The sequence below is a fragment of the Hydractinia symbiolongicarpus genome, chromosome 4 (genome assembly GCF_029227915.1).
Source record: "Hydractinia symbiolongicarpus strain clone_291-10 chromosome 4, HSymV2.1, whole genome shotgun sequence".
NCBI classification, from domain to species: Eukaryota; Metazoa; Cnidaria; class Hydrozoa; order Anthoathecata; family Hydractiniidae; genus Hydractinia; species Hydractinia symbiolongicarpus.
This window is the reverse complement of record NC_079878.1, coordinates 24290242-24346972: the sequence shown is the minus strand read 5'-3', so window position 1 is coordinate 24346972 and position 56731 is coordinate 24290242. Positions and strand designations below refer to the sequence as shown.

The 56731-nt window shown below is 36.1% G+C and overlaps 2 protein-coding genes across 2 annotated transcripts; one reads left to right on the top strand and one right to left on the bottom strand.

Annotated features, from left to right (window-relative positions):
- The first annotated feature begins 15903 nt into the window (after window positions 1–15903).
- Window positions 15904–16872, top strand: LOC130642351 (uncharacterized). Its single transcript, XM_057449437.1, has one exon. It carries the CDS (start codon window positions 15904–15906, stop codon window positions 16870–16872), a length of 969 nt encoding a protein of 322 aa, XP_057305420.1.
- A 17153-nt stretch (window positions 16873–34025) lies between these two features.
- Window positions 34026–36060, bottom strand: LOC130642350 (uncharacterized). The gene is made up of 2 exons (XM_057449436.1): window positions 35470–36060; window positions 34026–35235 (listed from the first exon to the last, which is right to left on the bottom strand). Exons 1-2 carry the CDS (start codon window positions 36058–36060, stop codon window positions 34915–34917), a joined length of 912 nt encoding a protein of 303 aa, XP_057305419.1. The 3' UTR covers window positions 34026–34914.
- Window positions 36061–56731: the final 20671 nt, after the last annotated feature.

The following is a 56731-nucleotide window of genomic DNA, read 5'->3' as shown; positions in this document are numbered from 1 at the left end:
AAGATATCCAAGATATTTGTTACCGGATTTGCAATCAAATGAGTACACTTTTTTACAATTTGTATTATTTTGTCCTGTGGCAAAGACAAGGTCATCTTTTGCGAATCTATGAAAAGTCCCAGAAATTCTATTTTCTGCACTGGTGTCAACTGAGATTTTTTCTGATTTATTATGTAACCTAAATTTTGTAACAGAAAAATCAATGTTTCCTTTGCTACCCGCATGGACTCCAAAGTTTTTGCCATCAGTAACATGTCGTCCAAAAACACTACCATCCGCACCATTATTCTTCGAAGAAGAGATATTGGAATCTTCATTAGTTTTGTGAAGATCAAAGGTGCTGGGCCCAGACCAAAACACAGGCAGAGGAACTCGTAAAGGCTTCCCTCCCAAAGAAACCGGAGAAACCTTCTCGATTGACTGCTTATTGGTATGCAGAAGTATGCGTCCTTCAGGTCTATTTTGCACATAAAGTCGTTTTGTTGTAGCAGATCCCTGAAAAGCCCTAAACTTTCCATCTTGAAATGGGAATATGGTATGAAGCTGTTCAAATGTTTCAGGTTTATTATCGGACGATTTCCACCGTCCTTTTTTGGTATCACAAACATGTTGCTCAGAAATTGGTTTGGTCCATGACTCACTTTGTGAATAGCTCCTTTTTGTACCATGCTTAACACTTCGTTGTTCAGCAGTAACCTTGCCTCTTGACTTATATGAGGAGTCAGAGGTTTTTGATTTTGCTGAGGTACAGAAAGGAATGGGATCACATACCTTTTTACTACAGACAGAATATTTTGATCTTGTGTCAATTTCTCCCAATTCTTTGCAAAATGTTGTAACCTTCCTGCTAGTGGTACCCTTGGAATTATGTTTGAAAACATGGACCTTATTAGAGGATGTACATGGTTTATACTCACTTGCATTATTTCTGGCAGGTGTGAATTGTAAACTGAAAGTATTCTTACCTCCTGAGTTGGAACTGGTTGTTGTACTGGAAGAACCGTAGTCTTTTCTGACAAAATATCCACGCCCTCTCGAACCTCTTCCACGGTTGAGAGAGCCTCCACGAAAGGGAGTATAACTTCCTTTGAATTCCTTTTTCAAAAGCTCCTGGCACTTCTGCTTAGTTTTCATGCTTGAGCACCAGTCATCCCGAAATTTTTCTCCAAATAGATCCTCTCCCATGTTGGAAAGCAATGAAGATTTTTCTTTTAGCAATTGTTTACTTTTCGTATCTTTCATGAGAGCAGATAAAACAAGAACACGACGCAAATATGTCACCGCATTGTTCGCTTGTCCCAACAGCAAAATCGACTGTTCTACCAGTTCATTCACTTCCTCCAGAGCTACTTGTATTTCACCTGGTTGAGCTGATAATGCCCTTTGCATTAATGACCATATTTTAGACAAGGGCCCTAAAACATCAGTTATTTTTTGTTTGACTTTTTGACTCAACTTGTCCTCTGCAACTACTGGGGACTTGGTCTTTTCCTCCAGCAATGCTCTCAGATAGCTGTCCAAGTTTGATGGGCCAGGTACATTCTCTGGGACAGGACTTTTATTTAAAATACAAGATTTTAAATCATGATCACTAATATACGTTGCAAAATGTTTAACAACATAGTCTCTTTGATCTTCTGTAAAATTATAACTATACTCTCTTTCTGAGGGAACCACCTCAAATTTCTTTAAAGGTGGGCAATAATCCCCTTCTGATTGATCACTGACGGTGCTGTCAGTCCCAGGAAGGGAGTTTTCCCTGTTCCTGGATGCTTTCTCTGATTGACTGGCGTTAATTTCTGTCCCAGTACAAACAGGTTCGTTCTCAGTAACATTGGTAGCCATTTTTGAAAATCTGAAGATAAGAGAAAACTTTGTTTTCACATCCCGAGAAATGTTTTAACCACAAAATGACTCATCACATATGTCAATGAGTATTAGGAGAGTTGCTTTTATAAGCTAACTCTTTCAAGAATTCTAGTTTAGCTAGGATAATAAAAGATAAAATACCTTTTCCTTTAGTAAACAAAATAAGATACGTCTTTCTTCGCTAGCGAAGGTTGGAAAAAGAGGATATGTGGGGCCCGCAGGGCCGCGCTTATTCTAGCGCTATAGGGTTGGATGACTCAGCATTATATCGACGGAAATTTTATGAAATAAAATTTACAAAACTTCTGTGAAGCTGCAGAGAAAGAAAATCTCACAATGAATGAAGTGTGTTTACTCTACCGAAACTGTTGATCTGTTAGGTTATCGCATCTCTTATAATTCTATTCAACCAGACCCACAACGATTAGCACCATTACTCAATTTACCAATACCATCAAATCCAAAATCGCTTAAACGAATCATTGGATTCACAAATTCTCTGACAAAATCCGTCCTTTAAATATGGTTGATAAGTTTCCGATTAACAAGCATCAGAAGATGCTTTCAAAACTCTGAAACAAGAACTAGCTACAGTTGCAATGCAATCAATCGATGAAAACATTCCATTTACAGTAGAGACAGATGCTTCAGATTTTGCCATTTCAGCAACTTTAAATCAAGATGGTAGACCAGTAGCATTCCATTCTCGAACATTACAAGGATCTGAACAGCATCATTCTTCTGTTGAAAAGGAGGCACAAGCAATTGTTGAGTCTGTTCATCACTGGAAACACTTTTTACGTGGTAGACATTTCACATTAATAACTGACCAGGGATCAATTTCATACATGTACGACTACAAGGCTTCTTCTAAAATCAAGAACGACAAGATTATGCGTTGGAGAATAGCACTCTCTCCATATTCTTATGATATACATTATCGCCCCGGGAAATGTAATTAAGCTCCGGATACTTTGACTAGAGTAAAATGTGCCATTGTTTATTCGGAATCATTGGCAGAGATCCATGCAGCTTTATGTCATCCTGGTGAAACTCGCCTTAATCACTTTGTGAAAGCTCGAAATCTTCCATTTTTCAATCGAAGATGTTAAGAAAACATGTCGAGAATGTCGTGCTTGTCAAGAAATCAAACCCAGGTATTATCAACCGACTGAAACACACCTTATCAAAGCCACTCAACCTTTTCAACGAATTTCGATTGACTTCAACGGGCCGCTACCCTCCAGAATACATCCATTCTTGCTAACGATAGTAGATGAATACTCAAGATTTCCTTTTGCATATCCTGTTAAAGACATATCTACATTACCAGTAATCAAATGTCTGACAAATTTATTTTCAGTTTTTGGCACTCCTGGATATGTTCATTCAGATCGTGGGGCATCCTTCATATCAGAGGAACTCAAAAACTGGTTGCATACAAAAGGCATTCCTTCCGGTAGGACCACTCCATACAACCCTACTGGAAATAGTCAAGTAGAAAGGTACAATGGCATCATCTGGAAATCTGTTTTGCTTGCCCTTAAATCAAGGAGTCTTCATATTACTGAATGGGAAAAGGTTTTGCAAGATGCCCTTCACCCAACAAGATCGTTGTTATGTACTGCAATCAATTGTACACCTCATGAACGGATGTTCAGTTACAAAAGAAGATCAGCGACAGGTACCTCTATGCCATCATGGCTGATGCACCCTGGAGTCGTACTCATGAAACGCAATGTCAGACATAGTAAATATGAACCCTTAGTTGACGAAGTAGATTTGATTGAAGCAAATTCACATTATGCCCATGTTCGGCTTCCAGATGGAAGGAAAACAACTGTATCAACGAAACAACTGGCACCAGTAGAACAATGCCGTCTTGATGTTCGTGATGAAGATGGTAGAGTAGAAACCCATAATAATTCTAAAACCTTGCCTGTAGAAAGTGGTGTTGAAACGAATGAAATCCCTGTAGTATTGTTGGCTAACCACGATGTACAACACCCAAAAGTTGTAGTACCAGATAATGTGCCAAGACGGTCTACGCGAATTCGAAGACCTCCGGAAAGACTCGACTTGTAATTATGGTAAAGTCGCTGGACATTGTTGTGTTTTGGAAGTGAAAGTTCGGTAATTATACAGCGTCGCTATATTTAATTACCCATCGGTTCTGAAAGCATTTGAGTATTTTCTATGCTAATATATTTGCTGGTATATTTGTTTTGAAGTATTTACCCTCCTTCTAGAGGAGGGTGAATGTTATGATATTTGTCTTGTGTTTAATGTTGTGTTACCTATTATATTTGTAGATTAGTTCAATTTTAGCTTCTTTGAGCCAATATTAAGCTGGCTATTCACTACATATAGGTCCAAGTTGAACAGTACTCAAGCTTGTAATAAGCAAGAAAGTGTATCCAGCACCTTCTTCTGGGAACCTAATCCTAATTTTATTTACATCCACCGTCCCTGTAGACAAGATACTTCAGTGCAGCTTGCTGTATTGTAAACCTTTTTCACAGCCACTGTAATAGAAAATCTCCCCGTACAACTCAAAGATTACGTATACTCAATATATCCTAGATGTGTATCATATTACTCCAAGAGTATACAAAATATTGAGTGATAGATAAAGATAGATACCATAAAATGATAGATCTATTACAACTCAAAGATTACCTACTGTACTCAGTATAGCTAATATCATATACTCATATAAAATAATTTTGTTTCTCCTACCCCTGTCCAGGATTTGAACCTGGATCTCTCATTTGCATGAGTGTCATAGCCATACTAGACCAACAGGGCATGATTACATACATACATACATGCATACAGAACTTAACAGTTCCATATTATACTCAGAAACTTACAGCGTAGTTTATTGACAAACATAAGCATGAACTTGCGTGAAAATTTCATGAATTAATTTTATTGACACAAATATCAGGATTAAATTGTGATTATGTGAATGTTAATAACATTTGATAAAATTTTTGACAATTTTTATATATATCGCAAAATGCAATTTTGTTTCGAAAAAAAAAATTACTGCAATAACATTAAGGTAATTACGCAAATATATATGAAAAAACTTAAAAAAAGGTTAATGCCATTTAATTAAATTAATCGTAACTATATTCAATTTGTATCGTCTAATTGATCGGTCACCTTCATTTTTTAAAAAAAAAATTTACATGCTTGATTTACAAGAAATCAGTTGATAAGAAACCTTAGGCTCAGAAAGACCAAATTTTTAGAAATCTCCAATATTAAGAAACTTTTATACATATAGCTAACATACAAACAGAGCTAGCAAATGTTGTTCGTATATAACAAAACCATAGTCCAAATGGTTGAGGCTCAAATTATCAAATTCTAAGAAACTCCCTCCATCCAGTCTATTAATGGCATAAATAGAAAAATACTAATTAAATATTCTAAAATTAGAACCATTGCATCCTGTTTAACACCTCACACAAAAAACCTTTTAATTAATGCACTTGTCAACTGCTGCACGCTTACTTTGTGGGACGACCAGGCTTGGCAACAGTTACCGGTTTATTTGCATAGATCAGAAGAAAACGATAACAAAGATTGCATTTTCCTTTTTGGTTTGCCGTTTTTAATGCAATGACGACGATACAAATTCCATACATTCACTTAACAAATATCTACCAGGTGCCAAAAGATTTTGACATACCAACGTTTGGTCTTGATTTTCACTCTATAATGCTATGAGCATATCTACCAATAAGCAACTACGATACCAGAATTGCTATCAACTCGGTAGTCTAGTGCACCACGACCTTGAGTGAATTTCACCAATCCTCATGTTTTCACCTTCATAAGTGTTCGTTTCAGTACAGCCGAAATTCATATTCTTTGGAGAGAAACCTCCTTTTTTTCAATTACATTTCTGTCTTTAGGTGGTACAACACCAACATGGCATTTTTTTTTAAATATAATAATCTTGACAAATCTTCTATAAAAATTCAAACATACTCAAGATTGAAAGACAAAAAAACTTGAAAAAATTTTTTTTTTACATGTGGCCTATCCATAATGGCGGAAAAATACCCGAGAAAGCCCTGTTTTCGGCCCACATTGAAAAACAGGATAACTCAAGCTAGCCTCAACAGTTAGTCTTCAAACTTCACACACTGATTGAAGATGGTCTAAGTAACAAATTAACAGATAGGTTTTGTCAAGGATAACCTATATGAAAAATATTATTTGTTTTTTGAAAATTTCAGAAAAACAGCCAAAATTTTGCATAAAAATTGACCTCAAAGTGCCATAAATAAATTTCTAATGCCTTATTCCTGAATTGTATCTGTTAGTTTGATTCCACAAGATCATTGAACAACCTGTCAAAATTTCAGGTCTATTGGAGAAGTAGTTGTTGAATAATTGTGTTTTGAAGTCTCCCACATTGAACAACCTGTCAAAATTTCAGGTCTATTGGAGAAGTAGTTGTTGAATAATTGTGTTTTGAAATCTCGTGAATGACAAAAAAGTGAGAAAAAGAAAAAAGCCGTTAAAAAATAGTAACATGAAAATTCCAGATAAATGATCCTAAAAATGAGAAAAACTTTAGTATCCTCCAGCAATATAACTATCTTTCAAGTTTTCATCGTCAATGAATCCCTTTTTGATGGATCTTAATGTTTTACGTCGTTTTTTCCCCTTCTCCGAGGACTTTTGTTTCATGCGGTTAATTCGGATTTTGTTCCCGTGTGACGTAGAAGCTTCAGATACAACACCACTTAAACCAAAACATTTCAAAACATCTAGAACACCTTTAGCACCATCTACACATTTGTCACCTGAAACAGCTGTTACAACTCCATTTTTGGACACATGTCCTCTTTTTTGCCAAGAGCCATCAATGGAAACCCGTAATTGTTTAATACCAGTCGTATCGCCAAGAGAATTTGCCTCTGAAGCAGCTCTTGACATGCTTTTTTCTGCTACATTTTTATATGCTATTAACACAGACTGTTTGATTTTGTTATAACCATTTGGTGTCAAGCAATTCATATTCAAACATGATGACAAAGTTTTCATTGCTTCATGACCAGTACCGATTTCCCGCAAACCAATAACAAAGCGGACATGATATCAAAAGGATTAATTGATATTTTTGAAGCTTTCTTCTTTTTTGTCCCATCAGTAATTTTTGGTTTTTTCACATCCATTTTGTTTTCAACTACTTGAGATGAGCGGAACCTTTTAGAATAATCGCAGAGCGTACATTTTAATTCTAACAGATGACAAAAACCCATGCGTTGTTTAGCGATGTCAACAATAGTCATTTCCCCTTCAAGGCAATCAGGACATGATGTTGCAGCTACTAACTCCTTTAAAATCTCAAAGTTCAAAGCGATAAAGTAATTGTTTGAGCTGCCACCTTGAGAGCATGAATCCAGATTAAGTTTACGAGAACTTGCACAAGAAACATTTTCAAAGTCGTTGACAGGATAACTCAGTGGTTGTTGTTTACGATGTTTGGATGGCACAACACCATTCCATTTTCTTTTTCTCTTTCTAGATGGGTTTTTTTTCTTAATGCTAGACATTACTGAACTAAAAAGCAATTTGGAGTAGTCAGAATTGTCACAGATCCACTAAAACAAAAGCATAAACATAGAGATGAACATAGACTGACATTACATAAGTCTGCAACACCAACCATCACAAAATAAACATGTTGAGGTTTTGAAAAATAGCTTTAAGATATTTTGCGAGTTTCTGAGCAAAGAAGATACGGGGATGGTAAAGGGCGCGGAAATCCTGTGAATTTTAGGCCACTATTTTATGAGAAAAGCCCCTAGCAACCAAATTAAAAATTTAGTCCTACCGTTGCTAAGGAAAATAATTCCTAGTCCCTGTTACTTGAATAGCTATAACTCATTATAGAAAGGAGATTTTGATTTCAAATTTTCTCCAGATGTTTTTGAATGTTTTTAGCATACCATGTCAAAAACACAAAATTGAAGATTTTTCGAAAATTTGCCAATTTTTGGTGTTGTACCACCTTAAAACGCTAGTTATATCTGCATTGCGATGTAGTTACTCCGATTCTCTTTTTTTATATATAACGAAAAAAAAGCAAGCACTAAAATTTAATAAGTTAAGATAAAGTATATCTAATGAGAATTAAATAAAGATATTACTACCTGATATTGATAGATGTAAAAGGTAAACTTTTCCAGTAAAACTCTCGTCTTTCTCCAGTGAAATTCTCGTTGTCCTCACATTGTCGCCATATTTAAATAACAAAAAAAACTCCCCATTGCTGTTTTAAATTCGTGTTGTCTCACTTAGTCAGAAATTTCAGAAAAAACTACTGGATTAAATTGCTGGGAAACAAAACCAAAATGGACGAAATCAAAACTCTTGGGAAGAGTGCTTGATAATTTTGATGTAAAGGGGGCGAGACGCGGAAATCCTATACAGGCTTAATTTGGCTCTTTAATGAAGAAATAGGCTGTGGTCTGCGCCGCTCGCTCCACTACTCTGCGCAAAAGGTCAAAAATGACGTTATATGTTGATCATGTGGTTCCAGGGGAACTCTTGTTTTTTTTTAAAAAAATGGAATTTTTTCAAAATCCTTTTGAGCAAAGGTGTATATTATGAAAATAGGAAGAAAAATAACAATTTCAAAAAAAAAAATTAATGACGTCATTAATTATGCGCATAATTAAGCAAATTTTAGGGCAAAAAATGACCCATTTTTCAACAAGGATATCTGCACAACAGATTTTCTGATTGAATTGAAACTTGGTAGATAGATGCTTTATATGTAGGAGCATGTGGTGAGTGGGCCATTTTTTTTATATTTTCACCTGTTCACACCGGGTTAGCGCTCAAACTTGAAATAGCAGAAATGAAGATTAATCACCTCAACCTTAGAGTCAGTTGGTAAAAAAGTAGAACCTTAATCAAAAAAGTGTTCAATTCACCACATGCTAGATAGAATGAAGAACATTTCCTGAAAATTTCATGCAAAAAGCTTAACTGGTTCAAAAGTTATCCTTGTTGAGAGGTTGCAAATTAAGCGAAAAACTAGTTTTGAGATATCGCGCGTTGAAAAAAAAGTTATGAAAATTACTAAAAATATTGCATGAAAAAGTCTAAATAAGTCTAGTTAATGTTCTCCATATCCATATACATCTCCTTCCTCCTCAGCATTTTTATCATCAAATCCTTTTCTGGCTGCTCTTAGCCTCTTTCTGCGGAGTTTTTCGGCCTCTGTGCCTTTTCGGTTTGACTCTTTGACCCGTCGAAGATCAGCTTTTTGAAAGCTGGTAGCTGTAAAATGACCTGGTTCGATTCCAAGTTTTGTAAAAACAGAAATAAGTCCTGATTCACCTTCATTAAAACTAATCACTGCTGAGGCAACTGCTGTTTTAAAGGTTGTGTTGCCAACATAAATCCTTTTCGGACACCTTATCCAAATCAAATTGTTCAATGACTCGTTAACGTTCTGAGTTTGACCGTGCAAACACTTCTTCAAAAGTTCTTCGTTTCCCAAATCTTTATTTGAAAATACATCAGCAATTACATCTGAGACTGTTTTGTCAATATTGAGTTTACCTTTGTAGGTTTTCTCACCAGTGATTTTGTCACTCTGGTATTTACACCAGGAGTCCTTTGTGCGAGGGCAAAACCGATGACGTTTCTCGGGGTCTGGGTCTGCAGTGCAGTGAAATAATACCGCGGCGACTGACTTTTTCATAGCGTACAAACTGCCAGTATTTTGACGTATTGCCATACCGTAGTGATTTTGTAATGTGTTCATAATCTTGTCTGTAAGACGACCTTTACCTCGCCCGATTCCTTTTCCATCGCTCAACTTTCGGCCTTTGTAACTAACTTTGATTTTGCGTAAACGCGTTCCGACCCGTTTTTGTACATGGCCAATGCATTCACCCTTTGTGAGGTTGTGGCCAGGGTATGGGTTAGAGCTACTCACTTCCGCAAATGATTTGCTGTCTCCATCTCCAATATAGAATTTATATCTTAGTTTATGGTTTTTCACTGAACGATGATAAATTTGTTTCAAGCCGGTTACTTCCATCGCGCCTGAGCTGCCTTGGTGATTCATAGAACAAAAGTTATCATGAGTTTCTTTCCATTTCTCATACTCCTCTGTTCCTTTCTTTTTCTCCCACACATCACACTGTCTACATTTTTTAGACATAACTTCATTGTCTATGCATTTTCCCTCTGCGATTAGAGTCATTACTCCATTTAAAGAAGAATATCCGCGCTTTTGCCAAGCTCCGTCTCCGCTTACGCTTTTATCAGTAACACCGTCTTCGTCAACATTAGTAGGATCCTCTTCTATATACTTCAAACGTGCTTCTTTTGCAGCTTTATTCATAGACTCTTGGGCAGTTTCAACATAAGCATTATGAATGCTACTACTTATTTCATCAAAAGTAGTCTTTGACATCGGTTGCGGCATATTCATACATCGACTAAAGGATTCAATACCAGACAAACCGAGACCGTTTTCCCGGAACGCTACTATTGTTCTTCGGTTGATTTCATATCCAGTACGTCCAGTAGTTCCTTCAATCCTATCACATTGTTTGGAGGAACTAAATTTGATATGCCAAGGGCAAACAGTACATGATATTTTAAAGAAATGAGCAAGTCCCATTTTCTCGGCCATCAAATGTTCAACACTCACACCTGCTGCGCAATCAATACATGAGCCAATCGACAATATAAGTGACATAAACAAATCACTCTCAACAATGAAATTACAGTTTTCTAAACCAGTTTCAGTTGGATTATCAATAGCAGATTGAGTAGAAACGCTCAATTTGTTAGCAGAAGCACCAGAAGGTTGCGCGTCAGCGTTGATTTCATCAGTTGTCGGTGTACTACTTTTCGCTGTCTTGACATGACGCGTTCCAGCAAATCCTTTCCTTTTTCTGCTCCTTGTGTATGTATATCTCACCACAAAACAACTGCAATACAAAACTGGAGAAGACATTAAAATGTTGTGACTTTTCTCCAGGAGCTCCAATTTCAGAACGCTGTTGTGTGGATTTGCAGTATAACTAATAGCTCAAAATGGTCGTCAGAGATACACGGGCGTATTGGGCGTAAAATGGCGGAAATTTAAACTCTCTACGGCATCAGGAACAGGAGGTGTAACGAAAATGGCGTTGCTAAGGCTGGTTGCTAAGGATCTTCGGGAATTGACAGGGTGACTTCCGGGAGCTATTGCGCAACATTGGTTCCACTTTTTATGATAATTTTTTTTTTACCTTAAAGCAGAGAGAATAAGCTTTCCAGCGATATATAAAACTCTATTTTGACGAAAATGTCAAAAAACACCATTTAGTTCCCCTGGAACCACCTTAATAAAGAAATAGGCTGTGGTCTGCGCCGCTCGCTCCACTACTCTGCGCAAAAGGTCAAAAATGACGTTAAATGTTGATCATGTGACCAAAAATACAACTTTTGGAAAGCGCAAAAAATCAACAAACCTTCAAAATAAACCCAAAAAATTACATTTCTCTTCTGCTACTTTTCAATATACCTATTTCACATGTTAACATATCTATGTCTGAAGACACTCACAAAATTTTATTCAAATTTGACTAACGCGTCTCTCAAAATGACAAATATTTCCAAACAACTATTTTCTCGATTTTCAAAAACAAGCTTTTAATGTTTAAAATTGCTGTTCACCGTAACGGTTTCTTGGCAACTAGGAAAGACCAGTGACACTGAGAAAGACCACATGCACTCCTTTAATACATTCATAAGATTTGTACTTTAACTGCGATAAATCTTTTCGATAAATCTTTTCGAGAATTTTTATAACGAGGGACGTATTGACTTTCCTTAGTTTTCTTCTTAGCGTAAAAGTAAAAGAAGGTATTAATAACTTTTTACAGAACTATGCAGAAAAACAAAAATAGAAATGAAAGTACACACTTGATCGCGTTTTTCCTGTTCAAAAAAAAATAATTTTCGGCAAGTACCGGATTTTCAGAGCGTGAAAAACCTCGAGATATGTGGTAAATAGATTCTCGTTCATCTTCTTCATCAGGCACCAGTTGGGTATTTGTAATAACGGATTTCAACGTTTGCACATCTGTCCAATCAGTTTGCGTCGAGATATTATTCTCGATAACTCCAGATATATTTCCACATTTTCTAATTCACAACCGCTGACAGTATGTGAGCTACCCGATAAAAGTTCGCGAACAACCTGAAACAATATAGTTGTTTCGCGAATCATGACAAAAAAGCTATATGGTTAGTATAAAACTACTACATTTCTTCTTTCTTTCCAGTTTAGCACGCGTAGTTGGCGTTTCTTCAAATTTTTTATCTTTTTTTTTTTCATGCGCATTGAACCGTAACTAATTTAGGGGTCTTTTTATTACACCTAAAATCTGACATACTATGCAAAATGTCTGTTCATTTGCAGCGGAAAATGCTGAGGGAAGAAATAATTTTTTTACTTACTCTAGGTTGACAGTCTTTAAATTGAATTTTCTTCACTTTCCTTGTGACAATCTGGTCTTTATTGAATCTCGTGATGACGACACAAGATATATTGCATTTGCTTTTTCTTTTGCAAAACACTTGGCTTATCTTAGGCAAGTCAGAGAAGCTCTTTTTCTTGCTCACGCAAATAATCTTATTGATGATGAAGAATTTCTATGTTTGTTAGACTATCCATATTGGAATTACGGTAAGTTTGATTTGGAACAGCTGACAGACGACGAATGTTGGAGTGAATTCAGATTTTTCAAGATATCAGACGAAATAATTACTTACAACCGCCTAAATGTGGATGGTATAGGGGCACTATGTTTATTTTTGGAACGATATGGTTATCCTTGCTGCTATTCAGACATGATTCCAAGATTTGGAAGACCTGTTTCTCAACTGAGATAATTTCTAATCTTATAATGCCATCTGTTTACCAAAACTTTCACCACAAGTTAACAGACCTAAATCAACCTGTATGTTCTCTAACTAGCTTAGAACAATATTGCCAAGTAATTCATGACAAACTGGTTGTTTGCAGACCTGGGTGTTATATAATGGTCATAAGAAAGTACATGGCCTATAATTTCAATCAGTTGTAGCACCAAATGGTCTTAACATTAACTTGATGTATTATTTGATGTATTATTTTCATACCTTTTCTTCTTGTGAAATCCATAAAAGTAGGACCAGGACATCTCTCCACATCACCACTAAGTAATAGCAACAGTTGTACGCTAATATCTGGTTTTAAAAATAAAGACTTTTCTTTTTGTATTATAAACAAGGATTCATGACTAAAATCTGGTTTATTAATAACATTATCTAACATTATAAGTCCAGTAAACGAATTGTTAACGTTTCTGTTGTTAAACCAAGAACTTGTAGTACAAGATATTAAAACAATTTTTAACAAAATTTGCAAGACGACCGATCGCGGCGCTGCCATTTTTAATAAGTGAACTTATTAAAACTGAGCATCTTGAATTACTGACTTTATTTCTCTTGCTGCATCTTTATCTTCTGTTGGTTATTATTGTTTTTCTTAAATCGGGCAAAAACGGAATCATGTCGACGTGCCAATCTCAAACAAAAACGCGCTGACATTTGTCGGATTTTGTGTAAAAACGCGGGAGGTCCCGAAATTTCCCAAAAAATTATTTGGACTGGCCGTAAGTCGCTCGAGTTTTTCGCAATCCTGTACTTACTGTACTTACAACCACAAAAAGACTACAATTAATCAATGAGTGCTGTCAGAGTTAGTGCAGAGTGGCTTTTTAATCATGGTTTGCATTCATAGACTTCAAAAAGAATGTAAAAGTAGACTTAAGTGCAGTCGGCAAAATGTATATCATATGTGCATTATTAGCAAATGCCCGAACTTGCATGCATGGAAATTTAACTTCAATTTTTTTCAAATACCTCCTCCAAATATTGAATATTATTTTCAGTAGATAAATGTAAAGGCCTATCTTTATAGTAAGCAGGTGCATGACTTTTTTCCAAGTATTAATTAATGGAATTTAATTCCTGAAAAAACAGGTTTCTGAGAAACAAAGACTAAACATTAGGCATGTAACTTGAAACCAGTTCTATGTTCTAACAAAAAATACAGAAGTATATATATGATTATGAACAGTAAAAACAGACTATGTATACATATCAACAAAACGTAACAGCATATAGATACAATACATAAGTTTTTTATTTGTTTGTCCAAAAAAATTAACTAGCAATTGCTCAACACGTGTTTGCTGCTCCATCATTTTGTGCTGTTGCAATAACAGAAGCTGCTGCTGTTTTTCTTGATTTTTGACTTGTTGGCAAAGATTATTCACTTTTGTAGCGTCATTTATCTTAACCAGTAACTCACGAAATGAAGCATTTTCTTCTCGGCGAATCCTCATGTCTTTCTGCCGCATTTCTTGATCTCTTTCAGCCTTTTCACGCAAATATATTAGTGTTTCAGAACCAGTACTGTGATTCATCATCAATCAAACTTTTACGTTTTTTGGTTTCACGAAGTCTTTCCATGGCTTTATTACGTTGATCTAAAGCAGCAGCTTTATCATTTTCAACAGTCAACTTTTTTCCAAATTGTTTTTTTTTTCATGTACAACAACAGATTCTTGAGCTTTTTCAACCAATTCACAACAGTTGGTCAAGCTCGTCTTCTTCAAACTCTATTCCTGAGGCTCTGCAAATATCTCTCTTGTTTCTTGAATTTTTCAAGCAGTTATTATATCTATCAGGAACACTACGTATACTAACATTAAATACTACTTCAGTTATACAATTCAAATCAGCTACAATTGTACCCCATGCCTGACCACGTTCTCTAGTCGACGGTTTGTGGTTTTAAGGTTCTATTAACAAAATTTCCCGACATATTAAAATATCATGCTGGGATGTCCACATCATTGGGTGTTTATTGGAACTAAAAAAAATGGCTAGCTAAGTAACATTTTAACATCACTACACACATCACACACAAACCACAACATCACAAATCACAACATAGGCATAGCATCTATCTGATTAAATGCAAATCTTTCTCTCTTACTTCCCAAACTCTAGGCTACGTTAAATATACAAAACAAGACTAAACATTTATGGTTTAATGGGCAAAAGACATGCCAGAAGCATATTTACCTTGCTTTTAGCTTGTCTTCGGTAGGGTTAGGGTTAGCCATTTTGTTTTCTTTTTAGTTTTAAAGAATATGCCAAAACTAAAATAAAACATAAACAAAAATTTATAAAAATACACATATATCTTCTGTGTTAAGTAGAAACTTTCCCTCAACCTAAATTATTCAAAAAGTGTAAAAAATTATGAAGTTATTAGGAAAAAGTGCTCACGTTTTCTACACATCGCTAAACTGCTGCATCTCACGTTCACTTCTTCTTCTAGACGGCGATAAATTTGGGTTTCCCCTCAGCTGCACATGCGCAGTTAAAAAAAAACTGGTGAATTTTCGCTTGTCGTCGCCTTTGCGTAAGGTCGCTATTACCTTTAGTGATCCAAGAAATTAAATCACGTTTGTGTTGACGCTTAGTCAGTGCTTTTGTAGGTGCATACTGATTCAGGAGGCCTTCAACCCTGTTAAAGAATTTCTCGAAAGAGAGGTCTACATTTCCAGAACTTATTTCAAGAGTTTGTTTTCAGTTTGTATCAAGAATGTCAAGAATAAAATTTTCACTATCAAAATTTTTCCAACTTCGAAACTAGTCTTAACATTAGAAGGAGAATACACTGTTTTTTTTTTGTTAAAGATAACGAATGGAGGTAAGTGGTCAGAGATTATATTACAGATATTACCAGACATAATGTCGAGGTGAGATGCGTTAGAGAATATATTATCTATAAGAGTACTAGAGGAGTTAGTTATCCTAGTAGGAAAAGTGATCACTGCAAAGGAAATAGAAGAAGAAGAACAAGTAGGTAGAGTTACGCAACTTCAGGTGCAAGGGTAGCACGATCTCTCCTGGAAATCCTTGTTGGCAATGCAACCAAACTTAGTGTCATTCTGCTTAAGTTCGACCTACGACGTTCTTCCGTCCCCAGGTAATTTAAAGCGTTGGCGGATATGCACTGAAGCCTCTTGTTTTTTATGTGAAAAAAAATTGTGCAATACAGCTCACATCCTAGGTGCCTGCAAAACTGCTCTTGCGCAAGGTGGATTTACATTCCGCCACGATTCTGTTTTAAAAGAAATTGTGGAGTTGCTCACTACTTTTTGTAAGTCCATCACGTCACCTGTAAAACAGCTAAATAGCATTAAGTTTGTTAAAGCTGGTGCCCACACTCATGGTAAAAAGTCTAAACTTACAAGTCTTTTACATCTCGCCTGCGATTGGATGATTATGTCTGACTTAAAGGACGGATTTGTTTTCCCTGGGCATATTGCTTTAACACCACTCAGGCCAGATCTCGTTATCTATACCAACAACAGGAAGCATGTGATTGTGATAGAGCTTACCTGTCCATGCGAGGAAAATATGGAAACTTGGCATTCAACTAAGATGTCCAAATACAATCCTCTGGTGAACATCATCAAACAAAACGGTTGGCATATAGATCTTTTTGCCATCGAGGTAGGTGCAAGAGGCTACTGCTCTCGATCTGTTTCTTCGTGTTTGAAAAGACTGGGATTGGACCGCAAAAAAACTTTTCAAGCTGCTCGTCAACTTGGTGACATGTGCATGAAAGCTTCTTTCTGTATTTGGGTCGCTAGAAATACAAAGGTATGGAATGAACACAGCCACATCCCTATTTCAACCAGCTGTTCCATACCCACTCCTCTAATGCCAAAGGCCAAACAACCAACAGTCACCAAGCCCAATAGACCTGTTAAAGCAGGCCCAGACCCACCTACCCACAGCAAAGTAATTCACGCAGGATTAATAAATAAAGGAAACACCTGTGACGCCACTTCTATCCTGCAAGCATTAACTGCAATCCCATCATTTTGATTACATTGTGCTTCGGAATCTTCTCTTCTTTCTCCTCTATTGAAGTCTGTTATGCTGAGTATGTCCATGCTGTCCCAGTCTTCCACAGCTGTTGACCCTTCCGCCTTCTTAAGAGCCTTGCAGCGTGAGATGTCCAGCATTAGGAAGACCCCATTCAACATTAATACCCAGCAGGACGTGCCAGAAATACTGCTTCATGTCTTGGGTGAATTAACAGGCCCTTCGGTTATCGCAAATAATATCATCACCAACATTATAACCACTACGACGTCATGTAATGCATGCTTCTTATCAACTAGCAGGGAGGGAAGTATGCCTATTGTGCCACTCCCTATCTCAAACAGCGTTACAGGTTCAATTAATTGTTTTTTGCAGCCCAAAAATTTGTCTGGAAATGACAGGTGGCTTTGCCCGCAGTGCTCTTCTTATCAAAACAGTATAAGCGAAACGGTTTTCACTCAGTGCAGAGACATTCTAAATATCCAACTGAAGAGGTTTACGTTTCTTGATGGAAGAACCCTAAAAAATAACAAATTTTTGTTCCTGCATTGCTTCAAATGACGACATTTTTAGAGTCCGCTCTCAGCCAACGGATGACATATCATTTAACAACAAATATTCGTTAGCTGCCACTATTAATCATTCGGGCACCCTAGGAGCAGGTCACTATTGGGCATTCATTAAAGATCGCAGCTGTGGCTCATGGTTAAGATGTGACGATAAAGCAGTTGTTAGAGTTGCACCTTCCGATTTAAATAACTATTCTGTGTATGTGTATCTTTCCCTAGCGGTTTTGTATTACCCCGGCTGTTTCTGTCACAAGCAGTCTACCGTGAACCTAGAGTTTGCTCATTCTTCACTCTTTTATAGAGTAATCATAAGAAGCATAGCAAGGGGGTTCGACTATGTCTTGTCTTTGGGTGCGACGACCCCACTTTTTACCCCAGTCCAGTAGGGAGGCCAAGTTTGCTCACTTGGTCTACAGGGTTAACGATCCTGCTGTACCCATAGTTATTCTTGTAAGAAGCTCTGCAAGGGGGTGTGAAATTTCTCTTTCATGTCTTCGTGGTTTTACGCCCACGCATATCACCCCAGTAACTTCAGGCTGGTCCTGACCAAGGCTGGTTCTAAGCATCAATCACCTGTGTAAGGCTGAGTGTTGGGATCCCGTAACACGTGTAAAGGTACAGCCAGGTTCACAAGTCATGGCGCATAGGTAGTTGTTTGCCCCCTTTTTATAGTTTTTATTTATTTGTATATATACACGTTTTATGTCAATATATGTTGTTGTTGTTTTTTTGTTTTGTTGTTGCAATATTTGTATTGTCCAGAGGGTTGCTTTTTCAATTAACTTGGTTGTACAGACCATCATTGTAAAAGGGATCTTGCTTTGCATAGTGATCTTTAGAGGGTTTAACCTCTACCACTTAAAATAAAAGTCATTAGACTAGTCGAATCACTACAGCTTGCTGTTTTGTTATCTCATAATCATCAAGCAAGAAGAAAGAGGAAATTATCTATAAGAATTCTTGACAGGTTTATCTGTGTCACAGTTTAAGAGGTTGATGTTAAAATCCCCTAAAAGAACCAGCATTTTCTTTTGTTTAGAGACTACTTTTAACAAAGGTGAATAAAGTGAATTGAACTCATCTACTGACATACAGGGATGTCTGTAGATGCATCCAACAACTATACCCGTCCCCCTGTTTATCTCCATAAAAACAGATTTAGCTCCTTTACTTTTGTATGCAAATTGTATTTTGTATGTTCAAAAGAGTAGTTATGTAGGGAGAGATTATCAGAAACATTTTGGGTGGAGATCTTAGTCTCAGTTATACTAATGATGCTGAATTCAAACCCAAGTTGGCTTATTAGGAGCTTACGTTCGTAAAGATGGAGCGAAAGAGAGGCAATATTTAAATGGAATGCAGGAAAACCTTTCTTCCAAAACTCATTGATTTCATAATACTTACATTTGACTCCTCCCACGTCATAGGACTGATTACAAATTTCAGGTTAAAAGGAATTTAATTGTGAGAAAAAAGGGCCTCAATAAATTCATGGACACGGGGGAGAAGCTCTCCTTATCGTTACAAAAAGGGGAAACATTACAGCGAATACGGACTCATTTGTTACAATAATCACATTGTACAGCTTTGTGATTGGAATTAACAGACTTAAAAACACAGCTGTAATTAACCACTCTGGGAATTTGAACAATGGCCATTACACTACTGTTGCTTATAACCAAGTGCATGATAAGTGGTTTTATTGCAACGACAGAGCAGTGGTCCCTTGCAAACAAAGCTTGCTAAATGGTGTACAACCTTACATCCTTTTCCTTGAAGAGCTTAGAGAAATTGCAGTCAGCACCACAACTTCCGGTTTATGTCACCAAGGGGGTTTGACTATTTTTTATTTTTATTTTTTAGTAGTCTTGTCTTTGGAGAGTGACGACTCTACTTATTACCCCAGTCAAAATAAAAGCGAAAAACAAAATAAAAATTACGCCCGCAAGGGGGTTTGACTGTACCAGGTCCTATCTTTGGAGAGTGACGACTTCACTTATTACCCCAGTCAAAAAGAAAAAAAAGAAAAAAATGTCAGCAAGGGGGTTTAACTGCACTGGTCTTATCTTTGGAGAGTGACGACTCCATTTCTTACCACAGTCATACAAGATTGTACAGAGTAGAACAGATAAAAAATTATAGATAAAAGAAATGTCTTAATTTTCATTCCTATACCACATGTGTATTGCATCAACAAAGTGTTAAAGTGACAAAACGAAAAAGAAAAAATTGAAAATATGTACTTACAACAACAACTACACTACTGTGCTCTTAAGAAAGCAACTGAGAGAGTGAATTAACCAGAAACACTGAGTTGTATGTTTAGAAAAAATCACAAAAGATACTATGTGTCATCAATAAGAGATAGTTATATATGTTTTAAAATTAACAGCCATTAACAAACAATTCCGAAGAGAATAAAAAAATTATGATGCGAAGGTCATTTAAAGTATTAACAATCAAGAGAATAATTATATAATCCCAGATCAAGTAGAGCTTAATAAAACTATTATCAGGAAAGAGAAAAAAGGTATGGTGGTGGTAAAAATAGATGGCAAATCTTAACGCGATCAAATGACACTCAAAAAATAAAAAAAGAAGGATTGCAACCGTACAACAAGAACACAGCACACAAACACAGTGAGTGTCTACCATTATGCAGAAAAGTTTTTCCTGGTTTCGCCCAACTTAGCAACAATACTAAACCAAGATAGAAAATTGCGCACAAAAACAAAGTAGGCGTAGTGCGTCTGTTAGTTTTTTCAAAAATTAGAAAAATCTATGTCTTCGACCTGATTTTGAAGATCATTGACATCCGTTATAGGAACCGAATCGCTAGATTCCGTTATCTTGTTGTGAATGATAACATTGCTCACACGAAATGAGTGGATCAATTTTTTTTCCGCAACGCCTTGTAGTAGCCACACAGACTATGTTTAATATAGATACTAGCACCAGTCGGCAGGTTAAATTTACTGGTATCTATGTTTTTGAGTTTCTCTTTGTTCTTTATCGTCAATTGACAATCCGTCCTTCTCGAAAATTCAACTATTACCCTTTTACGATTTCTCAGACGATGACAAGCCTCCAATGATACAACTGGAATCGGGACATCGATTTTTTGAGAGAATTTCGCATACTTTGGACTTAATGTCACAATCTTGTACAAAATTATTTATACTTGTATTCTCTAGGCACTCCCTGTCACTGTACCGTTCGTTTAACGAACACTGCCTTTTAAAATCTACAATTCTTCCAGCGAATCTGTCATTAACGGTGTGCGAAATAGCAATTCGGATTCAAGCTTCCATAGATTTAAATGCCTTGAAACTTTCGTGGGTATATTCGCGGGAGTAATGATCGGGTACATTATTGCCCCATCGAATATTTGGTAAAAGCTTCATGTCATCCAAGACAGTTCAACCAACGTATGTGGGTCTGGTAGAATTGTACGCCTTTGAAGTGTTATTTTTTCTTTATATTTATGCTTATTGAAGTTTTCTAAAGTAGAATAGTTTAGATGCTTGCTATGTATCGGAATTGTCAGTCAATAGCTGTGTGGTTTGATGTTTATCGTTCTTTGTCCCAACTTGTAAATAGTTTCACTGGCAGGCATTCAATGTTTTGACTGCCAACACTTTGTGTTTTTGCGTTTAGTTTCGCAAACCAAAACATGGAAGCAATCTGTTAGGCGTAAAAAGCCTAATTGATACCAAATATGCTTACTAGACGCTACAACACAAAGTTATTCGTGTGGGTATAGTAAGAGTTCGTGAAATTGATTTAACAGATGCAGATCTGTTAAATCAATTTTAATTTGTTAAAGCGCTGAAGCCGGCATGCCTCAATGGAATATCAAAGTGTTGTTTTAAATTTGATAAACCTTCGTCAGCAAACTCATAATCTGTTATAATATTTCCATTTTCGTCTTCCTTTTCTGGGAGCCAACCTTCCATGTTTAAAATTTGATTAACGCATCGGAAGATATCTCTACTGTCATCTTCTTCTATAAGCCGTGATGTAACAATCTTCACAATGACATTTTCAAAATTGCTTTTCGTTGTTTTAACATGCTTCTTAGCTGCTTCAAAATTTGTCATTTTCACATTTTGGTAGTACTTATTGCCAGCATTAATGGTACTTTAGACTGCTTCCACTTGTTATATAACCTTTTGCGCGATCTTCTCCTTTCACCGCTTTATCTTCACTGAGATGTTCCAAGTGCTCTGTAAAAAGACTGTATTTATCATAGTGGCAAGTTTGGCTGAGATTCCACAAGTGCCATCTGCTTTTTTTTGGTTAAACCCCTTCCTCTATGTAGTTTATCTGACGTAACTTCTAAATTTTCTTTGGTGCTCTCTGATATGAATAATATGTCCTCAGTAGCATCTCATCTACAATATGAAAGTTAGTACCTTTCGAAGCACCAGATAAGGCCAATTTCAACTGATGTGTGATGCACCAAAAAATACAAGCCACTTCGATTCCTCTTGGAACACCATTTTTTTATTTCCTCGATTTACACTTGTTCCTTTAGAAGCAAAGCCAATCAGTTTTTTGGCTGGCAACCTAACTTTCAATTGCACTTTAAATCATGATCGTGTCATTGTAGCTTTTAGCGAGAGCAGCTGCAATACCGACAGATTTTTGATGCTTCGAACGAGTCATGCTGAGAAAAAAAACCTTAACTTCACAATTTGAGTTAACTGAAGTGAGGTAAAATTTAATGCATATATTACCTCATTTTCAACAACCGCGTTGCACGTAAAACCATCACAAAGCACGCTTGGCTTTCGCAAGATCAGCATTGAGTTGCTGCTGTTTCGTATCTTTACCTATGTAATTAATAAATGTTCAACAAGCACGGTCAGTGTTGTACGCTATACCAATGTCAATTTCATGTTTTCTCTCTAACTTCAGCAACTCTGGATATGTTGTCAACACTAAGTGATTTTTAGCAACAAATAAGGTCACTTTAAATTTCTTTTTCGTTCTGTGCATATCTTTTTCATCCGTTTTTGCCAAACCAGCGACAATCTTGGAAGCATCGACGGCAGATAAAGTTGTAGCTTGTTTATCCAGGGAAACTCCTGTTGCTTTCAAATACAGATTTTTGGCTTTTTATTCACCCTGTTAGCAATTTTTTTTGAGGCGCCTATTTTATTTTAAAAGTTGAAAGATACATGAAAAAACACTAACCTGAAAATTTTATTGAAAACTGACGACCAGAACATGTTCAAATTTCATAGAAATAACAAACTCACCCCGATTTCACTTCACCTACAGAATCGCATTTCATTACATAAGTCATGCAATAGTAAATGCACGGCAAAATTGATCACATGGTTGCTGGATTCATGCCATTACAGAAAAAATAATGAATATGGGAGCGCTTCTGTAGCTGTGTTTCCATCGTAATGCTTTTATTAACCCTTTCACTCTCAGCTATTTTTCCTCTATATTCCCAGAGCATTTTCTCTGGAATTTAACCTTACTAACTTAAATATTAATATCTACAAAAGTATAAAAGGAATCATCATGATATTTTCACCCTTTTGTTGTTATATAATTTGAAACAAAACTTTCAAAAAAAAAATTAAAATTTGTGACGTTACAATCTATAAATAGATCCTTACACCGTTATTGAAAAATAACAAATATTTGTTTAGAAATGGTAAAAATCAAGTTAAATTTTTTTTTTCAACACATAAATCAATTAGATATAGTTAAGAAAATCTATAAGGTAACATAGAATATAAACAAGAAAAATTATTTAAAAAAATCTTTTCCATGATGGCGGTAAACGTTTACGGTGCCTGAAAAGGCTAATTTTTTGTATAAGGCCATTTCTGCTTGAATTCTTATCAAAAAAGCAAATGAAACAAAAGAAAACATCTAGAGTGTGAGTAAATATGAAATAATACTGAATAGAACCAAAAAAAGAGAAAAATTTACATCATAAACGGTACTGATGACGTCATAACTTTTAAAAAGTCCATAAAGGTGACAAAATGTACGCGTATTGTTTCTACATAATATTAGCAAGAACATCCCTTTATTCACCAAAATGCTCTTGAGTATGATAGATCTCAAAGCATTTGTCAGGGTGAAGTCCTGGCTGTGATGGACACTTTTCACAAATATAGACAGTCTTCAGCGGACGGCCTTTATCGGTGCGCTTATTTTTTGCATAACAAACACGGCAATTTTTGGACAGCCTCTTGTCTTTTGCATCTTCGTCTGCAACTCGTACTGATGGAAAATGTCTACCAGTAAGTCTCTCTCTACCATCATCAGGGACATAGTTCCGTGGTAGCCCATTCTGCTTGGCTAAACTTGCAATAACATCCTGTAGGAATTCCAAGAAGGTCTTCTTTTCGTTCCCGGTACGAAACTGAAAAAGTTTGTGGGAATTCAATACTGCTTGCATAATCAATCTGAAAGCAACCTTTTTGTACCACTTGTAGTGTTTTCTGAGGACATCTATGTTATGAAGCTGCTAATCGACCATGTCAACACCTCCCATGTGGCTGTTGTACGATTTTATCATAGTGGGTTTGCGGATTGCTACACCATCTTTGTTTGCCTGACCAGTTTCTGACATTATGGCTGAATGACATGTTGATAGCAAAAAAACAATTTTTGGTTTGTTACCAGATTTGTCCTTTGCAGCTCTGTATTTTGAAACAACTATTTTGTTGTTGTTGGTTGATCTGTAAAAAGATGCTTCTCCTTTTTCCAACGCGACATCGATGATATCCTTGCAGAAATGTTTACGATTACTTCTAACTGTTCCGCAAAGATGGGTGCCATGGTTTAAAAAGTATTCAGCAAGACTCGGACTGGTGAAGTTATCAGTAAATAAGATGTGATTTTTGTAAAGGTACGGGACCATCAATGATGCAGGAATACGTTCAGTCGTTGGCATCCCTTCATTGCCGTCGTCATCATAAAACATACCTTTTCCACAGTACACTAAAAAATCAAGAGTTATTCCGCTGGAGTTACAAAGTTCATAAAGTTTGATTCCGAACCTTGCTCGTTTAGTCCGGATGTACTGTTTGAACTTCAAACGACCTTTGAAAAGTACGAGAGACTCATCAACACTCAAGTTCTGTCCTGGGTAGTAAACAGCATAACATCGTTAACGCAGCATCTCAATCAGCAGTCTCACTTTGTGAAGCCTGTCCCTATCTTCGTTTTGTGGATCAAAGTTAGGATCTTCATTATTATTGAAGTGCAAGAACTTCAGAATTAGTTGGAATCTGTTTCTTGTCATGATTTTAGAAAAAACAGGAGTACATAACAATTCATCTGTCACCCAGTACATATCAATTGACGGTTTTTGAATTATACCCATCAACAAAATAATAGCAATAAATGACTTAATTTCTTCCAACGTTACTTGTAACCACATCCCAGCATATGTATTGTTCCTTTTTTCAGGGTTATGTTCAAAATATTGTTCAGCAAACCGATTTGTTTCATCAACGAGAAGCTGAAATATTTCATCGGTTAGGTAGAGCGAAAAAAAGTCTAAAGGCGTTGGTTTATCAGGTAGAGGAACTTTTATGCGCTCTTCGTCCAAATATGGTACACGTATCTCATTGTCAATACCAACCTCCCTTTCCTTCTCCCAGCTCCAATTCTGTTCATCATTACCATTAGGTTGCAGTTGTTCTCTACCTCTGCCACGTCCCCTACCTCTACTACGTCCCCTTGCACGACCTCGTCCTCGACCTCGTCCTCGACCTCGACCTCGAACACGACCTCTGCCACGTCCTAACCATCTGTCAGCGTTATTGTTATCATTGTTGTTGTTTTTGTCTCCCTCATTTTCAGTGGCTTCTCCCTCACTGGTATTTTCCTCTGTCTCAACTGTGCCAATATCAGCATTGTGGTTGTCAGGACGCAATAAGTTCAATGGCAAATTGTCTTCATCGTCACTATCTTGTACACTTTGGTCGGTAGCAGACTCCTCACCGGTGTTGAGTAACGGTGCTGCAGGTGCAGTTGCCAGGTGGTTTGGTTCAGGGACAGCTTTTCTTCTTTCTTCTTCATCATACTCCCAATCACTGTCATCAGTGTCGTCAAAATCTTCCCCAAGATCAATTTTCCCATCACTTTCAGTCATAAAATTAACTATATCATTCATGTCATCTGTCATTTTCCTTTTTTGTCCTGACATTTTTCTAGACAAAATTCAAAATCGTCTGAAAATCGTTGTGAATGAGATTTTTTGATTTAGATTCCTGTAAATAGCCGCGGATTTCATCAGCTTTCGAACGAGACGCCGTTTGTGCAATAAAAACAAGGAATCGTGCCCTAAAAACGCGCCCGACTTGATCACCCGCTGGGCGGAGGACAGGGAAAAATCGCGGGTTTCTTATCACCCGCTGTGCGGAGGACTGGGAGTGAAAGGCTTAATGTATCAACAAAGTTCTGAACATGATAAGTCAGATAATCAATCAAAGTTTCTGTTATTCTTTATTATTTAAACCGTTTAACCTACTGAAATCAGAATTCTTTGCAACACCGACCTCTTGTTGTTTCTGAAGACCTCGCTAGCTATCTTAATCTTTGATTTTTTTCCTTTGTAATTGTCCATTAACGAATTGGAGGAAAATGTGATAGGAGGGCTTGCTGTCATTAATAAGTCCCTTATACACTGGAGCTCAAAAACTTTGGATCTTGCAACATCTTTTGATCCCGCGAATTCAGTGACCACTGTTAATATACGAGGTTTCGATGTCTGTTGCTGAGCGCCTAGAGCAAAAGGTTTCAGTGTTCATACGAAAATGGCTGAACTTGCACCGTTCCATCCCTATATGCTGACTCCTCTCCTTGCCCGCTGCCCATTAAGAGTCTCACTTCTATTTTAAAATCCGCAAAGATTAGTGGTCACCTACTTTTGTGACAGTCCAAAAATCCAATTCTGTCAACACTCAATCCATCTTTAAAGGCAGGTTCTTGGAAGGTGAGCGATGCAGTTGACATAGCTGAGGGTGAATTAAAGTACTAGACCATAAGGTAAGGGGTCCTGTACAGTGTGGACGAACCGGTTTTGGCAATACTCACAAGTACAAAAAGTTATTAGCAAAAACATCGGCTGAGATTGACGAGGAAAGCTATCTATCTAAGGCAATGCAACTTCAGGTGCAGGGCCAATGGACAAGATGGGAGAGCTACGTAAAGTTTGATCTTTCATGGAAAAACATCCTAACAACTCCTCCTAATCTCTTATCTTTCTGCCTGCAATCCACTTACAATGTTCTGCCCTCACCAAGTAACTTGAGGAAGTAGAAAGTAAATGCAGAATCATCTTGTTTCGTATGTCACACAGAAATTTGCACTTCTGCTTACATTCTTGGTGCTTGTAAAACTGGTCTTTCCCAGGAAGGATATACCTTTAGACACGATTCTGTACTTACCCATTTGGTAGAAACTTTGAAAAAGTTCATTTTTGAGCTTCCATTTTAACCTCGTAAAAAATGTCACAAAATAACCTTTCTGAGAGCCGGGTCAAAGGCACATACAAAATCTAAAGTGTCAGGTATACTACACCTGACCAAAGATTGGAAGATCGTTGCTGACACACACTCGAGCTATGTGTTTCCATTTCTGAACTTAAACCGGACCTTGTGTTATATTCAAATGAACTTAAGCGTGTTATTATTGTGGAACTCACTTGACCATGCGAGGGAAACATGAATGCTCGGACTCCACCAAAGTTGCCAAATATTCCCGTTTAATGAATGTGATTATGGTTAATGGCTGGCAAGTACATTTGTACGCAGTGGAAGTAGGAGCAAGAGGGTATTGTGCAAAAACCCCCACTGCCTGTTTAAAACGAATGGGTTTCACCAACAAACTTACTTATTCCACTGCAAATGATCTTGGTATAATCAGTATCAGGTCTTCTTTTTGTATCTGGTTGGCACGTGAATCGAATGTTTGGTCAACTGACTCCTTAATGCAATTACCCAAATCCAAGTAGGCTTTGCCCAATGTGGAGATCAAGGGTGTTTCATCTCGCCAAAAGGGGCCTTCTAAAAAGGTTAGCCAAAATAAAAATAAAACTCAATCAATTAGTGTCTATAAAAACATCGGTTTTTTAAACAAAGGCAACACTTGTTACGCCAACGCCATTTTGCAAGTATTAAGTACGATTCCAACACTCTGGTGCCAAAGTCGTTTCATTTGTCACCTATTGCGAGGTCTATTTCGCTTAACATGACGAAGCTGAATTTTCTCTGGGCTCTTGAACGTCAAATTTTGGACGCACTTAAGGGATTTCCCCCGATTGCTGCAGATAAAATCTCAACTGAAATCTTAATGTCTGTTAGCTGTAACACCTGCCTGTGCACCTCGGCAATTGTCGAAATTCAGGATATTTTAACACTGCCAATGACATCTAAAATCCAATCTTGTGTCACCAAATTTTTACCACCGGAAATTCTACCCGATGGACTTATGTGGTTTTGTCCGCAATGCTTTGCACACAGGGAGAGTACTAGAGAAACAAAAATCAGCAGGAGTAGTGAAATCTTATTCCTGCATCTTTAAAGGTTTTTAAAACATGGTGAACATCTGGTGAAAGACAACCGAGTTGTTGAATGTGTTTCTTTACGTGACTCTCTCCTGCAACTACCTCTCGTCATTGATACGGATACAATGTTTAATCAGAACTACTCATTGTTAGCAACAATTAATCACTCCGGTACGTTGACCGCAGGTCATTATTGGGCTTATGTTAAGGATCTTGCCACAAATTTTTGGTACCACTGCAACGATAGAGCGGTTTGCAAATGCTCTCCACCTATTCTCAACAACAATTCATGTTATATTCTTTGTTATGTTCTCTGTTAATACGTTTATCTTTCTTTCTTTCTTTTACATTTATCATTACATTTATAAATCCTGTACTGCCAGGGTCATGGGGGAGGAAAAGGTAAACCCAAGCGGTTTTGTATTACCCCAGCTAGTTCATTCGAACCAGTTTACCGTCAACACCCTGAGGATAAAGAGTTAAGCTTTGGGTGTAACGACCCCACTTATTACCCCAGTTCAGTAAGGTGCCCAAATTTACTAACTTGGTCTTCAGGTTTGACAATCCTGCTGTCCTTAGTCAAATATGTGCACGCTGGTCCTGTCATGACAACCTTCTGTGTAAGGCTGAGTTTTGGGCCCCTGTAATACATGTGGAAAGCAACAGCCAGAGTTACAAGTTCTGGCGCACAGGAGGGTTTTTATTTAATTCTTTTTTATATTATATATTTTTGAGATATAAATTTTTTCTATTTGTGTTTGTTCTGTAAACAGTCCGTTTATGTTGTTAGCTCTGTCTTGTGTCGTATTTTTTGTGATTGAAGGATTGTTTTTGCTGTTCAAGATTTTCTCAGAGAATAGTTATAGGTCCCAAGTTGGACAGTACCCATGCTTGTAATAAGCAAGAAAGTGTATTCAGCATCTTCTTCTGGGAGCCTAATCCCAATTTTTTTTACATCCACCGTCCCTGTAGACAAGATAATTCGGTGCAGTTTGCTGTATTGTAAACCTTTTTCATAGTCATTTCCTTATGGAGACAGTATCAGATCTAGACAATTAGGATTACATCACACATGATCTTGTCTTTGGAGAGTAACGACTCCACTTATTACCTGAGTTTAAAAACAAAGAATAGCACAGTTGAACAGAGAACGGTTGAAGTTTACTCTAGGAAGATAGGGATGTCTAGCTTGACATCCAGGGTACGTAGGTTCAAAAATATGGGTCGAAACCTACCTGCCCTTGGTTTAAGTTCTGTTCATCTATCTTTTCAAATGTGTTGTGTCGTTTTATTTTTTATTTTTATTTATTTTTAATAAATTTCTTGAAAAAGGGAGAATTATGCTTTTAGAGGCGTTTCTCTAGAGGAGTACAACCTTTAGCTTGTTTCCAAAGGCCTAACAGGTTGAGTTCATCATTGTGGTGGCTAGCCACCTCTTTGTAATTTTTTTTCTTATTTTCTCTTTAAATTTTTGGAATTTTCCTTTTATGCTCAAAATGTGTTTATTTTCATAGTGCTTCAACTATCTCCAACTATCACAATGAGCCTTCTTCCTTGTTGGGTTTTTTTGCTTATAATATGCAATAATCCTGGTCATTGTAATAAAAAAAGAAAGAGCCTGAAAGCATTAATTATCATAACTAATAACCATGAGACAATGCTGTAATTTCTTTTATCTGTTTTGTTTTGTCTGGTCTCCAAAAACAATGGAGAATAAAATAAATACAAAATTAAATCTAAGTGGAATAAATGATAAAGAAGTTTTTACCAGCAGCCACTGAGGATGAGACCCAAGTCTCGCTGGGAAGCTAAAAAGAAAAGAAGAAAAAAAGATAACAGAACAAACCACACAGTTAGTAAAAGCCTCAACAGCAAGACCTCTCTGAAGAAAAGAAAAAGCCCCAACGAAAATAAGAAAACTGCAGACTATTTCAGGGAACTTTTGAATTCTAGAAATGCGCGCATGCGAGTGCATTTCTGTTTCCTTTAATCATATCGCATTCTACTGTACACATCCGTTAATTTGAACACGATATTATACAAATGTTTGAATTTTAAGGCATTTGAATTAGTGGAAGTATACTACCGCGGGTAGTTTTAAATCTAAGTTTTGCGTATGTGTTATAGGAGTCTCTTGAATAACTGACAGAAATGGAACTGCATCAGTCTATAACCGGTAAGATACAAAAATCCAATACGTGTTTCTACTTTCTTATCCCTGAACAGAATTTATCAGAATATGTGCTCCCTACCGCCCAAGAGAACCCGTACGAGCAGAAGTGAATGAGGCATGCTGCTTACAGGCAGTATGTTTTTTGGCAGAGAGGCTACTTGGGGAAACAGGACAGGCATATCATTGCAAGTTGCTGTATCTAGAAATTTAAAGGTACGCAATTTTTTATAAGCAACCGCTTTCTATGGCTAAGATTTGGTGTAAAATTTTGTACAATTTAAAAATGAGGCTGAAATCAAAGTGTTGCCCTTAGCAACTGCGGCTGAAACAAGATATTCAGATATATATACAAATTATTAAAACGTTAAAATAGAAACTTTCAGGAATCTTCAATTTTTGGACCAAATCTTGTTTTCGTCTGAATTTCGTTAAAGCCTGTGTACAGGGATCAGGTGGAGGCAATCCAACATTTCCTTTAATGCTGTCATTATACGACTGTCACATTGATACAACAGCATACCTTAAATAAAAAATATTATGGTAGTTGCTAATCAGGGATATGCAGTTCGTACTTATCGCTGAAAGGGTTTACGTCATTTTACCAATGTAGTAGTACAACTTCTGAGTGAGAGCATTGGCCACATATTTCTTGCTTTATACTGTTGATAGCCTATACTGTTGATTTTAGGATAACGTAGAAAAAGTTTTCCAAGTCAAAAGTATGCATAAAACATATAACGGCATCAAGTTTTAGTATTTACACCAAACTGTGTTGACTATCTCATCATGATTTGTCCTTGGAAAGTACCTGTAATTGTAATTAAGTATGGAGCATAACCCATTATTTGATCAAAAATTGACACATTGACAACTTTCGGATATGAAGAAGATGTTTGTTTTAAGTATGGCTTTGTTTGTTCTTCTTCGTTTAATTCCCTATGTAAACACTTTGCTTCAGTACTTCCTTAACCAAGAATCCCTTCATGTGGACCTTGAACATGATAAAGAATACCACGAAGTTGAGACTAAGACATAAAATATTAAATTAAAAATAGTTTGCTGACATAATTGGAAACATAACGTTATTCCAGCATCCATCCATGTCAAAATCGGTAACCTTGTACTCCATGGCACTTTCACAATGTTCACAGGTATACCAAAACTGTCAAACAATGTCTGGTATCCATTCCAGAAGGTCTTTGTTTTCTGTTTTATGACCAGCAGCCTAAAAACAAAAAAGGTGATATGAAAGATATAACCTTTTTCGTATCCAATGTAGAATACACACCCTACAAATGTCAAACCTCTTTCACAAAGGCGAGGTTTGCTATTTTTCTCCAAGTGCTCCATATCTCCAACTTTTTGTGACAATCCCTTTAACATTAACAATGTCAAACAATGGATATTCATTCATGACTTCAGATATTGTTGCGAAGGTTAATTCGTGCTTTGGAGAGTCAAATTCAAGGTTTTTCTTCTTGACAGATGTGTAGTCAGTTACTCACACATCGTTTTGTAAACTTCTTTTAAACGATCGAAGTTCACAACCAGAATTATGTGAAGATATTTCATTAATAAATTTATGTTTTTCGGGAGAAAAAACAAATGTCCTCTGTTCACAACTTTCAGTCGCTAACATGAAATCGTAATACTTTCTTTTCTTGTCTCTAGAGCATTTAAAAGGTGACACATTCGAAATGTACCCAACGAAAACTTCAGGAGGAGTAAAAAAGATATGGAGTCGTTTGATACAATTGAATTATGAAAGTTTGTTTGCAATGAAATTTTGAAGAAAATGCACTTACCCTTTTCTTTCCTGGGAGTGTAACTTTTGTTAATAGACATAACGCGAAGCTGAAAAAGCAGAACAAATAAATTATATACAAAATGAAAACAACCAGTGACCTAAAATGAGATTGAGTTGTAACGAAAATGCACAGTATCATCAGAATAGTACAATGTGAGGAGCTTTGAGAACATGGTTATTAAAAAATCTGTTAAGTACATGAACAGGCTCCATGATCCATCTTGTGTGTGAGTGTGACTCTGCACCAGGTGTGCATGTCCCAACTGTTTAATGATAATATAAAGTTTGGTACAAATAGTATTTCAGAATCCATAAAATAGTCAGGTGAATATTTGGAATTCTGAAGTCCAAAAAAATTAAATTAAGGATATCACAGAAATCACAACAAGGAAACCAAAACAGCATCGTGATCAAAATATTACTAAAATAATGTTTCATGACATGGACATGATCAATGACACCACCAGATATATGAGTTGGGTCGTGTACAAGTTGCATGTAGCCACATGGCTCAATCATTGAAATGATAGTATTGACTGGTTGATCTAAGTAATTGAGATTGAAATCACCAAGAATGACATGCGGTGACTTAAAAAGAACTAAATATGATAATAGTTCAAAATTCTTCTGTTACAAATATGGGATGTAAGAAATCAAAAACCCCTGAGAAATCTTCCGCAAATCACACAAAATCTTGTAAAATCAAAAAACCCGAAAAACTTGCTACAAGGTCTTCCAAAACAACAGTCGCATTGCCATCTAACCCTGATTTTAGGAATAGCGGTCTAAAAAACTTGGGAAGCACATGTTATGCAAACTCCATTTTACAATGTTTTTATAACCTTCCAAAAGTTAAAGAAGCCGTGTCTGTCAGCAAAACAACCTCAAAGTTAGGCGAAGCATTTGTAGGTGTTCTTCAAAGTTTGGCTGTTTCTAGAAGTCCAGTTGATCCCTCCCATTTTTTGCCACGGTGGGCCATTTTGCGTATAAAAATGCTCAACACGGATATTTTTACCGGCCCGTGACTTTCCTTATGACAGGTCACATGAAGTAATACCGTAAAAACACCCTCCCTCCCGGAACATATATATTCAATGCGGACAAGCGCGCAGAAAACCCACGGAGGAGTATTATTCAAAAAAGAAATATGGCTGCTCAATGACCGAGCGATTTGTGTTTTGAAGATCTCTGCAGAAAGGAAAACAACAAGAATATGTGATTAGCAAATAACAAATGGGTATATTACTATTATTTTATGGCTCTTGCTTACCAATATCACGAAAAGAAGATTAGATGAAGAAAACCCGCTTTTAGCTATATTGTGTTGTAGAAGTAGGGAAAATAACCTTGCATGGCGAGAATAAATGCATTTGGAAAAAAAAGCAATAGGAAATAGCTGTGCTAAAGAGATATAATGACAGTAAAATGTTATACAAGACCTTATACAATGAAAAAATAAATGGAACATAAAGTAAGAGTGAAAACTTCTTCATAACATAGAATGGGATATGGTATAGCAGCCTAGCTAGCACCACCGCCGTCACATCATATCAAAACTTTACTTTTAAAAAAAGTAGCCTAGCTGTGAATATTAGCTTGTATTGTCAAGGATGAAACTTTTCCCCATATACTCGGATTTCCGGATATTTGAATAAGAAAGGCGCCTCAGCTCAAGATCCTCGAACAAGTGTTAAATATTTTCGGATTTTGAAAAGTATCAAGTTTCACCGTTGACTGTACAATATAAAACTAATCCCTCTAAAATATATAAACAAATGTTTTGAAACTAAATATAGAAATATACCGTTACTTCTCAAAAATTCTTAAACGTGAAGCGATATATCATTCAGAAATAAACAATGCGAAGATATTCTCATTGTTTCACAGTATTTAGTATACGTTTTGCGATCGAGGACGTCAAAGTGCTGCAGCGGTCTGAAAATTTCAACGTGATCATTGCACCTAGGCTCAGTGGCAATTCGGCTACTATAAAAACACTTTATTTCCTTTAGATCTAAAAAAATATTTTTTCTCACAAGGTATAATACTAAAAATGATTATTAGCCTGTCAAATTGCTTTACCTTTACTGACGGACAAAATATAATCCAAAAACGTTTTCAACCATCTATGTTCATACAGTATAACAATAGGAATTTAAAAAAACTATACGAGAAAAAAATTCCCGCAATGAAATATAACCACGATCAGTACTAAAAAAATATTTAACAGTAAAAACATGAATAAATTTCTAAGAGATGCAATTTTTTAAAACATTTTGAGGTAAAATCCGCATCACAACAAATACTCTTGAATACCATATGCATAAAAATGAATACTCTTCTGAATAACATTGAATAACATCAAGGAATAAATAGAACACGTTTGCGAAAATGACCAAAGTTCGCTCACACAAAAAACAAGAAAAACCGTATATAAAGGTCTTTTGTCATAGTTAAAATGTATTAAATTTTGCGCATATAAATTTTTCATTCAGTGGTACATATTTTTGCAAAAGATTCACAAAATTAGATATTGTTGAATTATTTTGTGAAAATAAATATACAAAAATATTTCAAAAACGTGAAGATCGCAAAATTAGAAAAAATTCTCTCTGAGGTTATTTTTATCCGATTTATCTTCTTGAAGATAGTGCATAAACTGTGACATGAAATATTTGATCACCCTTCGGAAATATTCAAAATAAAAAGTTCGTGAAGTTAAATACACAAAGTCATAAATACCAAAATTTGATACCAGCGAAATTAAATACGTTTTAACTATATTTTTTTAAAGACAAGGAACCTTTGGGGTTTTCTTTTCTTTTCTTTTCCTGCCCAATAGCGAAAGTACCCCAAGTACAAAAGAAATCCACTCAACATGAAAATGAAGCTGTACTTAGAATCAATAAAAACTAAAAAACAAAACAAAAAACTAAAACTAAAATTACAACTTCAAATCTTCATAGATTTTAGACATGAATGAACTTTCACATAACTTACACTTTGCTTCGCTAGCTACAAATTTCAATGCACATTTTTTGCAACTTTCACTGTCTTCGTCTGGTGTGTATTGTGTACCTCTGAGTTTGTACGTAACTTTATCGTAGCCTTTTTCACGCAAGTGTATCAATTGAATATATTCGTGGCGAAAAATTCTGGGCCATCTACATTTGAAAGTTGTGTTCTTAGCATACTTTGCGATCATTTGATGCTTTTGCTCACGACCTTCCATGCTATTGCATCCAAGACCAAATTTGTAAGCATGTCAAGTTTTTTCGGCATGAACTGGAACAGCATTGCAAAGTGTCCAAAGACTGGGAGAAACACTGACATCGTAGAAACAAACTAATTTGAATATTAAATCACACTGTACTTTCAATTCTTGTAATAAACTTCCATTGAAATTTTCCACTCTAACGGAGTAGGAAATAACATTTCTTAAACAACAGCATTGAAAATGACTTTGATGCAGGCGTTTCTTCATTTCATCACTTTTAACCTCTCGTAGTACGGACATACACATTTCTGGAAAATTCTTGAGAAACGCCACACTTTCTTTACCCCCAAACCGATAAGTGAAACTACACTGATCTTTCTTTTTGTTCTCGTTGAACCAAGTGGTAATCTTCTTTGCAAGGAAATTACAATTCATTTTAGAGCGAATAAATTCAACAAACTTCTGGAATGTTTGATTACATGGAATTTCAGAAAAGATTTTAAATGAACCGATAGGATAGACGAGAGCAAATATTTTGATGAAATGCTCTTTTACAACATTGTTTTTTAAATGCAGGGGTTCAGCTTTCGCTCTGTCAATATACTGTCCTACAAGTGGTTCGAATTCTTGTCTGGATTGCAACGTTTTGGATATGTACGTGAGACTGTTTCCTTTACTTTTCTTCTCAATTTCATTTTTCTTGACTTCAATCTTTTTAACATCTTCAATCCTTTTTTCATAATCAAATGGTTTCCACTGGTCGCCATATGAAAAGTTCATGTTTGCTGCATTATCTTGATTAGCTGTACCAAATGTGGTAAAATAATATGAAGAATTTGTGAGTTCACCAGCAAGAAAAGCTAACATCTTCATGTCGTTGGGAAGTTCTCCCAGTGAAAATTCTACTTTGTGGACTACATCATTGACATTGATTGTGAATACAGTACTTTCCAAATACTTTATATCTGCAATAACTTTTAAAACAAATTTCCGAACAGTCGATGAACTCTCTTCCACGTCAGCACCAAATAACAAATAATTTTCAGAACTACTACAAATCCGATTTCCGACATTTAAAAACGAAACCAAGAAACTCATACCGCATATTGGGGCACCATCACCACCAATGGCAAGAACAAACAAGAATGAATCTGGATCTTTTTTTTTCATATTCTCAAACACAATTAATTTATCTTTCCGGCATTCATTTGCTAAGAGATAAAACTTAGCTAGCCTCAAGATGTATTCATCACAAGAGCGATAATTTCCGGCTACCGGTTCATCTGACAATGTTGGATAAACTTCATGTAAGGTTCCAATATCGATTGAATTGATTATTGACGCAAGATGTGGATATAGCACATAATTTGCAAGTTTCATTTTACTATTCAAAGAGTTTTTATTGGCTTTTCGGATGGCTCTATATTTCGCTTTTCCCATTACGTTATGGCTATATAATAGACACTGAGTGACCTCAAGACATTTTCAGAAGATTTATAATAATCATTGTTCCAATTTTTAACAATGTTATTAGTAATTAATTTCACAACGGATGGTTTAGAATCTAGGATACCTTTTGCAACTACATTTGAAGGAAATTTTGCACATAGCGAAACAAGCGTGCCAAAGATTACTGGGTCTGAATTTTCTTTAGTGCCTCCATGTATGGCTGTACAGACATCTATTGTTTCCTGACGACGACAATGTTTAGCGGATCTGTTCACCTCTTTACAGGATGGATTGTGTTTTCTTTTGAGTGAAGTAGCCTTGCTAATTGAAAAGCTTCTTTTCTGTAGTTCTGAATCAACTAAAGTTTTCTTATTAGCTAATGAATTTTCTATATCAATTAATCTACTCCTCTTCCGGTTGCACTGCTGTCTTTTAGCATCAATCTTATCACTGAGTAAAGTAACTTTACTTTCAAGCTTTAAAATTTCCGAACTCCTATACTTTATTAAACTTTGTTGAGTCAATATTTTTGAATCCATTGTTTTTATTTTTTTCAAATTAGAGGTAAACTACCCTATTTGCGAAAATTTGGCGTGTTCAGCTTTGGATTTACCTTTTGGGGGCATATCATAGAACAACAAAATTAAACAACCAAATTATTAAAAAATAAAGTCAATAGCTACATACATTACCATACTTGTTGGTGACTTTGTAACTTATTTCCATGACCATTGTTTTCGTACTAACTTTGTACGTCATAACAGCTAATTTTGAACCCGAGACAACAATATCACCACTCACACCATTCTTCAAATTTTTGTGAAAATTTTCGGACACACTAACTGAGCACAATTTACTCAAATGAAATTTTAACGAACCAAGATGATCGAAGGTAATTTTAATTTCTTTTATGATGTTCTTCTTATCTCTTTTGACCTCTATCACACGACCAAACAATGTTTTGTAGTCTTTGATTGCTTTGTGTACTACCAAAAATACAGCTGGCGGAATTCGTTCCAATACTGAAATTCTGAAAGGACTTTTTAAAGTTGCTCTTGCATTGATTTTGCGGCGAATGCTAGCAAGCACATTGTCAAGATGAAAGTTTATTATTTCTACGTAAGAAATGCTTTTCTTTTCCAAGGCTACATAGGAATTGAAATCACCACGTTCCATTCGAAACAAGTCTTATAACAAGTCTTATAACACCTAAAAGAGACAACAACTGTTCAACAAAAATGGCTGCCGTGACGCACCAAGGAGTGAAATACCCTGATATTGCTAGCTCATTTAGAGAGAATAATTTTGGAGAAACAAAAATCTAAAACAACAGAAAGTTGGTGCAACTACTGTAGTTTCAGGAAAACATCGACTTAGAAGTGGAAAAGCGAAGCTGGTATTATTCTATACTCCATCTCTATGACCTACCAACAGAAAAAAGTAAAAAACTCCATAAAAGAGCTTGCTGAAATAGAAGACTTACCGACGCTGAAGTATCAAGTGTTTATATTCAACGAAAAGCTTGTGCTTTCCTCTGTTTGAATCAAGAAATGTTATCGCGCTCGTATACGTGTAAAATGAGTACCAGATCTTCAAAGTTTCTTGCAAATCGTTTCATATTACGCGGACAGAAATGTGCCGATTCGAAATTTCCGGGCCGATTTTGATGGACGATTTAGTTAAGCATTTTTCGGGTCGTTTTGGCCCACCGTGTGCGTGCTATGAAACATCATATCTCAGCTGCGAAGGGAAGTGCATTTAATATTTTTGCTCAGCACGACGTCCCCGAAGTTCTTGAATATCTCCTACCTGGTCTGTCATTAGACTTTCCATTTCTTGGAAGTCTTTTTAGTATTGGCATCAAGACATCAACCACTTGCAATTCATGTCATATTACCAGCTCCTCAGAAGTTATAGCACCATGCATCCAACTTTCTCTGCACCCTACGTTACAATCTTCCTTAGATAATTTCTTCGAAAGCGAGGAGTTGTCAGACACCAATGCCTACTTCTGCCATGTTTGCAACGCTCATCAAACTGCTCTAGTTGAAAAAGTTCCCATCTCATTTTACAGCTAAAACGTTTTGCCAGTGCCAACGGCCTTGTGTCAAAAATTGCCTCTCGTATTACTGCTTACCCCGGTACCCTTTCCATACCTTTAACCGTAGATGGAGAAGTGAAATTTCGTAAAAATTTTCAATTAAGGGCTATTATCAACCATTGCGGCAACTTAAACAATGGTCACTACACAACCATAGCCTTCGACCAAATGGTACACAGGTGGATACATTGCAACGATAGAGCAGTAATTTTCTTTGATAACCGCCTTATTAACAGTCACGAGTCATATGTTTTCTTTTTAAAAGAGCTGAGATAAGAATATTTTAACCGGAATGAGTCAGCAAGGGGGCTTGACTACACTCAGTCTTGTCTTTGGAGAGTGACGACTCCACTTATTACCCCAGTCAAAAATAAAACAAAATCAAATAAAAATTAAGTTAGCAAGGGGGTTTGATCATACTAGGTCTTGTCTTTGGAGAGTGACGACTCCACTTATTACCCCAGTTAAAAAAAAATAACTAACTAAAAAAATAAAAAAAAATATTAGCAGGGGGGTTTGATCACACATGATCTTGTCTTTGGAGAGTAACGACTCCACTTATTACCTGAGTTAAAAACAAAGAATAGCACAGCTGAACAGAAAGTGGTCAAAGTTAATTTTAGGAAGATAGGGATGTCTAGTTTCTGCTGATGACCGTCCGCGGACCTCTTTGAGGTGACCCAGCTAGACATCCAGGGTACTTAGGTTCAGAAATATGGGTCGAAACCTACCTGCCCTTGGTTAAAGTTATGTTCATCTTTTCAAATGTGTTGTGTCCTTTTTATTTTATTATTTTATATTTTTTTAATTCCTTGTAAAAAAGAATTGTGCTTTTAGAGGCATATCCTCTAGAGGAGTACAAACTCTAGCTTGTTTCCAAAGACCTAACAGGTTGAGTTCATCATTGCGGTGGCTTGCCACCTCTTTGTAAATTATTTTCTTTAAGTGGAGATAACAAATGGCTTTGCCCATTTTGCACATCTTAAGCTGCGACACTCGAAGCAGAAATAGCAAAGAGTGAATCGCACTTTTGAACGCATTGTTCATTTGAAATTTATCCAGTTAGAAGATCATATTTTAAAACAGCTGTCCACTGTTTCTTGTATTCTGAATCTTTTGCGCTTCCAGGGCTGCTACAAAATGCAGCATTCCGTAAGACCTCAACAACAATTTCTCCCATGTGTTCTTTTTTGTGGCAGTTTAAACATTAGGAAGCAGGTCGACTTTGCTAGGGCAGGTCTTATCCTTGTGTGAGACGTTTCTATGGCTATCTTGATTATTACCCCAGTCATCTCATTAGTTACTCGCAGATCTTACACAGATTAAAAAATTTCCTGTGAAAGAGGATTCCAGAGCCTCGTCTTGACCACTTAGTGGACCTCGTCTTACAGGTGACCCACCTGGAATCTTGATACCCTTGGTAGATTGGTATACACCGGTCCAGCCAGGACATGTGCCATTATGGATATTGCGCATACGAGACTGAGTTCTAGTTTAATATGGACAGCGATGGATAATCATTTATTAACAGAAAGCGTCATAAAGGAATATTGCAGAAAGATTGTGGTTGTGAGCCACCTCTTCGTTTATTTTGCTTTCCAGGAGAGAAAAGATATTCCTTATAAGTGAGAAAGATGTATCTAGCTAATCAAAAGAAAAAAAATCAAGATGGTTCACAATTTTGTAGACAAGATTCCATCAGAAAAATACTCTGATCCTACTGTGAAAGTAGAATATCCATCTGCTCCAACTGATGTTATATCAAAAAGACGGTTGTTTAGAAACCCAGTGCCTGCGAAGAAACGAAAAATTAAAGAAGCACCTTCCACGCCATTTCAGTTTCCTCCACTATCACCAATACCGGAACCAATCTTAGAAGATTCATCACAGGATGCCTAATACAATGCTAGCGACATTTTTTCTCCTCCACCACCATCTGTTGAGCATAGCTACTGCCTTACGAATAATTGTAAAGACAGGAATTGTCTAGAATGTGCAAATAAAATAGAGAATGAAACACTCAAAGTAATATTAAATTAAAATCAGAAAACAAGCAATTGAGAAGAGAGAAACTTCACACATCACATATGTCATGGAAAAAATTAAAGGCTGGCAATAAAATGAACTTTTACAAATAGATCACATCTATTCGAGCTTTTTACACCATATTTGAACTAATAAATCCATATGTAGAAGAAGTACAATACCACAACATTACAAAAAACAATCATCCAAAACCACTAGATCTTTTTCTAGGTTCAACAGAAGATAACTTATTAAATTGAATTTCTGCTTATGATAATGAGGTAAGTCTTTGATTCAAAAAGAGAAGCCACCTTATAACAAGAACGTAAGGAGCTTTCCATTATATTTATTTAAATAAATTTCCTTCGCACACGTTCACGATTATTATATAGTTTTTTGTTTTTTCCTAATGATCCTTGAAGTTGTATATATATAGAGAGAACAGAATTGTAATTGTTAAACGTGGTCATGGCTGTAGTATAGAGCCGAAAGCTAGTTAAAGAATGCAATATATCAAGAACACACTGTAATTGTTAATGGACATATATAACCTACACTACGTTAGAAAGATCAAAGAGCCTATTTGTACAAGCTGTTACTTAGTCAGACTTTTTGTTGGAATTGCATCAAGTGGTTACATTACATTTCTGTCAAGTGTTATGGTGGAAAATCTTTTGATCTATTTATATGCCAAAACAGTGGCATATTTGATCTGTTGAATTATGGTGATGAAGTAATGGCAGACAGAAGTTTTCGAATTAAAGAAGAACTTCTACTAAAAAAATACATAAAACAGTGTTAAAAAGATCTGTTGGTTAGCTCTCACATTTAAACATTGTAAATATATATTATCTTAATACATATCGTAAAATTCTCGTAAAAAACAAAGTAAGCTGCTACAGAAGTCCTCATCGTAAAAAAATTTATCTAATAAGAATCTTTGGTTGGTCCATAACATAAAAAAACATTTCTCACAGTTTGTTGTCTGTATTTTTAGTTACCACTGGGTATAATATTGGTGATTACGATTAATCTTGCCATCTTTCAAAAATAGTAATTTGTCTTCGGGGTCATTCGGGGAAGAATCGTTGATGGAATATGGAATATGGGCATTTGATGTCTAGGGAAGAATTCTTAAAGGAGCTATTTGATATAAAGCGATTTTTGTTTTGTTAACTGTAAAGTCAAAGCTGTCAGTTGACAAAAACTCGTCTTCCAATTGGTCTCTAAGCACATTTAGAGAAAGCTTGTTTACCAGTTGTGGGAAAACTAATACAGTGTGATACAATTTGTTTGGTTTCTGATTCCATTTGTGTCAACAGTACAATTTTAAACGTATCTGTTCATTTTGTGACTCTCATTTTTTGCACGCAAGACAAACATTTTTACTAGCGACTCTCCTGGAAACGGTGTTATCTTTTTCAAACAGTCCACCTCGATCATGTCAGTAATTTATTTTATTTTTGTTGAAGTAGTGGTGGAGAGTTTCATTCCATATTTGAAAGGACAAGGAGACATCTTCTAGAATATCAATTAGCGGTGACCGAACAGTAATTGCATTACGCAAAGATTCATCTGGCAATAATACCGTCTCGAAAAAACTTTTTTATTTTCCCTTGTCCAACAAGGATCCCACGTTCTTCTTGTGTCCACCTAATTTTCCCATGTAATGTGAAAGTGCCAGTTATGCCATATTCTAAAACATGTTTTAATGTAAAATCACTTCAATCTCGGTACTGGAATGTTACATCTTTTTTTTCTTCAACCCGTTCACCAGTGTTGCTATTAAAAAAAGGGTATGGTACTTTTAGTTAGTGACAATCCTATTATTTTACAGGTACTTTGCGATCTTTTTCTTTCGCTAAACAGATTTACCTTTATACTGCTGGTTACTCGTATCTTCTTAGATACGTGTATTATCCATAGAAAACGTCCGAAAATTTGCGAAAAGATCATGACTAAAATATTTTGAAGACCCAACTATCATACAGAAAGAGTTGCAATTAATTGCACCGAAAAGAAGAATCATGCATATAGACATGTTTGTCAAATTTTGTAAATATAAACGTATTTATGTTATAACGTCATCATGGTGAAACAATGCTGCAACGTTGTTCGACTATGGTGGTATGTCAACCAAAAGTGGGAATATATTTTTCATAAAGATTGATCTTTAACACAATTATTTTCTGTTCGCCTTGCTTTAAAAAAACGTTTTGATTACATTTTAAGGGCCCCATGTTGCTAGCTCCTTCCATTCTGCGATGCAGCGCGTATAAATGAGTCGAACCTTTGCGAATTGTGTTCTTAATTTTGTTATCTTGCCGCAAGTGCTTAAAGATGTCCCAGATCTTCCACCACAATAGAAGCACACGTCTGGAAAGGTCACACTTTTTGATGCATAGTATGTGATTCCATATCCGACTTCTCGCATGACATCGACATTCGTACTATTATAGCAGAATGGTATTTAATACCGTCATGGAAAAGCGGCAAACCACAGACATCGTGTTGTACTGTTTTAATGCGCACAAGTTATCCATGATTGAGCTTTGATACGGAGAAGATACATCATGGTTTCAGGCAGTTGGTTCAATTTATCTTCAATCGCACTCGTTGCGATATTAATAGTGATTGGTTCTTTTTGTCAATCTCTGTAGATTGCAACGAGAAAATCAGAGGAGGACGATCTTTTTCAGAGGTGGTGGTAGTTCCATACAATGTCTGGAATGACTGATAGTGTTCTTTCGATGAGTCTAGGACAGGATCCGGGATAAACGATAGAGCATCAAATATTTCCTCTTGAAAACGAATTGGCTGCCTGATCGAGCAAAACGGACATTCCGAATCTTTACATTTTGTCACTTGAAAGCAATAGCGAGTAGATTGACAGTGCTTTTCGTTAACTCCGTATAGTGTTACAGTTCTTTTTGTCAAACTCCGTATAGTGATGACAGTTCTTTTATGCAGCATGAGCGGATTTCGAGATATCGATAGTTGGGTCGATCAGCATGATTGATTCTTCAGTCCATTGATTGCTGCGTCAGTTGCAGCTTCTTCACACTGTATGCTCTTTTTTTTAATGACATTGACTTAAATCTTTCATTGACTAGGTCAGTGACTGGTTTCATGGCGTCAGTAAACGCTTCTTCCAGTCCTTCGGTTCTGGTACTAACATTACTCAAAAGATTCATGCTATTCATGCCTATCCCAAGGCACAATTCTGAAGCGCAATATTGAGAAGTGACATAATTCTCTCAGCAGAATTGACCCAACTTTGTGTTGGACAGCATCTCAAAGCAATTAACATGTCGATGTCTAACTGTAAAAATAAAGCAATTAAAGATATTTGTGTTGTTACAAAAGTGATGTTATGGTCGCCTCTACCATCAGAAAACAAGAGCATGATTTCCTTATTGCTGTTGATTCCATCAGTTGAGTAATTGGAACGAACAAGAGGTCAGACTTTTTGAATTTTTTTCCTTTGTTTTGACATGGTTTTCCAGTAATGAACGAATCGCTCGATGATTCAGGGATATCACAAACGAGGGCTACAGATGAAACGAGTCCACACACTTTCCAATCATGATCCAAAGCACCTATGACAACATCTTGTACACCTAGTGATCGATTGTGACTTCGTACGGACGTCGAGATATCATGCATAGGCTCATCCACCGGAACAGTTGCTTTGTCATTCATAAAAACAAGTTTTACTGCAAACTCTTTTAAAAATGTGTTGTACACATATGCATACTTCGAATCAGGGTGATCACTACGCATCTGACGCCGTCGAACGATGTATTTGATATCAAAACGACCTGTGTGTTTCATTGCTGATTTATGATAAGGATTTCCTAGAAAAAACTGTAGTCGTACCCATTTTTTTGATGGTATGAGGATACCGGGTCTTCATTTCTTCACTCTTTCTACTAGCTTTCTGATACTAATAGCAAAAGGCAAATATGCTACGTCCTGTGTCTTCTCTCGTAAACAGCTGTCTGATACTCATTGAAGATTATAGTAACTTCATCTTCAATAATTCGAACTTTGTCGATTGAAGATCTCCATTTAGCGATCTCAAGTCAGATAACACATTTGGCATTTCATAATAAAATCTGCTACCGAGGACTTCTTCTTCTCCTGTGCGGTTTTAGTAGCCAAATAGGACTACTTAACTGTAGTCCTTCGACCCAATGACATCTTGCATAGCGATCTTTTGGCTCAAATTTACACAATTGAAATGGTTGATAAAGCTCCAGCATAGTGAGAGCGTTGTCTAATTCTACATAACATGCCTTGACTCTTAGTAATACTGTTATTTTTAGGATCACGCAGTGGGAAAATCTGTCTATGTTTTTTGGCACTGGATTCTAAATTTTTGTCCATATGGCGCACAATGTTTTTACAGGCGCCAACTAATTTAACTAAAACTTGGTGTAATAAAATAAAGTCAGTTTAACAGAGCCATGGGTGGGTGAGGTTACATGACAGATATTCAATCATTTGATTCAGGTCTTTTGCAGATAGTCGAGGTTTCGCAACTTTTTTAGTAACAAAGTCATTCAAATTCCCGAATGGTTTATATGTTTCAGGAATCGGATTCCCGCAATCAGTAAAATACTTGTGATGTTATGTCCCACAAAACATCACTCAAATTTTTTACGAGTAATTTTTCAAAGGAATTAACATTTCCACTGGAAAACTTAACGTTGTAAGCGTCCAATAAGTTAACAACGTCGTTATAAAGTTTATCCTTTGCATTTTTTCGGCTGTTTTTAGTACCGAATGAAGCTTTTTCGAATTCTCAGACAGACCTGTGAATGCATTACGTGTCGTTCTGTAACCAGTCCGTATATGTTGTTAGTTCTGTCTTTTGTCGTATTGTTTGTGATTAAAGGATTGTTTTTCTCTTTATGATTTTCTCAGAGAATAGTTATACGTCTAAGTTGGACAGTACTCATGCTTGTAATAAGCAAGAAAGTGTATTCAGCACCTTCTTCTGGGAGCCTAATCCCAATTTTATTTACATCCACTGTCCCTGTAGACAAGATACTTCAGTGCAACTTGCTGTATTGTAAACCTTTTTCATCAAAATGGCATTGCATCCAAACTGATTGCAAATTAGTTTTGCTGGAGAATTTAACGGAACAATGTGGTTAGTACAATCTTTCGTACTCGTACTGTAGATGGTGACCTACAAAGGGAAGCAATTGGTTATTAAAATACCAATTGATTCATACTTAAAGCCTTCGCACTTTACAAAGACCAGGAGTAAAATTTACCGCCTGTATTCAAGTTGCGATTTATTTTCAGATTAGGCTGTACAGTAATTTTTATCAAACAAACAAATACAAAGTGTAGTGGCTAGCAAGAATAAATGTTGTTTGTTGTAATAACAAATACAAACGACAGAAATAAAAAAAAAATCTAGCTAACATCGATATATGATTTGAGTTCAAAAAAAGCAACCGATACAAAACTTTTCTCACCACAACATTTTCCTCTTCTTTTTCGTAAATGGAGGTCAAGGTATCTACAAAGTTTTTCTCATGCTCAATACAAATAATTTCGCTCTTTTTATGATGTTACTTTGCCTTTTAATAGATACTGCCAAATGTCAAACTCAAAGTGAGTTTGACATTTTTCTCTTCGTAACGTTGACAAACTTTCTATAAACGTTCGATATGAAAAACATTTTCCCCCTATTCAAAACAAACACTCCACCGTTGTGATGAAAGAGAACAAAAAACAACTGTCACGAGACTCAATTGTTAAACAAAAAAAAATGTGCATTCATTTAAAAAAGTGTCAATTTCGTGCGTCGTCGTTGGCTTGGCTCGACATTTCTTTCTCAATGGATATCGTATCATGCTAATTCTTTGCTACGAACGATGTGTATCAGCCTGCCTTAAAATAAAAAAACTTTTTTTTCTTTAAAAATTTTTGCTTGATATTATTATTTTTTTGTTTTTGTGAAAATTAGGGTCGGTCGGGCCCGTAGAACAACGAATTAAATTGGAGTCGCCTTACAACGACCACAAACAAATTAATCTGTATTTTGATGGGCGAAGCTTTAGAACAAACACTGCATTGTACGGAAGCCGATAGGTGCAAAAAATCTTTCCCGAAATAAGTGAAAATCTCTTTCAAAATGGTGAAAATCTTTTTTCAAATTGGTAAAAATGTTTCCCGAAAAAAAAAAATTCTCAAAATATATAACCTTAACAAAAGGCTATGACCGCAAGGCTTGGTAACGAGGTACAAGACCTCATCTCTTTTACTGTCCAGAAAATACAACCGAATTGGTGTTTGGTAGGTGAATTAATAAGAAATTAGCTATTATAGCAAAATTACAGAGTTAGAGACTTGCCCCTTTTTACCCAGTGCACATACCCCCACCCAGGCGAACTATTGTTGAAACAAGTTTTCACTTTTGCGCCGCAGATTCATGACACTAATCAATCAGAATACAGAGTTTCAAAATAAGCGACCGCTTCGCTACCTATTGGAAACCAGACTTTAACGGAAAAACGATTTCTGGCTCCTTTAAACTTCCTAGTAGTTATTACTGGAGAAAGTGTCAATAGGGCGAATATGCAATTATTTAACCCTAAAAAAGAAGTAACACAAAGAGAAGTTCATCTTTATTTTTCCGCATGTGATAACATGACGGTATATAACCCTAACGGATGCATTGACGGCTACTCACGCAGACTCATTTGGTTAGAGGTATCATCAAGTAACAAGGTGCCAGAGTTGATAGCAAGATACTACCTGGAAGCTATAACGCAATTGAAGGGAATTCCAAACAAAATTAAGGCTGACGACAGTACAGAGCATTCCCTTATCGAGCCTATACATATATCCCTACGCGATAGTAATGGGGATTGTGAAGCCTTGGATACATTATCTATTGTATCTTCACCAGTTAATCAACGTATATAGGCATATTGGTCTAAACTGCGTCGAGACCGTCCTGGTTGGTGGGTTTTCTTCTTCAAAGACCTTGTGGATAGAGATTTGTACGATCCCTCAGACGCTGTTTTACTCGATTGTGCAAGATTTTGCTTTATGCGCCTTATCCGTGAAGAAATACGAACCGTAAAACAGGAATGGAATCAACATCTAATTTCCAAATCTAAAAATGGCGGACCAAATGGAAGACCCAATACAATGTATTTTTTGCCTCATTTCACGGAGGAACGAATTTTTTGAAAGATGTCGATTTAGACGAGGTTTCAGAATTTTCAAGTATTTCGATACGTACAGTGGAAGATTTTTCTGACGAATTTGGTGAATTTGCTACCACTTTGATGGCTCAAGATGGTTGGAACGTGCCAGATAATTTCGAAGGCTGTTTCAATTTGTATGCGTACCTTATTCAAAAAATTGCAGAATATTCATGAACAGTTGAACTAATTCTTTATGAACAGTTTACTTAGTTTGTTTTCCAGAAAAAAGATATGCCATTTTTCTTTTATTTATGCTGTCTTTCGAACAAAAAAACATGCTGCTCAGAAATATAAATGGTACAACACACCACACGTATGCCGTGAATTACCAAATTATAGTCCACTTAACCAGTAAGGGATTCTAATTCAGTCATTCCGTGAAAAAATCTCCAAGTTTATATAGAACAAAACTCTAACTCATATGAAATATCATGTAAAAATCTCCAAGTTTAAATAGAACAAAACTCTAACTCATATAAAAAATCCAAGTAAAAATCTCCAAGTTTATATATAACAAAACTTTATAAAATAGTTTCTATGTGAAGTGTCCAAATAGAAATCGTCAAGTTTGTACAGAACACTGCTGTAACTGCCTGTATAAAATGATAACATGATCCAATTTCAAACACACTCCTAATAGCAAAATAAAATATGTGCACTGTCATGTTTATATAACGTTTTGCTCTCAACTATTTCTGAAGGTTTCTGAATTAAGCAAAAAAAGAACGTAATTTAAAACTATATAAAAATATCAGGTAAATACATACAGTATATGATATCAAGTAAAATCAGTTCCCCAGCTATCCACCCGCAAGATATTCTGGAATTCTTCCCAGAGTTCACAAAAATTGCGGTACGAATACGGCAGTTCCAATAAAGGCGCACACGTATGCGCAATTGGTCTTCTGGCAGCATTTTCACCCATTTCAACAAATGACACATCTATTTTTCTGCATAAAATTATGTCTGAACCTGTCAAAAATCGCAACAATTTCACAAGATCAGTTTTGTCAAGCCCACGAACATATTGAAGCAAATATTTGTAACAACATCGTTGTCCTTCTGTCTTCGGATCTGCAACGAATAGTTTTATAACTTTTTTGGTGGAAGGTGTAACAGCATCGTAAAAGTTTTTCAAGAAATATATTGATGAAAATTCTTCATATTCTTTTAAACATTGTAGTGTTTTCGCACAACTGCAAACCATGATGAACGGTTTTTGTATTATTTTTTGCTGTGCAAGTTCAAGAACAACTCCATAAACATTGAGTGGATTAACACTGGATCTACAGTTGTAGCGGTCTAGAAGATCTATGAAATCCTCGTCCTTGTATATTCCTTGATTAGTGGTTTTCAGGGCTTCTTTTAATAATAATTTAATAATGATGCATCCATCCACACAAAGTTTAAAAAAGATTCCATGAGCAGATCATTAGAGAGCGGTGTGTCCCCCAAATAAACAATACGTAACAAAAGCTTTGGCTAAAAAAATTGGAAAATATCCAGTTTTGGTGTATCCATGTTTCAGTATTTTTCCAATTGATTCCCATTCCTCAAAGTATAAATCATGCCTTATGAAAGGTACCCTTTCTGATGTTCCAATACAGAGAGAATCAGCAACCTCCATCCAAAAAGATGTATACAAATCTCTGTCAACTCCAATACCAACGCCACTTTCTTCTTCTCCTCGTGGATCAATAATTGTGAACTTTATTTTATCGTTTTCCATTATTTGTTTGAAGCCGTTGATCATATCTTCCTTCAAGCGCAACCTATGAACTTTGATAGTTTTAATATCATCAGAAAGAACCAAATTTACATCGTTGCTATCTGGTTCCAAATTAGCGTGGCTAGAGCTAGCGTGGGATGACAAATCCTCAGTTGTGTCACGATGGTTTAAGGTGGCTGGAGATTCCAAATCTACGAGGTTATCAACTTAGTTAGGGTTACCTTCGTATACCAAATTGATGACAGAATTATCATGATGATTTGTACCAGCTTCAAATTCAAAATTGGGATTATTATCGTTTTGATGGTCAGGTACAATTCCAGATTCCAAATCGACTATGTTATTACCATGGAAACCAGGATTTGGTACAGTTTCTAAAAATATAAACTTTAACTGTATATACATTGTGTGTAGGTTTTTTTATGGATTCAGACCAATTTTCAAAAGAAAATTCCTTGGGAAATAAGACCAAAATTACCTACGGCCGAATAAAATCTGTTCTATCCAGACAAATTAGCATACGACACAAATTATATCGAACGAAATTATATCAGACTACTGTACCAAGTACTTTTAAATTTTCTGAGGCTGTTGTACTTACCAGGAACGTCAACAATCTGCTGATCATCTTCTTCTGCAACCAAGAAGTCATTTCCAAAATCCAAATTAGGAATGGGAAGTGGTAAGTTGTGAGCATCATCACAATCAAATCCAAACATAGAATTACTTGGAGGACTTGCATCTTCTCGTTTTCTGGTATTCAAAACAAGGTACATCTTTGACAAATACAAACCATTGTTGTTTAAATAGTCTGTTAAGGACAAATTTTCGTCAAGTGGTTCATCAGCAGAGTTAGTCAGAGTTGTAAAACATTCATCGATTGTTTCTCCGAAATAACATTTTCCTTCATTTGAAAAGAATAATCTCTCTGCTCGTTCCTTAATTGCGGATAACAGTATGTTGTCCTCCACCATTATGAACCTATAACCACCACCGTTTTTTTGAGACACAATAACAGCACGGCCTTTTTCAACATCGAATCTTTTCCACCGAACATGAACCTAGAATGTCAAGAAGTTCTCCATATAGCTACATTGCAATAAAATTTGTTTAAAAAAGGATCAAAAGCTTACAATTTTGTGGTAGCTAGATACCTGGGAGTTAATTTTTCACGTTTTTTCGCCTGATACACTTGTTACAGACTTAAGCTATTAGTCACCCTATAGCTACATAATATAAGGAGAATTTCAGACATGCATACCTACTTGACTTGTGCTATAAATTCATGACGACATGCAAATACCAAAAGCTTGGTAGTAAACTTAGATTAGAGTAAAAAAATACCTTCCTTTCTTCAACTTTTCGTTCATTTTGTCCCTTCCTCCTGATTTTAAGTATTAAACCATTTAATCTTGCTTCTGTTTTCCTCTTATTTTCACCAACCATTATCTATTTGCTAAAAATCCCATTCTGCTGTTCCCTTCACGTGTGTTTATATTTGTATGTTACATCGCGATTCTCCTCCAACGTGTTCTGGCATTCAAACGGTCTGGGTCTAACTTTGAAAGTTTTTGTAGGTCCTCGGCGCTGTGAAATCAAAGAAGGTCTGGTTGAAAATGAGATGGTCTGAGTTAAAAATTGGGAAGGTCTGAGTTAAAAATTGGGAAGGTCTGAGTGAAAATTGGGAAGGACCCAGTGACACCTCAGGGCCCAGTGACACCTCAGGGCCATCGTAAATAGGCTTACTTTTCTTACTTTCTGGAATATTTTCAGTTCCGACATTGTGAGAAGAAGTATTTTTCAAATTGTTTTGTTTAGGATCAAATACTTTTTTTACATGTTTTTATATGTTTTTTTAATAAATTTATATCTTGGAGCTCCTGAATATCCGTAAAAGTATTAAAGTTCTGACTCTGATTATTCGAGGCATTGTCTTCGTACGTGTATTTATATATAAATATATTTAAAAAACCGAACCACTGGAGTTACTTGAATACAGACTATCTAATGATTGAATACAGGCTATCTAATGAGTTGAATAAATTGCAGCTATCATTCAAATCATCTATCAGTATCCAGTTTTCGTTACTGTTTATTGCACAGGTAAAATGACTACCTAAATGTCTAACTATTCCTTTAACCTGAATTGCTGCTCTAACACAATTTCTGGAGGAAACTGAGAAACACTCATCATAGACTCGCTAAATTCTGCAAACAAAAATATCACTGATGTGCTTGTCTGGTGCTGTCATTAAAAGCGTAATATTAGAATTTTAACACTATGCATTAGAAATAGAGTTACTCTGAGCTGGATACAAATGCCACTTTTTTGGCAACAAATTAAAGGATAATATATCATTTTACCTTAGATACCGTATCAGAATTTCATTTGAAACTTGAAAACTACGTGCTGCATGACACAGTGAAAAAATAATTTAAAAAAATCTTAAGAAAACTGTGCATTGCAATTCATAGGAACAAAAGAAGGACATTTTAATCTTAAATACTGCCAAAAAACCCTCTTAAAGAGCATAGAACTGAGGCCTTCAAGTTCTTCTTTTAATGATCCTCAAATTGCCTAGTGACATGTTACAATGATCCTATACAATAGCACAATGTAATCAAGTCTCAAGAAAACAATAACGAAGTATCTAATTTAACCACTTAAAGGAAAGAGCCGAAAACATTTCGACTAATTAAATATATATTTCCCTATATAAATTGCATGTTGCCTAAAATTTTTTGCATTCTTTCGCCAGCTCGCTTTCCGCTAATGGTCTCATGTTATGTGATAAATATTGAGCGATCAAGAGACAAAGCCGAAACAGAAATCGAAAATTTGTACTGCTGGTCTCTGCCTTTTACCTTTCACGCCCTCACACGCTGGGCCGACAATGGTGCAACTTCTATAGGTGCGACAATTAAGAAACTAATATTTAACGATATTGTTATGTTATGAGGAATAATCTGAAGAAATTACCTGGTTTTGCAGATACCGATAGTAGGTGCCAATTGCTAACACTTTATACACCGGTGCATCCAGCGTTTTCTGACAAACAGGCAAGGAGTAAACGTGAGTAGATCTTGGTCTACTTAAGGCTTCAGCTTCGGCAAAACCACGATCAATATCAAGTTTTTGCGCGATATGGATGGAAAAACTACTTTGTTCATCACTAACATACTGCCAAGCAGTGAGCGGGATTCGATCCGCGGTCCCCAAAACTGAGAGCCGCAGACGAACCCACTACACTGCGTGCGGCAATATGTTAGCGATGAACTCAATTAGTTTATCCGGGTGTTGTGTATACATATAGGTGAATATTTATCATACCACATCCGTATTTCATTCTTAACAGAGAATAGTGCTTGGCAGTATGTTAGTGATAAACAAAGTAGCTCTTCTTCTATATGACTTACACGCATTATACTCGCCCTCCATGATCAGAGGTCTGATCGGGGTGAAGCAGTCTCTGTTGAGATCAAACATTCTTGAAAAAGGAACAAAAATAATAAACCCTAGCAACAAAAATTAAATATGCAGCTAGTTATCGAAATTATCTTCATCAGACCAATCTGAGTCAGTGTCAAGTTCTTTTTCACCACTTTTGCAATTCTCGTAATTTGACCAGTTGAAACATTTACACATGTACTGCAATCTCCACGACATCCACAAACACTCAACTCAGTCAATCCTAGTGGAGCCCTCGAATTACCATTTAACTCCCGGTCATAGTTTTGAGGAAGCGGGAGGTTTTGGAAAGTCACGTGTGACTTCTTCAACATCAGACATACAAAATGACTTCTGCAGATTTTATACTTTAGTGCATTCTCGTTGTCACACCATATTTTAAAGTTGAAAATATCGAGAAAAAAATTGCCATTTTAGGTACCTACCTTGAACAATATATCACCATTATGATTTGCTGCCGGCTTCTTTTTATTTTTATGTATCAAACTTGACGTCGCGTATCTCGAAAAGCCTTGCATTATTCATTAGTTATTATATGGCACGATTTTTTATTAAGGTTCAAATGTGGTCATATTTTAAATTTTTTTAAGCTGTTTATAGCCTCTCCATTAACCTTTTGTTAAAAAATAAATCATTTAGCAGACACATCTCGCTATGGAAAAACACGCCCAATAATAATTTTTCAAAAAGTCAAATTTTTTTGCACTAGTCGTTAAGCCCGTGGAAAAATCCGGGGGTTCTCCCGTCCTTTTTACCATACTACCGCATTGCGTGCGTCGCGCTACTCGCGCAACTAATCTATCATTTTGCGTGACAGACAGACAGACGTATACGGGTATTTTAATATAGATTTTCTTGCATAATTTTGACTTTGTTTTTTTTTTCAAAAAACGATTTAGACCGTCTTGAAGAGCAGAAAAATCTGAACAAAATAAGCTAGTTTACTTGAAAAAAGAGGAAGCAAAAGTTGTCACTAAGAAGTTCAACTACATTATTTAATATTCCAGAGATAGTACTACACCCTAACGGTCTACAATACCACAGATTATATTAGTTACGCAGTAAATGTGCAACAAAATACACACGTGTATTCCATACACATCCATCGCCTTATATCTTGTAGGGTTAACCAAAAAAGACAAGTTTTGGTCACGCTCTTGATGCTTGTAACGATGTGTTCTAACTACAATATATAAGAAAATATATGTTGTGAATATTCAAAAATTGACTAAGGAAATATAACAAATATTTATAAATTATATAACGCACCAGCTTGCCAAGTGTGAGAGCTTTGAAAAATAAACTTGATTAGAATTTAAATAGACTTGTTGAAAAATTATTTAAACTTTTCTTGACATTGAAAAAAGTGTGATCACCTCAGTGACTTCAAGTGAACAAATGAACTGAGAAATCAATTTTTACACTAAATACACTTGGGTAACTACACTTGACAACACAATAGTTATATAAATTACAGAACAAACATGGCAGACAAAGCTGACTTAACACTTCCGGACGATGATAAAATTTGTTCTTTATTTTCAACGATAACTTGGTCATGAAGAAACTTGAAGTAGCAATACTGTGCAGCTTTGTATAGCTCCTCGTACAAATTCAATTCGTCAATTTGATGAATAAAAATCAAATTTCTAACTGAGCGATGGGTTTCGCGATCAACGTTTTCATTGTTAATTCGATATTTAACAAGAACTCGTCTAATTTTATCGTCGTGACCATAATCGACAGATTTGATCATACCAAATTGATCATTCGAACTTAAAATTGATTCTTGTTTTAAAAATAAAACTGCGTCGCCTTTTTGAACATCGACATCCGATCTGAACCATTCTCATACCATGAATCGAATATCTTCTTATTCGTTCTCAGAATTTTATCGTAATCGTTAACTACTTTCATACTTCCAATCGGACTTCGTACGTTATTTCGACCTAATCTTATACAATTAGGGGTTATCAGATCCATGGCTTCAAAATTGGATTTGTTTCCAAGAGCCAAAGGTAGGTTGTTAATACTGTTTGGACGATGCTATTGTTTCCCATTGAATAATAGACAATCTTGAATTGTGTAAATTCTTCTCAAGTGAAACTTTTATTTGACGAATCTTACGCTCGACTTTACCATGCATGCTATGAGCACTAACAGGGCATACTTTAAATTCGACTGCCTCGTTTTTATAAAGGTGATATTTAATGTTGACAAAATCTAATCGCATTGATTTGAAACCTTTCACTAGCTAACTGCCTTTATCTGGAAGGAGTACTTTTGAATAACCGACTTCACATGCAAATCTTGTGAAGGATTGTAGAAATGCAGAAGTGCTGTAATCTTCCATCACCTTGAAATTAATCGTTGACGTTGTTGTACAGAAAAAAACTATCAACCATATTTTGACAGTGGTTCGTCGATGATGCATCGAGTATGAAAGAAATGGACCTGAAAAATCCAGCTGCTTAATATAAAATACAGGTGCAATAGTTAGATTGTGTTTTGATACAGGTCCCGTTACCAATTCCAATGTCCTTTTCTCAAAGTACCAGCATCTTGCACAAGCAGCTTTCACCTTTTTTACCAGTGATCTTCCTTCAATGATGTAAATCTGCTTTAATACAATCTCTATTTTGTCTTCACCCCTGCATGACGTACAGTTTTGTCATGCCAGTGAATATCGTTTGCAACACTGTGTGCTATCGGTGAATGTCGGTCGACCATTGGGACACAAAATGTTGTTGATGACAGGCCTTTTAAAACTTTCGTTGCTTGTCCAACAATCGTAACTTCGTCTCTCGTCGGAAGAATCCTTCCAGAGTAAAGGAGAATTCTATCCTTTTCGTGACTGATTTTTTCATATGGATTTGACCTCAGGAATTGTTTGACTTCCATTGATGCCTTCTTTTGGAAATAGTTTTCTGTGTCTTTTATCTCCACATCTGACATCTGACAGCACAGCGATATTTTTGATGATTGATTTGATGAAATCTTGTTTAAATTTTTTAAACGACAACTTCGTATAAATCTGAAAACAATATCGAGGAATCTTACCACTACATTCCAGCGATGTCTGTTGGGTTCCATAAAGTATTTCGAAAATTGTGAGCTAGCAGATATTTTTTTTTGTGATGGTAGAATCAAGAGCTACCTATGTGGTTTGTGGTTCTGGTTCGTATTTTGGTGGAGTTTCCCGTATAATCAATTGAAGATTTTGGTTATTTAGAACAATTTCCTTAGCATCCATCATTGGAAAATTGGACTGTTCACCTCTACACCAAACAGATTCAGTTAGAACATTGCTAATGGAAATACATCTTCGGGTACCAATATCTGCAATCATATCTTCTGATCTGACATATCTCCATTGATCAATAGACGTGAATCTTTGAATTTCTATAACTCGATTTCTTACGTATTGCTTTAGAGCTCCATTTTCATTCACTAACCAGTACAGGACAATTTAGCTATCTGTTAATTTGATAGCTTTCTTGTGGATCTTATGAAGAGATCTTCTTACCACTTCACCA

Excerpts from the sequence above, each read along its gene's own strand:
- LOC130642351 (XM_057449437.1), top strand. The coding sequence starts at position 15,904 with ATGCAACCAAACTTAGTGTCATTCTGCTTAAGTTCGACCTACGACGTT.
- LOC130642350 (XM_057449436.1), bottom strand. The coding sequence starts at position 36,060 with ATGAAGATGTTAGCTTTTCTTGCTGGTGAACTCACAAATTCTTCATAT. Across the intron at positions 35,236-35,469 it reads GTATGTCCGTACTACGAGAG|CATGCTTACAAATTTGGTCT; the intron begins GTTAAAAGTGAT and ends GAAAAAACTTGA.